Source organism: Sorex fumeus, unplaced genomic scaffold (genome assembly GCF_029834395.1).
Source record: "Sorex fumeus unplaced genomic scaffold, SorFum_2.1 ptg000034l, whole genome shotgun sequence".
Lineage (NCBI taxonomy): Eukaryota > Metazoa > Chordata > Mammalia > Eulipotyphla > Soricidae > Sorex > Sorex fumeus.
Genome location: NW_026606091.1, coordinates 16,109,588 through 16,181,676, shown reverse-complemented (window position 1 = coordinate 16,181,676; position 72,089 = coordinate 16,109,588).

Here is a 72,089-nt window from a genome sequence, read left to right as displayed (position 1 = left end):
CTGCGCTTTTTTGCATCCTCAGGATATATTCCCAGAATGGCATTGCAGGGTCATATAGAAGCTCAATTTCTAGATTTTGAAGGACTGTCCATATTGTTTTCCAGAAAGGCTGGACTATTGGGCATTCCCACCAACAGTGAAAGAGTGTCCCTTTTTTTCCCACATCCACGCCAGCACTGGTTGATTTTGTTCTTTTGAATGTGTGCCAGTCTCTGTGGTATGAGATGATATCTCATTGTTGTTTTGATTTGCATCTCCCTTTTGACTAGCGATGTGGAACATTTTTTCGTGTACCTTTTGGCCATTTGTATTTCTTTTTTGAGTAAACTTCTGTTCATTTCTTCTCCCCATTTTTTTATGGGTTTGAAGGGTTTTTTTTCTTGAACAGTTCTACTAGTGTTTTGTATAACCTAAATATTAATCCCTTATCAGATGAGTATTGGGTAAATATTCTTTCCCATTCTGTGAGTTGTTTATGTATTTTGGTCACTGTTTCTTTTGAAGTGCAGAAGCTTCTTAGTTTGATGTAATCTCATTTTTTTTGTAAGACAAGGATACTTAAAATCATTCATACCTAAACCAGGAATAAGACTGTGCTAAATTTTTTTTAAATAAGACCATTATAAAATAATAATTGGAAATGATAACTCTGGACAAGCACTGAGTTCTGAAAAGAGATAAAGTGATATACATGATAGTGATATACATGTTAACCATTCAGTGACAGTACTGCAAACCACAGAGCCTTAAAGAAGAGAGAGAGAGAGAGAGCTAGAAAGAGATCGAAGAATAAAGTGCCTTCCATAGAACCGTTGGAATATCATATGATTGAAACCCAATCATCAACAACTTTGCAACTCTATCTCATGATGATTCAAAAAAAAAAGAAATAAATTTCAAGTGATATTGATAGGGTCCAACATTAAAAAGCCGGTTATTCCAACTTTAATATTCTCATTGATTTATTAAGTTGGCTATGCAATATATCCTATTAGAATCACATCGTTGTCCTAAAGAAAGAGAGTAGACTTCTATTTTCTCAATGTTTGTCCATAAATTCTCCCATAGATTCTGGTATTGCAATAAAAAGCACTTGGTATAGTTATTTCATTTCAATATCACTTAATCACTTAGTCACTTAACTTCCCGTTAATCGTCGATTTGCTCGAGCGGGCGCCAGTAATGTCTGATTTGTCCCTGTCGCGTGCTAGTGTAGCCAATGGCATCTGTTCGTTCCGGGAACATGAAGAGCCTCAAACCAATCGTTCATGATCTTGATGAAGAAGTATGACCATCTGGTAGGTGGGCAGCCACGCGGTCCTTTGACATCCCGTGGAATCCAGTCGGTAACAGCTCTAGTCCAGTGGTCGTCTTTAAATCTCATTACGTGACCAGCCCAACTGATTTTCGACACCATGGCAAATGAGACAGTGTCCCTGATTCTTGATCGTCGATGGATGTCAGAACTCCAGATTCTTTCTCTCATTTGAGTGAAACATGATATTCCAAGCATAGCTCTTTCTATTCTTCTTTGGGAGACCTGAATAGCGTTCTCATCTTGTTTGCGTAGGGCCCAGGTCTCTGAGGCATATGTTAATGCAGGAAGAACAGTGGAATCAAAGAGATGTGCCTGGAGCCGGAGGTTCTTCGTCCTCTTAGCTATTTCTTCGACGTTCTTGAAGGCGTTCCAAGCCGCTCTCTTCCTCCTGCGCAGCTCGGGTGCCAAATCTCTTCGATAGCCATGTCCACTTGCCAACATATCAAATTCCAGAGTATGGATATGTTGTTCCCAATGTTCTTCCTTCAGAAATCCGACACGCCATTTCGTCGGTAAAGAAACAAACAGCACCCGGCCCAGATAAGGTCAGACCTGAACACCTGAAGAACCTGCCGTCAGTACTCATCAATACACTGGCTCGGCTCTTCACTCGCTACCTATCTGAATGTAAAGTTTCGTCCCAATGGAAAACCAGCAGGACCGTACTACTGTTCAAGAAGGGAGACATCCATGACATTGGCAACTATGGCCCGATCTGCCTATTGTCTGTCATCTACAAGTTGTTCACTTGAGTCATCCTAAATAGGATTAGCAGAACACTAGATGAAGGACAACCATGCGAGCAAGCCGGGTTCCGCAAAGGATTCAGCAACATCGACCATATCCACATGATAACCAAGCTCATTGAGGTTTCTCGGGAGTTCAAGATGCTGCTCTGTTTAACGTTCATTGATTTAAAGAAGGCCTTTGATTCTGTTGAGACAGAGGCTGTCATTGAAGCCCTAGCCAATCAGGGCATTCAGGCCCAATACATCAGGATCCTCCGTGAGCTGTATTGCAGATTCACTACCAGGATCTCACCATTCTACAAAGAGGTGATCGTTGATGTCAAGGGAGAGGTGTGGCAGGGCGATACCATTTCACCAAAACTCTTCAGTGCCACCCTCGAGAACATCATGCGAAGACTGGAATGGGAAGGAATGGGAGTGAAGATAGATGGTCGGCAACTACACCACCTCCGCTTTGCTGATGACATTGTTTTAATAACACCAAACATCAGCCAAGCGGCACAAATGCTGGCCGACTTTGACCATGAGTGTGTTAAGGTAGGACTACAGCTCTATCTTATGAAGACAATGTTTATGAGAAACAGCCTCGTTCCTGATGCCCCATTCGCTCTCAACGGAACGACCATCTCTGAATGCAACAGCTATGTGTACCTAGGTCGAGAAGTCATTTCAATATAAATACTCCAAAGTTAAATATTTATATTGTAATTAGACATTTCAGCATTCATGAACACTAATCTTTTAAATCTTTGTAATATCACAAAATAAGAATGAGACCTACAGTGTAAACACAAAAAGGGACACAGCAGTTTATCTCTCCATCGCCCACGTTCCATAGTCTCAGGCCATTTCCCCCACTCCAGGGAAGTTGATGGTCGATGGTGATGGGCAGGCTAAGGAAGGAAATGAGGGCCAGGCTGGTTGGTCTTAGTTGCAGTTTATTACAAGGAAGTTTATCCCATAATACAAATTTATGTTATGGAGGGCCCAAGTTCTCTCAGACCATCACCTCCAGGTTCTCTCAAGCATGTGTTCCGTGGAGAGCCCCGAAAATCTCCTTATATAGATCATGGTACCTCTAAAGGTAACAATACAGTGATGTCATGAAAAGGAGTTACAGAAAGAACTTTGAGGCAGCAAAATATCCATTGTTTCTTTGCATCTGCAGGCCAGTAATTTTGGCCTCAGGAAAGAAGATACAAAACCAACACTGAAACCTTTCTTGGGCTAGAAGCACTTGGATTTGCATCCCAAAGATTAGTCTGCTAGAGCCTGGAATCTACATCCCAAAGTTCAGGCCTGGCTAGCACCTGAGATCTGCATGTAAAAGACCAGCCAGGTTTCTGTGAGAAAAGGAAAACTGCCTCTTATAATATACTGAAATTATTTACTGAAGGCATTTTGAAGGGGAGAAATGTTCAGCCTCATCCAAACTAGTCAGGACACATGGGAAAGCTGCTTCTTGGACAGAATCTCATTTAGCGGATCAACCTACCCTAGAACAGAATCCCCTGGGTGTGTTTCTCCTCTCTTTGTCCAACAAACATATAAGCATACACAATATAAATCATTTTGTGTGGACACATTAAGAAATACTTTAAGCTTATAGAATTGCTCTCCTAGGGCCATCTCGATCTCAGACTACAGTGCTCAGGCCAGATAGTCTTTCCTATCCCTAGCAGGGTTCTAGTCTCATCGTTGCTTTTGGATCATGATAGTATTTGCCTATGATCAAACTCTTAACCTATAGTTAAGAATTGTGGTACTTTGGCCTGGCCCATCTCGATGCCAGGGTAACACATAACTTACCACTTGCCCTGGTTCCATCCAGTCCCTCGTTGGGACCCTGCTTTGAGGGACACTAGGAAGTGAGGGCAACTGAGGCTTAAGTTGAGAAAGCAGATGCCTGGGAATGAATCATATTCAAAGCCAATAAAATACTAAGTTACAAAGCATAATATTAATTGTCTTCCTGTAGCTATACAAAAAGGACAATGCATTAAAGTAAACTATTCAAAAGACATAAGGAGAGGAGAAAAGCAACATTAACTTACAAGTTCAGTATCCTAGAAGGATCTGACCTTACAAATTAACAGATTCCAATTAGGGGAAAAGCTGATTAAGTGGTTGGGGAGGAGAGCATAGATAAGTGGTTACAGATAAACAAAGTAGTGGGAGTGACTTGGGAGCACTGTGATGGGTGCAACCTGATAAACCAAAGCTCCTTGTGGTAAAGGAGAAAGGACAAATCAATTGTTATCCTACACCTTCTCATGATCAATCCAGATGAGCCCTCTTCATTGCAGAAATATTTGTCAAGAAAAGGAAGAGCTGTGAGCTCCCCCAAAGCAATCTCTTATATCAGGTGTTAAATAGAATTAACTGCATTATGCCCCTTCTATCACTAGTGGTGTACTTAGTCATCCTCAAGGGTAGAGTGTCATCTGGGAATGAGAGCAGCTAAATGATGAGTGGTGGGAGGGTCACTCCTCCTTGGGCAACCTCCTCTGCTGGGCTCTACATTTTCCCTCTGCTCTCAGAGCTCATCAGGGTCTCTGGCAACAGAGCCTCTGCTAAACAGCCCTTTGGAAATGACTCACACAGTCATAAAGAGCACTTACTTAGGGAGGATAAAAAAATCACACTGTACTGGAACTCTTATTTTTCTGAGTCCCGTTCCTAATGTCCTCTGCTTACTTGAATCCTGACACATGTAGGCAGATGCCTATGGTCATGTGCCCTGTATGGGCTTCCAAAACAGCAATCAGGCCTATGGTCCCATTAGGCCAAAGGCGAATTACACTAATGAAGAATGAAACCTATAATACATTACCATTTTTTCCTGAAATCGAGGTGTGTATATATATATGTATATATATATATATATATATATATATTATTTAATTACTTCCACAGCCTTTAATTGTTCACTGTTATTTCCAATTCATAGGTAATGTAAGTAATTTGTAAAACTTACAGTATTTATGAATTTACGAAAGAAACCTAAGTCTAAAATTTTTGGTGTTAAATCCAGTTTTCTGTTTGACATACTCCAGCCAGTTTGCCTATTTATTTGAATATCTTTATTCAAAAAAAGGACACTCTCTACACATTCCCTTCTAGATCTGTTCTTAAGTGTTACTGATTTGATTATAAACTTAAACTGCCTTATCTATCAGGTACTGTGCTTCTTTATTCACAAAATGGGAATAATTATTGCTGGCTCCTAGACTCTTCACAGGAATAGTTTCAGGTTTAATTAGAAATTGAGAAATGATTTTAGAAACCTCGGTGCATCCATTGGATATTAATGGACTGAACTATTTTCAGCCAATTAATTAGACAATCTATTTAAATTCAAATCCTCAATCATATCTTTAATTGTACACCTTGCATCACTCCCTTTTCAGGAAACATGTAGATTATTCTCTTACTCTTATAGAAACTTACTCTTTTGAAAAGAACTGAATTCAATAACAACTTTTATTTGAACTTTTTGGTGAGCCATATAGTCCAGGATACTTTCTATTTCTTATAAAACTGCATGATGATTAAATTTATCCATTTGAGGAAATGTAGAAGTTCATAAGAAAACATTTAAAGGAGACAAATGGCCTTCTTCATGTCACTGAATTTAGGTAGATTATCACAAATAGCAATATATGCTCTCATTTACTATGAGAAGTATTCAGTATCAAATACTAAAATTGCACAGCCTAGCTTCCCCCATTATAATTTCCAAATTATAAAAAGAAGACTGTAGGGTGTGATTCTTGTGAATGAGTTATTGTATAATAACAAGAATAATAATAATAAAACAAAAATGAATTCTGTTATTCCAGTAAACTTATTTTCCCTTTGGTTTATGGTTAGGATAACAATTAGTTGCTTCTAGCATATAAAAGAACATAAGAGATTTGTTCTTCACATTTTACAGTCGCTGGTGGAATAAACAGACCCCATTGTCCTCTCTTTCTATAGGGATGTGCATCTTATGTGCCAGTTTAAAGTTCACAGTCCTGACTTCTGTGATTGGTTTAGAGATCAAACATGTGATGAAAAGAGACCAATACAAGTTTCTTAAATTATTTTTAGTACTGTGGTTAATAAAATCTGTTTCTTGGTGGTTGAGTAGCTCTATGAGCTGGATTTGGATTTGCTGATAATTGCATTTTCTACATTGCAGAAAGGGCTCTATATAAGAAACCACTGCCAAGAGGGAAGTAAAGGAAACAGAGTGAAAAAAGGGAAAGTGTGATGGAAAAGGAGTGTGTGAGAGAGATTTCAGATAATTCAGATGGATTATTTCTCATTTGCAGTCATAAGTATGAAGTTTGACACTGTGGAATAATATTAAGAAATAAACTAATGTTGTAAATTACAACCAGAGGATAAATAAGAAATTGAGAAATTCAATTTATAGTAGCAATATCCCAGAATCCTAGAAAAAATAAATATTTAATAAAACATAATTTTGCTTATATTCATGTATAGAGATGTTTGTAAATAAAATTATAATAAATTATGGAAAAAATAATTAACCTCATGACATTTTCTTTCTCCCAGTTACATCTTAATTTTATCCAGTTTAATATAACATCCTATGAAAAAGTTATTTCCACTTTATAGTAAAAATGTCTGAAAATTCAGTGGATTATATATTTTGCCAAGGATCATATAGTTCAGCCTTGTGACTGATCAAGGACCAAACAGTAGATGAGGTATGCATTGCACTGCGTTCAGTATGCTGCACGATTCATGTGGCTTAGTGTGAGAACTCATCACTACTGGCTAAAATTGTTATTCTAACTACAATCTTGTTTAGAGTTATATAATCAGAAAATGTTAGCATGCAAGAGGGGTTTCCAACCATTTACCCTGGTCATCTAACATAGTCAAGAGACAACAGGTCAGAAAGGCTGATATTTTTACCTCAAATTCAGTAACATTTTATTTGAGGTAGATATGTGTATAAATAAACTTCCAAGGTCCCTTCCGATCTGGTAATTTAATTGATCTAATTTCATAGTATAAAAGTGGTTTATGTGTTCCTAAGTACAGCAAATTCAGTGAAAATGTAAGAAGGGATACTCTAAGAGCCTTTGAAATTTTATTCTTTAGAATTTATATGAGCATAATGCAAATGGTGTCAATTCTATTATCTTCTGCACAAAATGTTTCCTTCTCAAAGCCAAATCAGGGACAGGAAATATGGAACTGTGCCCCAAGTAGCTCAAGGGCAGCTGGCCACTTCTATTTCTAGATCCAAAACACCTGCATTTCTCAAAAGCTGGGGCTGTTTCAGAGAAGACATTTGGAAGTCATCAATATACTTACTGTGGATTTGAGAACCTTGAAATGTCAAGTTTTAGCTTGAGGCCAACTTGGATTTGTGAGCCCTCTTACTGATGGGTGATGAGATCATTTACATTGGATTATACCTCCAGTGTGTGAGCAATTCAGTAAGTGATGAATATAGTGGGAATTACTGCGGTACATCTGCTGGACACTTTTATAAAATAGCTCTCTCATCTCACCTCCTAGGTGTGCAATCTTCAATCAGGAAACATATTTGAAGCAGGAAATCAGTTCTCAAGCCTAGGGCTGTATCATCTGCTTCTGTCTCCTTCACAGTGTAATTTTGTCCACTGTCATATTGCAAGTAGACTACCGTTGGACAATGATTCATGGTCATAAAGTGATACAGTCAGAAAAATGACTCCAAATTTGCAGCAGAACTTTCTCCAGGGTAGGGTCGGGAGAGGGACAGATGGAGAGAGGACAGAGAGAAAAGGGAGGTAGAGAAAAAGAGGCTAAAGGAGAAAGATGGAGAAGAGGGATAAAGAGAAAAGAGGGAGGAATTTTTATAATGTGATATTATGATATTAATGTGGACTCATGGGGGAATCATAGACAAAATAAAGAAGAATACCCAGGGCCAGAGAGAAAGTACAACGGATAGGATAACACTTACCTTGTTATCTAGGTTATCTTGGTTTGATCCCTGGCATTGCATATGGCCCCCAAACCCACTAAGAGTAATCCCTGAGCAAAGAGCCAGGAATAATCCCTGAGCATAGCCAAAAGTGGCCCCAAAACAAACAAACATAAATAATACCTATTTGAATGCAGAGAAAATAGTAGACTTCAATAAATGGTAACAATTATTTCAAACTATTCTAACTCTCACTCCTTCCTTTCTCTCTCATTAGTGAGCAAGTGTTTTTTTTTTCCTAGCTCATTAATTCTTGTATAAAGATTTATATATAAGACACTGATGCTTAAGGAGTTAAAGCTCATTGTGATTTTAAGTAGATGAATCTGGTCTCTCCTCAGTGTTCAGTCCTCTCTACCCATGTATGACAATTCACTCTGTCCCTTGGTGCCCAGGCCAGATTACTTTGTCCTTTTGTTTCCCTTCGCTGTCTACATGCCTGCACTGTATAGTTGTCGATTGTCTGATTTTGTCCCTACATCATTTTCTGTACAGTGTATGTTACCCTGATCTGGAAACTGCAGTTGGAATTTTGTCACCTATATCTCTTTTCTGGGGACTTGCTGCTCTGTAACCTTTCATTGGAAGTCTCTAGAACTTCCAATGTACCCCAGAACTTCCCTATCCCCTTGTTTCTACTTTGTCTAAGGGCAGACACGTGTTCATAGGTTTGATCCCTGCAGTCCTACCCTCTGGGTGAGGGGTTCAGATAGTGTCACCTGGTTAGGGACTCCCTATTATTTTCCTTCTGACTCCCACCCCCATAATCTATTTTTACTGGACAACCTTTTCTGCAGTCGATATTTAAAATCACCAATAAAATTAACTATTTCATCTGGTACTCTACTTTTCCACTCCCCACAATATCACTTCCACTCTCTCTCATTCTTCATACACTGATTTCTCTTTTAAGGAAATACTACCAATGTGTTTTATCATCTTATTCATCTCTTTAGTTTTCTAAAGGTTATAGATGTATAATGTCAAAATCTAAACCAACGAGGCATATATAAGGTCACGGAAAATTTGTAAGTCCTAGTTGGATTTGGTAAAACAATATCAAGAGGTAGAATGAGATTCCCCTTCCATTTTTGTATACATGTATTCAGCCAACTGTAGCTATTCTTAGGTTTATCTTCCATTTTCCTATTCTATTTTTCCACTCTATCTCTTCCTTCATTTTAAAAAATTAAACCTACTCTTTCTGAGACATATTATTCATCATTGCCTTATTTGTGGTAAAGACATTAACAAAAGAAGCAGTGGAAGTTGGGTGGTTTTATGCAGAAAATTGAAAATCTGTGTACTGTCTGCCAAGACTGAACAATTCTAACTGAAATTAATCTGGAAATCAAATAACTTTACATTCCTACTGATTGCACAGTGTTGTCTTTGGCATGCTTTGCATTCTGTCTGAAATCTTTAGAACCAAATAAAAGTCACTTCAGGAAGGCAATTATCTATTATCTTTGCTTCTTTCAGACACTATCTAATCTTTAAGACTACACTATCTGAATATTAGTCAAATATCTATATGAAATAGAATAATATGATTTTAGGTTTATTGGAAAGGATTACCAAAACATTAGAAATTTGACTGTATTATTGGTTTTCCCTGTCCATTTTACCATAGGGTTTAGCAAATATACTTAAGTGTTCTATATTTTTCATATCACTAGAGATTGAATAACAGAACAGATTCATGGAGTAGTTAAAAGAAATATTTCACATTATTTAGGATGTATTTAAAAGATTTAATAGGAAAAAGGCAAGAAAATTTAGTTGATTGTCTTATAGTTGCTATGAAATAAAAGTCCACTACTCTTAGTGATATATTTGAGATAATAAAATACATATTTTAAATGATACACTTTCAAAAGATACCCATTCTAATGAAGTATGCTGCTTCCAGTAATATTTTTATTCAAGATCATTTAAAAATGATTCTACCTCCCTTCCTTAAAAATGTTGCTTTTATCATTGAAACATAGTTCATAATTTGCTATTTTGTGGGCAGAAACTTTCTTAAACTGGAATACATTATTAGGACCAAATACTGCTTTCCCAGCACAGGTGTCATGGGTAACTAGAAATACCTTGGAAAAACCGACAATATATCTTTCTTTTTTCAGATGGGTAAAGGGAAAGTGAAAGATAAGGAAAGATGTAGACTATGTTGTGAAAGAATGTTTTCATTTAAAGTAGTAATTTAGCAACTTATGTTACCTAAACTTTTAGCATTAAGTTATTTTACTTACTAATCTCTCACTTCTTTATCTTATTTATTATGCCCACACTTTTATGGAGTCTAAATACTTTGCAGTTCTTCACATTGATTGTAGAAAATGTCTGGAGAGGAAATTATCAAACTTTAATTATCTGAATATTTAAATATTTTAATTTATATAAAAACAATTATGATATGAATGAATATATTTAACTTGGACTTCAAATCTCTACTTTATACTCAGAAACTTCTTGGTTCTTTAAACTGAAAGTTTTTTGTAAGAAAATAATGATGGAATTTGATGAGCCACAGGTTTTCATTTTATTCCTCAGGCTTACATAAATAAAGCTAAGTTATTCCCTAAAGCCATTAACTTTATATCAATTACTAGAGTCTTTTGTGGATCATTCCCTATAACCCAGGAAGAAGAAATTCACTTGCCTTTTTTGAAGGTATCAGGAATCATAATCTGTTTAAGTAGTTGACTCTAAATAACAGCTCACCTATTAAAGTTATACATCAGAGAGTGATTTATTAAATGATTTAGTATTCAGATTGTGATCTAAGCACAAATTTTGGTAAGGGAATCATAAAATTTTATCTAAACTTTTATTAATTTAAGTACTCCAGTCCTTTCTTATTTATTATGTTTGGGAAGAAGGTGACTAACTGTAACCTTAAAATGTATGTGATCCAGATGTGATGCTATTTTATTCATGTTTTCAAAAAGTACATATCACTGATGGGGTACGGAAAAGATTTAACATCCCAAGGAAAATTTCTGTAAGACTTAAGAGCAAAAGTACTGAAGAGAAAGCATGCAAATGTATCTGAGATGCCTGAAGATATGAGAAGAAAAACTCAACAATTACCAATTCAAAAGTCAAACTTTCAAAAATTTTAAGTTTTTCATTTATATACAAAGGAAAATTATTTTAACTCCAGAATGAGTCCAAACACTAACTCACTAATTAACCATGAAGTTGAACGTGGACCTGTGATGAGACAACTACGTTCAAGACTTCATTCAACACAGAAATGTTGAAGACTGAAAGAGTAAAACTGAATAGCTCTATTGCAGTGATGTATGTATATACCGTAATCCACATAAAGTTTTTAGCACAATTTCTGGTATGTAATAGTTATTCCTAATAAATGTTAGCTACTTTTCTTAAATGTTAAATTGTTTTAAAAAATGACACTTTACAATAACTAATTTTTCAAAATACCACTCCCTTTAAATTCAATTCAGCTTTAATTCAAAGAGAGCAGGACACTTCCTAATAGTAGGAATTCTTTTAATATCCATCTGTAAAATTTAAATGGAGGCTTATGGCACTCAATTATTCCAAAATTCAATACTAAAATGTTATTCATGCCTAAATTATCTGATTTCATCTGACAGGAATATATTTTATCTGAATTATCAGATCAATTATCTTGATTTCTGCATTCAATTTTACTAGCATATATGTACATGGTGTCCTCTGTAAGGTGCAATTGGATTTCTTCAGGTTGAAGTGTAACCCAGTTAGCTACCTATCAGGCATTTCAGGCCTGTTCAAAGATGATGCCTTTGAAACCCAGAGTGCATTTCTAAATGGTTCTAGCTTTTTCAAATATATGACAATTAGTGATTGTACAGACAGAACTCAATTATCTACATTTGTTAGAAAAAGTTCTCAGGGCCACAGAAACATCTATGCACATTGCTACATTTATGAAAATGAAAACTATAGAATTCATAGTTTAAATTTTTGTATTTTTATCAATCCCTCTCATCCAAAAGTAACATTTATTTACATGTTTTCTAGATGATAACTCAAATAGAAATGAATTGACCATCCAGTCCTTTGAGGCTAGTGAACCAGTGTTTGAAAGCAGAGTATTTTTATGGTAGACTCAAGGAGTAAGAAATATAATAAGCAAATCCTTTCAGTATGAGTTTAAATATAAGACATTAAATATCCATGATTTGCTTATTAAAATGTTTAAAATGTATCTTTATGCGTCAAGTTCTTAATGTGCAGAGTAGAATACACAAATTGCTGAAAAACAAGCATGAAATTTGCTTAGAATATCTCAAAGCTAAAGTTTTGTGTTTATGGAATGTATATATAAGTATACACAATATATTTAAGGTTTCCTCAGAAGCCAGAATATTAAAAATCATTTACCCTTTTATAATTTACCTTTAAACATTAATAAATGCTAAAATAGATAATTGATCTGCAGTATTCTTAAAGGGTGCAGGTGATTTTTATGTTACTTTCCTTACTTTTATTGTTAATTTCATGTTAGTTTGGCTTGTAAGGACACCCACAACAAACATTTCTTTTGTGTGTATATGAAGCTGGGAATATTAGCATTTTTTATTGCTGAACTCAGTAGGTTTCTCTCCACAAAGTGGGTAGCATATTTTAAATCAATTTTTCTCAACCAGGACTACATGGCCTCTTGTGGGAACCCAGGATGTACTAAGAAATCAACAGGTGAAAGTCATGTAAATTAGGGGCCACTGCAAGAGTCTAAAAGAACTGGTGGGGAGGGCAAAGGAAGGAAATGAGATCATAAGGGGTTCACAATTGGAAAAATTAGACGAGTGCTAAGAAAAAAAATGTTTCTTAACATTGGTCTAATCCATTGAGAACCATAATATAACAAATGACAGAAAAGGGATAAGTTTGGCTCTATATTCCTAATGCTATGATATCAGAGATCTGTTATTACCTTCTCCTGGTTTCAGACTGAGATTACTCTATTTCCCATCAGTTGTCTTGGCCCTCAGTATTTTAGATTCAGATTGAATTGTATGCTATTTTCCTAGAACAACAGCCTGCAGGGGACCGTTGGTTTATAGTTCTGAGCTTTTTAGGTATAACTTTGGATTATCATTATTCCTCCCACAGGGAGCTTAGATTTATTGAGATACTCCCATCAAAATGCTCCCAAGGCACACCCAATTCTACCACACACTCCCAATCTTTTAACCTCTCCTTTGTGCTCTTCTTCACATATCTGCCCCAAAACAGACACTATAACTTGTAATGACCAATTCTTCTGAGGGCTCGATTTTGTATGTGTAAGGGAAATATTGCTTTTCTCTCTCCTTTATGTTCATTGGATAGTTTATTTTAGAGCAATGTCCTTCCTAGATGCAGGAATACAGTTGATACTATGCTCTTGTAACTTGAGAGTTAATGGACTCCAAATAATGTTTATTCCTGAGCATCTGTTATATTTAATGTCATACGTCTCAATTGCCCTTAGATCCTAATACCCCAAAGAGAGTTCCTGGCGAGGGACAAGGTTAGACCCAGGGATAGCTATAAGTTAGCTTGGCATTGAAAAAGGACAGGCTAAGCATCATATGAAGTATAATAAGTTAAGAATACTGTCTTGGAACAAATTCTGTTATGACCCAGAAAGAGGTAACTGAATGATGACCATGCTAGGAAAGACTAATCTGGCCTGAAGACTGTAGCTTGGGACATATTTCTTACTATGTTCATACAAAATGACTAGGAAAATTATCATAATCACTTGTAATCACTTTTCATCCTATTGCTCATCGATCTTCTCAAGCAGGCACCAGCAACATCTCCATTCATCCCTGTCAGGAGCTAGTGTAGTCCAACGACATCTGCTCGTTCCAGGAACATGAAGAGCATTAAACTGTTCATTCAGGGTCTTGAGAAAGAAGTCCGACCATCTCCATAGATGGGCAGTCAGGTGTTCTTTTGACATCCTGTGGAATCCAGTCAGTAACAGCTCTAGTATAGCAGTTGTCTCGAAATCGCCTTAGCTGTCCTTCCCATATGATTTTCGACACCTTCGCAAACAAGGCATCCCTGATCCTTGATCGTCAACAGAGGTTGGAACTCTGGATTCCTTCTCTCATTTGAGTGAAGTGTGATACTCCAAGCATAGCTCTTTCAATTCCGCTTTGGAGACCCGAATAGCATTCTCATCCTGTTTTTATAGGTTCCAGGTCTCTGAGGCATATGTTAGTGCAGAAAGAACTGTGGAGTCGAAAAGATGTGCCTGGAGCTGTAGTTTCTTCATGCTCTTCACAACTTTTTTGTTGCTTTTGAAGGCGTTCCACACTGTTCTCTTCCTCCTGTGCAGTTTTCGCGCCAGGTCGTTTGTCATGTTGAGTTCTCGACCTAGGTATACATAACTGCTGCGTTTGAAGATGTTTGTTCCATTGAGAGCAAATGGAGCATCAGGGACTAGTCTGTTTCTCAGAAACATTGTCTTTGTAAGATTCAGCTGCAGTCAACCTTTCCACACTCACGATCAAAGTCAGCCAGCATTTATGCTGCTTACCTTATATTTGTTGTTAATAGAACGATGTCATTAGCGAAGCAGAGATGGTATAGTTGCCAACTGTCTATCTTCACTCCCATTTTTTCCCATTCCAGTTGTTGCATAACATTCTCGAAGGTGGCACTGAAGAGTTTCAGTGAAATGGTATCACCCTGCCGAACCCCTCTCTTGATTATTTCTTTGTAGAATGGTGAGATCCTGGAAGTGAATCTGTAATACAGCTCATGTAGGATATTGATGTACTGAATTTGAACTCCTTATTTGACTAGAGCTTTGATGACCACTTCAGTCTCAACAGAATCAAAGGTCTTTAAATCAATGAACATTAGACAGAGCAGCATCTTGAACTCTTGCAAAACCTCTATGAGCTTGGTCACTGTGTGAATATGGTCAATCATGCTAAATCATATTTGGAACCCGGCTTGCTCGCATGGTTGTCCTTCATCTAGTGTTCTGCCCATTTGTTCAGGATGACTCGAGAGAACAACTTTTAAACGATAGACATCAGGCAGATCAGGCGATAGTTGCTTATGTCATGGATGTCTCCCTTCTTGTACAACAGAATGGTCCTGCTGGTTTTCCGTTGGGATGTAACCTTGAATTCAGATAGGTAGCATGTGAAGAGCCAAACCATTGTATTGATGATTACTGGTGGCAGATTCTTTAGGTGTTCAGGTCTGACCTTGTCTGGACTGGGTGCTGTACACTTCTTTACTGATGAAATGGCATGTCGGATTTCGAAAGGGAGAACACGGGGAATGGCATATCCATCTTGCAGAATTTGTTATGTGGGCAGGGGAATGTGGCTATCAAAGAGATCCGAATAGAAGTCATGGATAATCTTCTCCATTGCCCTTCTGGAAGATGTGATAGATCCTTCAGGACATCGGAGGGAACTCATCTTGGTTTTATACTTGCCTAAGGACAGGCAGGTGTTGCAAATACTTTTCCTGGCTTCTGTCACATTGGGCAACACTGTTGCTCTTCTCTCTATGAGGCCTTCATTTATCACTTCTCTGCACAGCTTTGCCAGCTCTGATGTTAGCTTGTGATTGCCTGAGGCTCATGCCCAACCATGTTGGCAAATGAGCTTGAGAGTTTCCGAAGATAGGCGTCTGTAACTTTCCCACTCTCAGCATTCCTCGCACAGTCATGGAGGTGCTGAACCAGTTGATTGTTCTTCACAGATGTCAATGGAGGCATCTTCCCATATTGCCTAAATAGTGCCAAAATTGCTCCCAATTGGTGGTTGTTCTGGGAGTTCTCTTCTTAAACTTTGCAGTTCTTTCTTCCCACTCTGTGAAGTAGAATTTTGCAAGAAGTAGATGGTGGTCCAATCCCGTTTGGAATTTTGGGACAACAGCAATATCAGTCAGGCAAAACCATTGATTGAACATGATGTAGTCAATTTCATTGTGGAACTGCCCACTAGGAGACTCCCACATCCAACCTTTAGATTCGGCCTTCTGCAATTGCGAGTTACCATGGATGGTGTTGGTCAACATGATGAGCTCAGACAGTCTCTCACCCTGTTTGTTCCATCCTAGGTCATGGGTCCTGATGTGGAGTTCTTCAGGCCATCTTCTTGGTCCTATTTTGGCATTAAAATCACCGACAATGAACTTGTAGAAGGTGTGGTCTTCTTTATAGAACTTCTCCAGTTCCATGTAGAACTTCTCAATTTCTCCTTCATCATAATTGGATGTTGGTGTGTAGACAATGAAGATAAAAACTGCCAGCAATAAGGCACATCTATTCACGCATAAGTGTCCAATTTGGGTTGTTAGACATTTGAATGAATCAATGCTCATAGCCAAGTTCATGTTGACAAGGACACCGATACAGCCGACGTCTCTGTTGTTGAATGTTCTGAGGAACAGTTCCCCTCCAGTGTTGAAAATGGTGTGATGTGATTGATGCCTTCTTGTCTCTGTACTTGATCTTCTGCGCTACTAAGAAGTAAATTTAAGATGACTGTTTAAATGGATTTCTAGCTCAAGAAAGGAGAAAGCAATATACCCCTTAGATGTAATTCTGCCCTTGGGCAGATCTCCTAGCAGCAATCTAGAATGCTGAGAACTTAGATGAGATTTTTGTCCTTCAGTAATTCTCCTAGAACTTCCCTTGAAGAAAGGGTTTTACATCTGTTCATTGTTTATGATAATGTTTAATCACACTTATGTGTAATTGTTACCCCAAAACATTCATGATTTCTCTATAAATTATGCTGTGAAACTTGAGTAAATGACCACTGATTACTAACCAGTCAGATGGCTCTCTTCCTTTTTCCATCACTGTCACCTAGCCAGGGAGATGGTGATTAGCCCAAACTTACCAAGGGGACCTTCATATCTCCACAGGTGTGTCTGTGACTACCTTCCAGAACAGCAACAGAGGGTGCTTTATGGAATTTTTCAGCTTCTCTAATGCTATGAATTGATTTGTATCTTATCTTACTGTTTCTGTTTTCCAGGAGAAAACACAGATTTACTATATGAATATGTAAAACTATAATGTCCATTGAATTAAGTTAATCAACCATAAGGGAAAAAAAGTATTCAGGAGAGTAAAAGTCAACTTTGGTAATGCCCATTCAATCTTAAGTTATATTCCCATTTCATTAATTAAACCATTTTTAACATGGGTAATTATCTTAGTTAATTCTTATTAACTCCAGTTATCAAGAAGTGTTAACCATATCTCAGCACAGAAAAAAAGAGGGGGAAGTATCTGAAAGAATGTCCAAGGTTTGAGTATTCAAATACAACTAGCTGTATTTATCCAATAAAAAGGGGCCCCTAAGTTAAAAAAATACCTGTATCTGAAGAATCCACCAAAATGATAAAGGGAGGAAGAGTTAATTTGTAATATTCAACAACCTTAGAGAGCATGATATATGGTCATCACACAATATCCCCCAAAATTGTCCTTTTCTTCTTTCCAACTGTCTCTTTGCTTTGTTTATAAAGAATAGCAAAACAATGGTTATGAAGAGGAGAGAAAGGGTCAGTGAAAATTGTTAAGGTTGGTAGACAACTATTTCCATTTTTCTGACAACAGAATTCTTTTTTTCAAAAGAAAGAGAAATGTATAGTTTTTATTATTCTGATTTGACTGTTTCATTTGTAGAAATGTCGGTAATTTTGAAACTTAAAATAACCAGAAAATTCCTTATCAACAAACACTGACCAGAAAAATTTTGAAGCTATTAGAAACTTTTTTAATGCTGAAGAAAAAAGTCACTGTACATCATCTCAAGGGATTAAAGGCAAAAATATACTTGCTTTTTGCTTGCTAAAAATGCACATATAAGCTGTTGGAAATTTATTGAAAGGAGGCATCGTTATGAAGAGAAATAAGAAACTTGTTCATAAGCTAAATTGTCTGGCCTCAAAGATAAGTAAAATGATATTTTATGCTATATTACAGTTTTACAGGTCAATTGGCATTTTGAGCAGTTTGCTTTTATCATGAATCAAATTTCCTTTATCTAGATTTCTCTTCATATTGGGTACTGCTCTTGTTACTACTAAATGCTATTCTGCATTCACTGGTTTGCTGCATGACTTCTGATTATTCTTAATTTTTAATTAAGAATAATTAAAAATTATTTTCTTAATTCTTTCTTCAGTGTCCTGTGGCCAATATTAACCACTGTACCTGTGTCCCAATCTTTCTATTTCTTGAGAAAATGGCATAAGAGATATCCAAGTAACCTTTTCATTACAGAACATTTTTTCATGTTTTTCTTTTTTAAAATATATTTTAATTGAATTACCATGAGATACACAGTTACAAAGTTGCTTATAATTCAGTTTCAGTTATACAATGTTCTAAATCTGTCTCTTCACCTGTTGCATTTCCAACTAGTCATCCCCCCATCCGCCTGTATCGTAGGACCCCCCCCCCGTCTCTGTTTCTCTGTCTCTCTCTCTGTCTCTGTTTTTCTGTCTCTGTGTCTCTGTGTCTCTCTATGTATCTCTCTGTCTCTGTCTCTCTGTCTCTGTCTCTCTCTCTCCCCTCTGCCCCTATTTCCTTTTGTGCATTATGGTTTGGCCCTCATTTCTACTCTCTTTGGGCAATAGTCTCATACTATGTCTTTTTCTATCTCACAGATAAATGCAATCATTCTTTGTACCTTCCATTCTGACTCAATTCATTCAGCATGATATTCCCCAAGTTTATCCATTCATAAGCAAATTTTATGGCTTCATTTTTCTCTGGTGGTTTCATCATAGTCTATTGTATAGATGTACCATAATTTCTTTATCCAGTAGTCTATTCTTGGGCACTTCAGTTGTTTTCAGATACTGGCTATTGTGAAAAGTGCCACAATATGGCATTTCTGCTGTGGATTTTTGGGCCCCTGGGGTATATTAACAGAAATGGTATTGCTAGGTCATATGAAAGCTCAATTACTAGTTTCTTTGAGGAATGTCATATTATTTTCTAAAATGGCTGGAATAGTCAGCATTTTCACCAGCAATTAAGGAGAGTCCCTTTTTCCACACATGCATGATAGCACCGGTTGTTCTTGTTTCTTTTTTTTTTTCATTTGTGCCAATCCTTTTTGTGTGAGATGATATCTTATTGTTTTGATTTGCATCTCCTGATGATTAGAAATATTGAACATTTATTCACATGTCTTTTGGCCACTTGTATTTTGCCTTTAAGGAAGTATCTGTTCATTTCTTCTTTCATATTTTGATGGGGTTGGATATTTTATTCTTATAAAGTTCTACCAGTGCATTATGTATCTTTAATATTAAGCTCTTATCATATGGGTATTGGGTAAATAATTTTTTCTATTACTTGGATTGTCTTTGTATCTTGTTTACTGATTTTTTTAATTTATGTTCAAAGTTCATAATATTCTAAGTTTTATGTAGTCCCATTTGTTTATCTTTACTTCCACTTGCCTGGTGTGGTATTTTTTTTTTGATGATGTTTTTGGCTTCAGTGTCATGAAGAGTTCTGCATAATGTTTTCTTCCATGAACCTTAGGGATTCAGGTTTGATATTTAGGTCTTTAATCCATTTTGATCTAACTTTTGTGCCTGGCATTAGAAAGAAGTCTGAGTTATTTTTTTTTTGCAATAACTTCCCACTCTTTACAGCATCACTTTGGATGAGATGTTCCTTGTCCCATTTCATATTTCTTACTCCTCTATAAAGATTAAATGATCTAACATTGTATATTTCACAGATAAGAATTCCAATAATTTTTAAGTGTACAAATGAGTGAATAAATATGTAAATATCTGAATAGTTAATGTTTAACATTGAGTCCCTTAGAAAGTCCACAGTAAATATTTTTTTAATTTAAGTACCCATGGGAAGACCATCAACCGAATTATCTTGGTTCTTTAAACAATTAATTCTATTTTATAAAGCATAACTAAATCTCAGAACTTTGAAATACCTTATTTTTTAAATTTTATGTTATTTTTAAACATAAAAATTATTAAAGTACCTTGATTTACAATGTTATTTGTAGCTGAGTTTTAAATATACTATGTTCTATTACCAATCCCACCATCCGTGTCATTTTCCCACCAACAAATTTCCCAGGTTCCCTCCCACTCCCAAACCCACCTCATCCCAAGCCTGCCACACTGATAAGCACATTTTTTAAGTTTTTGTTGCTGAAATTTTATCTTGTGTCCCTATGTTTTAGTTATTTAGTTCTACCACTCCTTTACATGACCAATATTCTCAGATCCCTTGGTTCCCTGATCCCCATACATCTCTTCTTCCTTCCTTGATTTATTTCTTCTCTGTCCTTTTCCTCCATAAAATGTAGTCAATTAAATGGGAGAAAATGTTTGCATTCAACATACCATAGAAGGGTCCAATATCCAAGATATATAAAATATTCACAAAGATAAACAACAACAAATAATATTCAAAACACCATACAAATGGGGAGTGGACATGAACAGAGACTTCTTTGAAGAAGACCAACTACATTAAAAAATGCTCACTATTACTTTTTACTACAGAAACCAATCAAGACAACAATGCGATACATCAATGAAAATGACAACCTATTAAAATTACTGAAAATAGTCTGTGTTGGCAGGGGTGTAGTGAAAAAGAAACTCTCATCCACTGCTGGTGAAGTATTGCCTGGTTCAGTCTTTATAGAAAACAGTATGGAGATAGTTCAGTAAACTGAGCTACTGTATGACCCAGCAACTCCACTTCTTGGTAACTACCGCTAGGAAACAAAAACATTCATTCAAAAATACATATGAACACTATTATTCATTTGCAGCACTTAGTGCAATAACTAAGATATGTAATCACTCTAGGTGTCCAATCATCAATAAGTGGATAATGAAAATTTGGTATATACATGTATGGATTGGAATACTATGCAGCTGTAAGGAAAGATAAAATCATGAAATTCCCTACAATATGGATAGGGAATGGAAGATATCATGTCAAATTAAGTAATCTAGAAAAAGGACATACATAGGTTATCACTTTAATGTTTTATATGGAATAACTAACTGGATAAGGAAATGCAATATTTGAAAGGGTGAATGCCTAGATCACCCTTGGAATATCCTAATTTTATATATAATTCTTTTAAAGTCATTAAAACATTACAGAGAGATATTAAAAGATTTGTAATATAATACTAATTGGGAGATACCATGTTTGGTATTTTTGCATCTAGGTAATAGAAAAATGCTAACAATAACAGAGTCATTGTAGGCATTGAAAGGTTTTTTTAATTTGCATAACAAATTTTTGCTGTCTAAAGGATTCCCAGAAGATTAGAAAAATATGTTATTATGTATCCCCTGAATAATAATAGTAAACAAGATTTTATAAGGTTTGAATGGGCTAGCATATTTACTTGCTTTTGGTAAACACATGAAAAATTAGGAGTCTAGTTTTTGTCATTGTCATGACTAATTCAAGTTGGAGAATAAAATATTACACACTAATTCTAATATACTAACAGGCCTGCAGACAGTCACAGTGATCTTTCTCTTTTGCTCTCAAAACAGTGCTTAGGTATCACTTCAAGAGATTAATTTGAGAGATTGACGCAGGTTCACTTGAAAAATGCACCATTATGTCTTTCTTCTTTATTTTTAATCTATTTATTTTGGGGCCACAATTCACTCACTCAGGGCTTACTCCTGGCTCTGTGCTCAGGAATCACTCTTGGTTATGCTATATGTAGTACAGGGATCAAACTGGTACCACTAGCGTATAACTTACCCTGTGCTATCTCTCTGGTCTTTTTGACACTAACTAATACTTCTTTTAAAGTTATTCTCCTTGATCAGAAGGCAGAGTACAATCATGGGGGGTATATTGGCTCTAAGAATAGACATGACTAGAGGTGGAAATGATGCTAGGCAAGACTTGAACCATTAGCATTACTTAAATCAAGTACTTCTGCTGTTGAGTGCCTTTATGCAATACATAATTTAAGAAAAAGAATACTGAGGCATGTGGGATCTTAAAGCATCACCTGAAAATGCAATAATTATTGTTTCAACAGTTTCTGTCTCAAGTCAGTCTAAGTCTGCTCATTGAGGTTGATTCTTTGGGTAAAAGTGGAATTAAACTTGTAATCATAAAATTAATGTTAGAAGTGAGTGCTTCTTTCTCATTAGCTTAATGACTTCATCTGTTTGAGGTCTTCAAATATGAGAAAAATGATAGAGAGTAATTTTTTAGTATATTCCAAACATATTCTTCATTTTATTGTCAGTTTTTCCTATTCCTATACCTCAGATAAGACTGTCTTACAATCTTCATTAAGATGAAGAGGGACAGAAAAGCAGTACCGGGCGGAGGAGCTGTCTTGCTGCAAGAGGCCATGAGCAACTGGACATAAAAAGATCTCAAATTCTCTACTATTAATTAAAGTCCTCCACCTCTCCTATATTTTACAAGACAGGTAGCCCTCATCCATGCTGTTAGCTCCAGTTCCCTTATTCTCTAGTGAATTGTTTGACTTTCAATACAGCTTTTTATTCACAATAAAATGACTGAGTCCAATTTTCTTTCTTTACCTTTAGGCTTGAGACTGTTCATTAACTTGAATTACTCTAATAGAGAAACATTATGTATTCCATAAGTTATTATAACAAGGTTTGGGACCTGATTCCAAATAAAGGGTTGAATTTTCCAGGACACACAGACACATGCACACATGTACCCCTGCAAACCACATCTTGATGCAGTTATTTTGCCCATTATTACAGAAGGGATAAGAACTGGATATTCTGTCCACTACAGGCAGTCTGTAGTATCCTCTTTCTTCAATAAATTCACTTGGTGTTTGGAGACATCTGGAATGTTTGTCAACTCTTTTGCATTTCATAACAAGAGCCAGTCCCTGTCTCCATAAGATCAAAGTCTGACTGATTTGTTCTGATTTGGGTTATGCTCTTTGACTAGCTCGATAAAGGGCAGTTATTTATTCTTTTATATTTGGTGCTTATTAAAGTTGTGCTTCCAGGGCTTGGGGATCACTCGGGCATATTTTAACCAACCAGGTTGGAAGTTTGGTGCAACAGCTAGAAGATGCTTTGCTGTACAGTACTGTGGGGCCAGAAGTTATCAGGGTCACCAAGCTTCAGGGATGTGTTCAGGCTTGGTGAGGTTTCAGGGCCATGTAGTGGCAAGGATGGAACCCAGATCAGTTTTATCTGCAAGGCATGCACATTAGTCCCTGTTATATATCCTGGGACCCTGGAGCAGTTATTTGATCTTTATTTAAACTTTTATGGGAGGCACTCAAAGGTGCACAGGGCTTATCTACTCTTAGTTCTGTGTGCTCAGGGGAACATATATGCCAGTATTCAAATTCTAGTTGTATTTCTTCCCATCCCTGGTCAAACATTTGTAAACAGAAAGACCCATTAGTACATTGAGAAAACTGAAGTAGAAAGTTCTCTTCTCATTCACACTGAATAAGACAGTTCAGTAGGGTAGGGGTGTAGCATCTGGAATATCCCTGAAAGGCTTAGTGGCCCCATTTGTAAAAGAATTTGTTTCCCTGCAGAGGCAAATAATCCCCAGTGTCTCAGAGAGTTGTCTTTGAAATACGTTGCATTCAGTCCTTGAGGAAGGCTTTTATCATTCTATAAAGAACCTAATGTAAGAGCAGTCTTTCCTAGATAGAACTTAGTCTCCCAGAGGTAAATCACTTTTAGGGACACTGAAGTCCTACTTTCCCAAATTAGAGGACTAATTTTGTTTTATGTAAGTTGAGATTCTTTGACTTAAACAATGCATGCTATAATTTACTCAACAGTGCCCTCCACACTGATGATCCTTTGACAGCTGTATTAGGAGATCTTTCTGAAGAGCTTCAGTCTAGCGAGTTTGTCCACTTTCTGGGAAGTAACCAGCTGCTTCTTTCTACTCAGACACCTGTGCCTAAAAAATTTTTATTTAACAAACACATTTCCTTTCATATGAGCACTGAAGTAGGGCTCAATTAGAAATCAACCTAATATTGTATAACTGACTTCTTTGATTAATCATGATTGTGGGAACTTAGAGTTTATTGTAATTTAAGATTAAAGTACCCTTTCAAAGTAATAATAATAATAAAAAACCTATGCGGTTAAGATGTAAAGGAAAAAATACTTTCAGTTGTGGGAAACCAAAACTAACTTAATATAATATAATTAAAGAGAAGTGATATTCTATTATAGAGAAATCCAAGAGTCAATCCTTGAAATGTGAATTATTAGGGTCCTGATTTTAAGAAATACTTCCCCATTCTTTCTGCTCTTTTACAGAAACTTTGCAAAGCTACAAAAGCCTAATCTCTGCCCAACACTCGTGCATTATTTTTCTCTTCACACTAAAAATAAGATCCTTATCTCTATATTAGAAATAGTGAGATACCTATCTCTCTTAGCGTGGCTGCTTCATTTTTCTGGAGGAAAAGCAACCACCCAATTATACACAGCCATAAATTAACTTGACAAGCTGCGTACTGGAACTGCCACCTTAGCCCAAGTTGTTTAAATTGTTCCTGAGTTTAGTCTCTTCTTTGGGAAGGAGCATTACATGCCCCAGTGGAATTTGTTTTCTTTTTTGCTTTCAGACTTACGAACAATACACTCTGTATAGCAGGTTCAGCAGTTATGAACTTTCTTTTCTCAGTGGATTCATTATGCAAAAGACATACCTTTGCTCCTTCCATAAATGCATCCCAACAAGGAGGCTGAGCTCATTGCTGGTCCATTCATCATCCATTGCAGAAGGACTTGGAAACTCAAGTCTAAGAGCTGACAAACTTCACAGGCTTATAATTTGGAAAAGTCCTCACCCTTTTTCCTCATCTCTCCACTACCCTTTCATTGTAAATATTATTTGGAATTCTGTCATGGTATCAAGAGAGGTTATTTAAGAAATGCATCTGACAAATGCATCTGAAAATCTGTACATCTAGGGAAAAGTGAAAAAGTACTTTCCTTGAATATCTTCTGTGTTATGCTTATTGCTTACTTGTTCTTCCAGTTAAAAGAGAGTAAAGGAAGAATTTAAATTAAGAATGTTTATAATATATTGATACAGATATTTAAGTATACAGAAGAGGACATTCTTCTTTATCTAGTGGTCAGTAATGCCAATTATTTTACTCACTACTGTACCATTACTTTTGCATCTTTCTTAACTCATAAGCAGTGACTGTTAAATCTTTACATGGGAGAAACTAAAAGATAGGTCAACCATGTGTTTGATACCTTTTATCCCATTCTCTACCCAGAATTCACAGAGATAGCTAGCAGTTGATTACTCTCATTTAAATGGGCCTAAAGATGATAAAAGGAGAATTCCTTTTCTCAGCTCCCATGAGTCTGTGTTAGTGATGAGAATTACTGCATAGACCATTTGCTCTTTCATGATGATGTCAGTGGGGTCCCCAAGTGACCTATATGAATTGGGGAGGAGAGATTTGGCAGCTGCAGAGGAGAGAATCAACTGCTTTTTCTTCATCCACCTCTGCCACCCTGGAAGTTGTTGGGGAAGCCTAGGACTGTTAAGATTCTGCTGCAAGTCTTGCTTTTGTGGGAAAGAAAAGTGAGTCTGAGCCTTTATCCAGACTTTTTGGGTTTGTTGCCTTTGACTCTCAGAAAAGAATTAATTTCAGGTGGAGACAGGCAGTGATGCATAATGGGCTTTATTTGGAAGTTTTGAGGAAGGGGTGGGGGAGAGAATGACACAACCAAGAGAGAATGCAGGCTTCTCTAGACTAGAGGGAGTCCTAGTGCACATTTCTGCATTAAAGTATAAAAGATACAAAAATACACATCTCAAGACAGGAGATGTGGGTGACCATATCTCGTCTTGATTGTCTTGCATGTAGGCAAGTATCTGTTCCAAGTTGGCTTTCATAGGGTTTTTCCCAAGTTGCACCTTGGGGTTCAACATAGGTAAGAGTCTCTTCAAGAGTCTCTTGTTGCAAGGGTGGTTGCCAAGGGTAGTAGTTGATAGTTATCTTTGATGCTGCCGCTGTTCCTGCTAAAACTTCTTTTGGAGGGGTATCCTGCCTTCTCTGAACCTGCAGTGGTGCCTTCTAAAGATCTTATCAGGCCTTAGTTCCTCTGCCCACAAGGTCAGTCCTGGCAGTCTTTGGGCTAGTTGGTTTTATTTATCCCCAAGAACTCATTGCCATGGGGGAAATGCTATTTTCTCTTTTGCCCTATCTTCCTGCCTTCCTATTTCAATGGCAACCCAGATACTATCTTCAGACACACTCTTCTTTTATTCTCCATCTTCTGTACTCAGTTATAAATAGTGACTCTGTTTCTGATGTCAGTCTATCAGCATTTCCTCATATTCTTTTCTTTGCTACAAAATTCCCAATAATTAAGTCTTTGGAGAACACATTAAAATCTTGTCATTATAGTGCAAGCAAAAATGTCAGTATTTGGAACCAAAGAGGTAATGCAGAGGTCAAGGTCATGGCCAACACTAGTTCTATCAACAATACCATGTGCTTCCTCAAGCATGCTGAGTGCAGTCTGGAATGCCCCCCTGAGAACCACTGTACTATCCAGGTGACCCAGAGAACACCCTATATTCAGAATTCCCCACTGAGTGGCTGGAAGCCAATTCTATGCCTATAGAGCTGCTAGTCCCACCCAAACAGTGTCAATGGTATTATTAGTGAAAGCACTGAAAGATAAAGCGCCATACAATAAAGATACCTATATGTGGCAAACATCCCATTCTACAAGGTCTATTATTTGTTAAAAGCATTCACTGATACTCATTTGTATCAGAATGAATGTGTTTTACCAGAATACATACATTCAATGTGGCTATTTGGTTCTTGCCTTTAATAAACAACACATTAGAATAATTTAGTTTTCTTTCTTTTTTAAATTGTGTCAAAGTGTCCCAAAATATCTCCCCTCACTCATCTCCCTTACCCGTTCATTTTTTTTGTCTTTAATATTTCTTGTTCCTTGATAGGTTGTAACTCTTGGACTACTAAGGATTATTAAAGTATCATTGATCCTAAAATCTTGGTTTTATCAGTTCTAAGTTCACAAATAAATAGAAGTGCTCTTTTCCAAATTCTGACGGGAACTGTAATTCAATTAAATTTTTTCAAGAAGGTAGTCATAACAAAATAATAAAAGAGCTTCCAAGGCCTGCCTGCCTGCCTGCCTGCCTTCCTTCCTTCCTTCCTTCCTCCCACCTTATCTCCCAGCAGTGTTCAGGGTTTACTCTGTCAGGGCTCAGTGGATCATATGAGGCATCAGGAATTAAACCTAGATCAGCTGAATGAAAGGGAAGGGCCTTATCCATTGTCCTATTGTTCTAAGCATCACCACCCCCATCCCTACCTTTCTGGGACCTCTCTGCTTACTCCCCCTGACACAGCGCAGACAGCCCTGTGTTTATGCTGTGAAGGTCCTGACCTAGTAGCAAATCTCAGACTCAGATCAGGTATAAATAATTGTCCTTTAAAGGTTGCTCTTCAGCTTTGTTATCCTAGGTCATCAGCTACTCTAAGTTGCTCCTTCTCTCCTCATTCTCCCCACTTCTCTGACAAAACAGAAAAAAAAATCCCAAACCAAAAAACTAAAGCCATTCACTTACACATGGTTGATTACATTTGATATGAAATGTCTTCAATTAAAATTTTTACACTTAAAATATCTGCATAGACCCTAATCGGATTCCAAAGGTTATCCCACTCACCTTGTCAAAGAATGTTAAGAATCAGAATATAGGCATTCTCCTTACCCAGGAACAACAGAGAGGAGACATTAAAATCCCTCAACTGAGAGCTCTGTAAGAATATCTGATTTTGCTGCTTCGTGTGTTCTAGGTATTCCTGAATGAATTAGAGGACCCAGTCCTGAATCACTAATCTGAAGTGTGTGTGTGTGTGTGTGTGTGTGTGTGTGTGTGTGTGTGTGTGTGTTTGGGTGTGGCGGTGTTGATTATAGGAATAATAGTGTGCTGGGACAGAGGGAAAAATCCAATCTGAACAACACCTAAACCTTTCCATGCCTTAATACTTGTTAAATATTTGTTGTTATCTGTCAGTAGTTGCACAAGTCACAGACCTGCTTTTTAATTTCTTGCTCACAGAGTTAGAACTTATCTTGCCCTTTTCTTAATACTATCCTTTGTCACACTGGTTTGTCTCTCTCTGAACGAAAACAATACATATTAACTGCAGCTCTAAAATATGTCTGTATCCATTCTCTGTAATTTCTACCTGTGGTAAAAAATGCTTCCAACAACGATAAGCTTTATTATAACATTGACTAATCATAACAATGGTATTAAAGTAATAATTATTATTTTAGTTACTATTTATTGAAACCTTATTATAGGTTAGGTATTCTGTTAAGTTGTTAATATGTATTATTCCTGCCTCACTGGGAATTATTGTAGGTAAATTCCCTTTTATCTTGGAGAATATTAATCACAATTATTAATATTGTTTTCTCATTTGGCATTTAAGCCATCCCTGTGCTGTAGAAATAAATTATATTCCCATATTAGAGATGAAATATAACAACAACTATCAGTGAAGTTACTTAAAACTCAAAACCACATACGCTGACCTCAGAGCTCATGTTTTAACAAATGTAGTATTTAACATTTTATGTCTCTAATTTTCTGATACTTTTATTTTGGCATAATATTTGTTTATTAATTATGTACATAACCCTGACCATAGTACTCACAGGTCTTTTTAGTTGCAGTGTTCACCAGAGGTCACACATCTTAGTTGTGGTGTTCAAATACACCTGACTGTGCTGAGAGATAAAGGACTCTATTGAGGCTTCAGAGGTTTCTAGATGGCAGAGACACAGGGAGTAGATTCAGTGTACATGGGCAGTAAAGGGGATTAAACTTGTGGTCTCATGCTTGCAAGGCAGTTGCTATTGCCATCGAGTCATCCTTGGACTCTGTTTTTGTTTTATAGTTAGGAACATTTCATGTGAGATCTATCCTCATACCAAATGTCTGTGTTAAACTGTAGCCCGTAATCAATATGTTATGTAGAAATTTAGTCTTACCTTATATAAATGTTATGAAGAAATCTAGGTTTATTCAACTTGTATTACTGTAACTTTATACTTATTGACCAGTAGCTCCACTTTCAGTTCCCTTCCCAGCTTTGCATTCTATAATCTACCTCTAAGTTTGGCTATTTATTATACCTCATGTAAATGAAATCATGTGCATTTGCTTTTCTGTCCTTTGGTAAGTGACTGGCTGACTTTACTTAGCATAATGTTTTCCAAATTCATCTGTGTTGTTGAGATCATCTATACATGCTATTCTCTTTCTACCTACAAAAATAAATTTCTGGAGAATCAAATATTATTGATATTTATTTATCATTTATTATATAGATATTTTTAATTATTATTCTTTGGTTTGGGGGCCATATTCAGCAGTGTTTAGGGCTTACTCGTAGATCTGTGCTTAGGGATCACTCCTGGGTAGACCTGTGGAACCATTTGTGGTGCCTTGGATCAAACAAGGGTCAATTACATGCAAAATAAGCACCCTACCCTGTATACTGTTGCTCAGGTCCTGAGACAGCTATTTAAAAATAAGAAAAATGCTCTATAGTAATTATGCTATTTCTATCTGAAGTCCCTTTTTACTGCTATTGTCAAATATTTTCCTACTAAACATACTGCAGTATAGTTTATTGCCATACATAACACTTTTCCTCTGTCTGGTTTCCTTTCTTTCTTTATCCTAGAAAACTATAAAAGCAAAGAAGGCAAATTCTCTCCCGAAAGCAATCAGAGCAGAAAAAGAACTTCAAGCCCAGAGGTGTTTTCATGGCAATGAATTGACACGTGGGGACAAGATTTAAAAGAAGAAGAAGAAAAAGAAAAAAATAATCTGACTCAGAAAAGAGAGAAGGACTAGGAACCGGGTGGCAGAGAATGAGAGGTACAAGAGATAGAGCAAGGGAATCGCTTAGGGACTTGCCTGATGTTGGATAAGTGATTTGGTACTGCAAGCATTGTTTTTGTATTCCCTTAAGTATTGGGGAGATTTTAATGAAGAGAATAAATGTTCTTGGGCCAAATTCCTGAGAATGTCGCACAGCTTAAAACAGGTATAGCCTTATACAGAGTATGCAAATAGATTCATTTTTTAGAAGGCAAAATAAGTCTAAGAAAAATAAAAGCAAAATGTATGTAGGTAATGTATGAAAAATAATCTTAGCATATAAGTCCTCTATTACTTTGAAACGCCATGAGTAAACTAGTTATATAATCTAGTGTAAATGATGTATTGTTAGAGGGAGAAAGCAGTTCATTGTGAGTCTTCAAGAATTAGTGTTTATAATTAATTGAAGTGGTATATTTGATGGCTAAATAGATTTTATTTAAATTACTATATACCTAAAAAGATCATTTTTATTCCTATTGCTACTGAAAAGCATGATAGACTGAAATATATACTTTTGGAAATGGAAAATCATATTCATTATTATATTATTAAATTTACTTTTTTACTGAAAAATCATAAGACTCATGTTATTGTTATGTTATTACTAAATTTAATTTTTAAAAAATTTTTTTTAACCAATTGCAGTAAACCTGATCACATCAGGTTTACTCCTCTCTCTGTGCCCAGGGGACTATTATAAGAGTTGCTAGAGATTGAACCCAGGTTCACGATGTAAAAGGCAGCACCCTAACCACTGTAATATCTCTCAAGCCTCATGCTGTTAATTTCTGTCCTCTACACATTCAACTCTTGCTGTTTTAAATAATAGAGCTATTGAAATTACATTGAATATTTCACAGTTTGGTAAACACTTCATATAGGATTTTTTTTAGTGGGGAACCTCAAGTTTCATCTAGGAATTTTCTTTGAATTAGAGAATTACACTATGAAAAAAGAATGTTTCAAGATACTTATCTAATCTAGTGTCTTGCTGATCATTTTAAGAAACACTTGAGGAAAGAAAAAAATCTGAGAAACTGAGGAATACATGGTCTTCAAAATGACTTGATTTTTTTTTTCTAGGAAAGGGAAAACATGGGTAGGGGAACCTAAGTTCTCTCTAGGTTCATCCCATGGGGGAATAGAATATGTCAGAAGTCTGAGATCTTTGGCAACCCAACATACTCCACATATATTGTTTTCAATCATACATTGCCAAATGCCGAATCCTAATTATGCTTTTTTTTTTCAGACTGATTTCACTGTTTAGCTATCCTACACATGCTGGAGTCTCTAATTGGAGTATCTAACTTTTGAAGAGATATTATAGGAGATCTCATGGATATTGGGGCTCTTTCACTTTAGTTATACCTATTACTATTGAGAATCTACCTTTGATAGTTAACAGAAGTAATTTTAGATCAAATGATCTCATGTTTCCATTTTATAGACATAATATAAAAAGTATGACAAAATATGGTTTTCTAATGTAATATAGGCATCACAAGATTTACACAAAACATATTAATAGTTCCTTAAAAGAGTGATTTTTCTTTTTGGTACTGGCTCACATCTGTCTATGCTGAAGGCTTACTCCTGTCTCTGTGTTCAGGGATCACTCATCCTAGGCAGTGTTCAGGGAGACCATATGTGGTACCAGGGATTGAACCTGGTTAGGCCACAATCAAGGCAAGCACCTTACCTGCTATACTATCGCTTCAGCAAGATGCTGTTTTCCTGAGTGCAAACCACTCAGCAGCAAAGTACTGTTTTCTGAGTGGAAACCACTTGTTAGAACATATTTACATTCATTAAGAATAATTTCTGTAGAGAATGACTCAAGGTAATATAATTATTTCCATCATTGTTAAAATCATCATTAAACTTATTAACCTCTTCTATAAACTAGTTTTAGCTACATCCAATTAAATTCATATTTTTCATTCGGTTGAGAAAGTATATTTACAATGAATGTAATATAGTAAGAAACTTTTCTTAATTATGATACATTAAATCAACAATGTCTCCATCAATTCGGAGTTGTAGGTTATAAAACACTTCAGAATAATTTATGAAGTCGCAGGCTGGGGCAGAAATTTAGGAATGCATCTAAGTTTTCTGAAAAGCTGAGGCTGCCAGGATCTTAGGTGGCGTACTTTCTCAGACTGCGGATTTCCTACTGAAACAATCTTTCTTTCATTCTCATTTTGTACTCCCTCCGTTGATTGCTTTATCTTGCATATATACTCTCTGTTGTAATCTAGTTTACAATCACTCAACATTTATAAACAGAACTTCGAGTATCCTTCTGTAATTCTCACAGCTAAATTTTAAAAAAACGGCCTTAGTTTCTCCAGCATTGCCGAGCATCTGCTCTTAGTCAACTCTGCAGGGTCCCTGTCACTGTTAGCTCCCCGAAAAATACTCACAGCAGAATCTATCACATATAAATGGCACTTGTTCAGTGGTAATGCTCTCAAGAAAGTGTTTTAACATTTTATTGCAAGATTAAGATGATATCATTGACCTCCTATTATATTTCTAAACTAGACAGCGGATTTCATGTAAAGTGAGAACTTTGTCTACGGTCAAGGACACAGGATCATATGGAAGTCACTTTTGCCAAAATAGTGACAAAAGATACCAAAAGATTCGATTCTTACCTTGTTTCTTATAATAAACAATAAAGAAGAAAAAAAGAAATCAAAGATTTTGTTATTACTTTAGAAAGCATAGGTAGATATACATAAGTAGGTCCAGACAATTTTAAAAGACAGTCTATCTTATGTCATGATAACTTAGTTGGACATTTTGCATTTACCAAAAAAGAGATAATAAATCACAGCCCATTAGAGGTGGAAGGGGACTTAAAAATATCTAGTCTATTTCCCACATTTGACAAAAGAGGAAAGTAAGGCTCAATTAGATAGAGGACATGCCCAAGTTTGCACAGCTCATTAGCTGCAATGTTAGAATTAGAAGCTAGTTCTCTGAATCCTGGAGAATATTGCTGGACTGCAGTCTTTGAAGCATTGGCCCAGAAGTCTAGTATCACATTTTCTTGCTTGATTTGCTTTTTGGAAAAAATCCAGATCTGGTTATAAACAGCGATTACTCTTTAATTGAACTGTTCTAGTTTAAGCCTGTTGCCTTTAAATGGTCTTCTTTTCAGAGTTGCTTGGAAATATCTTATAAACACCCTTCTCTTCATATGTTTTGTGTGTATTTGGGTTAAATAGCGTTCTCTAAAATTTCACTTTATTCAGAACCTGAGAATATGATCATTTTTCAAAACAAAGTGTAGGTGTTGTCCAGTTAAGATAAAGTCATGCTGGAGGTTGGGGTGGGGAGGGGAGAAATAACGAGTGGATAAAATGCTTGCCTTGTATGCAGTTGACCTGGGTCCATCTCAGGCATTCCATATAAACCCCGGAATCCTGTCAGGAGTGCAAAGTCAGGAGAATGTTTTGAGCACTGCTGGGTGTGGTCCCATTAGATGAACTCATGCTGTAAAAAAGGGGGAAAAAAGGCTACAGTTTCAATATAAGCATGAATATTTAGACACAGACACAAAATAATATAGAACTACACAAATTACAGCAACAAGAAGCTATAAGAGAGGTATGGAAAAGATACTTACTCAGAGACCCCAGGGAGGATCAATTCTGCCAATCCTTTAACTTTAGATTTCTGATCTCTAGTCTAAGAAAGAATGCATTTTGATATTTTAAAGTTAGTTTCTTCAGGGTAACTTGCTATGACTGCCCTGGGAAATACCTGGCATTGTTCTAAGAAATCACAGCTATGTTATATGTGAGTTTGTATACTTTCCTATATTTGGTAGTCAGATTTTGTTCAAATTAAACAGCAGCAGTGTAATTTAATATCAAGTATAGATGTATGCAAGGCAGCTTTACTAGGCAGCCAAAATAAGACAGGATGATATTCTTTATTCCTTTTCAGTGTTTTTTTTGAATGTCAGCAAAACTTGTGGAAAGTGACAAGACCAAAATCATAACTGAGTGTCTTTCAATAAAAAGTAGAAAGAAAGAAAAAAATACTGAGTCTTTATTTCATTTAAAAAAAAGCAAAGAAAATTTCAGTGATTTTTCAGTAAAAAGTAGGTATTGTCTAAACAGTGGATTTCAACTCATGAACCAGTGTTAAATAGTTGAAAACCACTGTTCTTGGGTACCTTTTCATGTTATCTCAATTTATCACCACACAATTTTCTTTAAACTGTAGAAAATTAATACCAATGAAGATGATTCTTGTCCATAGCAATGCAAATAATTTGTATAAGAGATGGTCTAGTTTTTCATCATTTATTTGTAATTTCATTCAGAACCCCTTATTACCTGCACGTGAATTCTCTCTTAAAATCCTCCTTTGAGGATTTCAGTATTTTACTGGTTTCTTCATTAATTGAGTTAAATAAAATCTTTGACACATGCTCATGTTGTGTTCATATAAGGGTCAAGTCTTTACTCTCGTAAAAAATTCTCATTTAACTAGAATCTAGTTTGAATTCACCATGTAATTTCTAATTTGAAAACCTCCCTTAAAACATTGGGAAAGAATCAAAGAAGACAAATTTCTGTTTCTTCCTAATTTATATGCCTTTCTAATTTTCCAAAAAGTAATTTTACAAGATTCTAACTTCCTGGTTGCTACAACAGCTAATGTCCATTAGATAAGAAAGATAAATATTAATACATTTATTGGAGAATTAGTCAAACAATGCCCTCTGTTTCTTGAGAAGTAAAATACACGAACAGAGTTGGAAGTTATTATTCTTTGAATCCCTTCTACTTTAGCTAAGCGTCCACTTAGAAAACCTAACGTAACCTGAAGATAGGTTTGAAAATAGGAACTTAAATCTAATTTTCAAAGCTTCCTCATTGATGTGAAACAGCTTTGAAAGGATAATTGATATTGCCCTTTAAGTTCTTAAAAATTGGAATGAAGTTCAGACTAGCAGAAAATTTGATGTGGTGATGAAATAACTGTGTGGCAGCATCACCTCCAGTGGGAACAAGTGTAACAGGAGGAGAAGGTACTGAGAAGCTGGGCTTTGGGGGAGGCAATGTTCTGGATATGTCCTGAAGAGAATGAACTGTTCTGTGAAACATAAGGGGAAGCAATGACTCATAAACAACTCTTGATTACTGATCTTCTATAGGCTAGAAGATAGATATGTTTCCCTCCCACTGGGCACCCGTGGGGGAAACATAACATTTTTCTTTGCAGCTTGGCCTGCCCCAGTTTTGTTTTGTTTTTACAGAGTTTCTTTACCTGCAGGTCAGCCAAATCAAGAGGCTGGCTTGGAAAAGATGTCCATTATTAGAACTGAATATGTATTCTGCTTCAGGTTCTTTTTATTCTCTTTGTATGTTTGTGGTCTTCTGTTACAACAGACTTACACTTCCATGGCTAAGGGTAGCTGATCTTATATCTCACTCTTATAGAGTGATTCTTTTAAAACACTAGTGACTTTATTTGAAATGCCTATGAATTTAGTCCTTCTGACTTTGTTCCTCAGTTTGAAGTACATGGCTTTTGGGCTAACATGAGAGCCTGGAATATTTGCACCTCCCCTGGAGACTCTTGCTTCTCACATCTTTTCAGCTAGCACCATTTTTGTCTTTCACAGCTCCTCAGGTGGCTCAGATTTTCACAGCTTGTTAGGTGACTCTGGCTTTCACAGTTTGTGGCCCTGAATGACTGCTAGGGGAACAGCATTTTCACTCCCTCCCAAAGCCAAGCTTAACAGTGGAAATGTGTGAGTTGTGCCAATCACCTCCCAGAAATCCTGTGGTTGTGGCAGATGCAAGCTAACTCAGCATGGAGATGAGATTTCTTCCAGACTGGGAATTGATGTCCCAAACCGAAAGTGAATTGTGCTGACTGTATTCTCCAATAAATTGTGACAAGGCAAGTAAAGAGCAATACCACACAAAATGGTTGGCAAAATAAACAGTGTATAGCATTGCATGTAGACTATTGGTCCCTGTTTGTCTTTTTTCATTTAATAGTTGTTAATATGGCCAAGATAGTAAAATGTATTTAATAGTGGCTTCCCTTGATATAACTCTATTTCCAGGAGCCAGGAAAAAGTAGTGCTTTATCAGGAAAAAAGGTAATAAGCAGGAATTGAAATGTTTTCATTTGGATCCTAAGTGGTGCCTGAGGTAAAATTGTGCAATGTTAAAGCAACAATAATTGGTTCCTCCTGGCTTTCCCCATTGAAGGAAATTGAAATTCAATTGACTTTCAATGGTATAGTCATGGAGTTCCAATTGTCATTGCTCTGACTTTGTGCTTGTCTATCCCAAGAAATGGTATGGGAGCCAAAAAAGAAAGGTTTTGAAACAACTGGGGAAATAATACAATTATTTTAAACTGGATGGGAGAGTTATGGGGTATTCCAAATATATGAATAGATTACAATGTATCTCAGAGCATATGATGGATATATTTCCAATATCAAATTTGAAAATTAATGATAGGGGATGTAATTCTTGTCATTTAATTATCATTGATGGCAGAGCAAAGTTTCAGAGAGGGTAAATTATGACAACAGTTGAGCCAAAATGGAGATGTATTTTATGTAATTTAGAAAATTTATAGCAATTCTGTAAGTTACCACCACTAAACAATAACAGAAAATACTTATTTTTATAGGGCTGGAGCGATAGCACAGCAGTAGGGCGTTTGCCTTGCACGCAGCCAACATGGCCGACCCGAGTTCAATTCCTCCGCCCCTCTCAGAGAGCCCGGCAAGCTACCGAGAGTATCTGACCCGCACAGCAGAGCCTGGCAAGCTACCCGTGATGTATTCGATATGCCAAACACAGTAACAACAAAGTCTCCAATGGAGACATTACTGGGCCCGCTCGAGCAAATCAATGAACAATGGGAGGACAGTGATATTACAGTGACATTACTTATTTTTAGATACTGTGTGAGGCTGACTTATTTTTTCTTTAAAACACCTTGGAAGGGTTAATGTTCTCTTTTTCTCATAATCAGAACTCTCAGACTAATAAAAAGTTATACTTCTCAGGGTACCTTTGAACTATAAGATAGTTTGACAGCATGACAGACTTTTAACTATTATGAGAACCATAACAAAAAAGGAATTTAGAAGGAAAAATATTTAGAACTACGACATACTATTATGTATGGGCTAGAGATATAGCATGGAGATTGTTAAGTGAAAATGAAGGTGATGTAGGCAGGATAGGGAAGGACCCTTCTCAAGGAAATGGCAGAATTTTCTGGGAAGAAATTAGCCCCAAAGTTGCTGCAAGAACCTGGTAAGACCCTCAGAAGAAAACAGGAAAAAACAGGAACTAAGGCCTAATAAGACCCTCACCCATCTACAGCAACAGAGTCAGAGAAGCTCCTGCAGAAACAAAAGGTCAGGAAAAGAATTTCAAAGAAGATCATCAAGACTGCCAACCACCCTGGTAACCCCTTTAGCAACAGACTTTGACCTAGGTAGAAGCCCCACATTGGGGCAGGCTGGAGAAACCCTATAAAGGCCACCTTGAACAAAGGTGTGCATAGACTGCCTGTGATCCTGTGCTGCTTGAGCCCATATGGCCAAGCACATGCAGTGACTGAGCACATGTATCCCCCTCATTTCCCTTTTGAGATGTGTACTTTCATGCTTTCACATCTAATGCTGGGATGTGTGTGGTGAATCCCTCTGCCCTTGGAGAAGCCTAGATTCTCTCTTTAACACATTACTCTCCACTTTCTTCCCTCTTTCTCTCTCCACTTCCCTTCAAAGCCTCCAAATAAAAACTATGTAATTTCACTGCTCTTCTGCTCCTGAAATTCCTTTCTTGAGGTGAGAATAGAACTCAGTAACCCTGGGTCCCGGATGGCAGAGGTGGATCAGGAGAAAGTGACCATCTTTCTCCTCCCTGCTTCACAGAAGTCACCCTTGTAGCCCACTGACATCAAAGGTAGCATGTTGTGCACATTTAAATAATATAAAAGAGATGTTTGACTAGAAAAACCTAGAACTACTGTTTTATTTAATCTACTAGATTTAACATAAATTTGAAACAACTTTTTTATATTTAACACAAATTTGAAACAACTTTTTTATAAATTTAATTTAAAATAATTTAGGGGGCGATTTGGGCAATACCTAGCAGTGCTCAGGTCTTACTCCTGACTCTGTATGAAGAGTTACTTTTGGTGATAATGGGAAACCGAATGTCATGCTGGGGATTGGTCAAACTGAGTTGGCTGTATGCCTTGCTGGCTGTACTATCTCTCCAGCCTCAAGTTATATTTCACATACTATTGTGCAGCACTTTAAAGATCCAAAGTTAAAGAGAATGCTTTCATAATCTCCACATGTCCACATAATTTATCTTAAATAATTATTTACTCATGGTAAATTGTATTTCATGTATCCCGCCAACTGCTTTCCTTCTACTAACAGTCTTGTAAAACAAATCCAAGAGTCTTTATTTATCCATAAGTGTCCATATGTGATCTTTTTAGAGAAAAAAGTTGCTTTTTGGTTTACACCCAGTAATGCTCAGGGGTTACTCCTGGCTCTGCACTCAGGAATTACTCCTGGCCGTGCTTGGGGGACCACATGTGATGCTGGGAATAGAACCTGGGTAGGCTGCGTGCAAGGCAAATGCCCTGCCCACTGTACTATCGCTACAGCCCCAGAAAAATATATTTTATTAAATAATAAAAATATGATTTTATATATCACTATCACTATCACCCCGATGTCCATCGATTGCTCGAGCGGGCACCAGTAATGTCTCCATTCATCCCTGTCATGTGCTAGTGTAGCCTGAAGCATATTGGGGGTTCTTTCAGGGTCAGGGGAATGAGGACCATCATTGTTACTGATTTTGGCATATTGAGTACGCTACGGGTAGCTTGCCAGGCTCAGCCATGCAGGCGGGATACTCTCAGTAGTTTGACAGACTCTCTGAGAGGGATGGAGGCTTTCGGGGCAGCCTCTAATCACTTTGCAGGTATTCCCAGTAATATATATAAAATCGCTTCATCACTTGATCACTTGACATCCCGTTACTCATCAATTTGATTGAGCGGTGCCAGTAACGTTTCATTCGAACCTGTTGAGTGCTAGTGTAGCCCAATGGGATCTGCTCATTCTAGGAACACGAAGAGTCCCAAACCGATTGTTCAGGGTCTTGACGAAGAAGTCTGACAATCTCGTAGGTGGGCTGCCCTGTGATCTTTTGTCTTTCCATGGAATCCCGTCGGTAATGGCTCTAGTCTAGCGGGCAATTCTAAATCTCATTATGTGTCCAGCTCACCTGATATTTGATGCCTTGGCAAACGAGACAGCGTCCCTGACTCTTCACCATCAATGGAGGTTGGAACTTCGAATTCTTTCTCTCATCTGAGTGAAGCATGATACTCCAAGCATAGCTCCTTTGATTTCTCCTTGGGAGCCCCGAATAGTGTCCCCATCATGTTTTCGTGAGGCCCAGGTCTCTGAGGCATATGCTAATTCAGGAAGAACAGTGGAATCGAAGAGATGTACCCGGAGCCGGAGGTTCTTCCTCCTCTTAGCTATTTTGTTAATGCTCTTGAAGGTGTGCCAAGCCATTCTCTTCCTCCTGTGCAACTCAGGTGCCAGGTCATTTGTCATGTGACTTCTCAATCTAGGTACACAAAACTTGCTTTTGGAGATGTTCCTTTTGTTGAGAGCGAATGGAACGTCAGCAACAAGTCCATTTCTCATAGACATTGTGTTTGTTTGATTCAGCTGTAGTCCGACTTTTCCAAACTTACAGTCGAAGTCGGCCAGCATTTGTGTCACTTGGCTAACATTTGGTGTTATGAGAACATTGTCATCAGCAAAGCAGAGGTCGTGTAGTTGCCGACCGTATATCTGCACTCCCATTCCTTCCCATTCAAGTCATTGCACGACATTCTCAAAGGTGGCACTGAAGAGTTTTGATGAAAGGTATCAATTTGCCGAACCCCTCTCTTTACATCAATGATCACTTCCTTGTAGAATGGTGAGATCCTGGGAGTGAATCCATAATAGAACTCATGGAGGATCTTGGTGTATTGAGTTTGAATGCCATGTTTTGCTAGGGCTTCGATAATTGCTTCTGTCTCAACAGAATGAAAGGCCTTCTTTAAATCAACGAGCATTAGACAAAGCAGCATCTTGAATTTCCGAGAAACTTCAATGAGCTTGCTTATCATATGGATATTGTTGATTTTGCTGAATCCTTTTCAGAACCTAGCTTGCTTGCATGGTTGTCCTTCATCTAGTGTTCTGACAATCCTATTCAGGATGACCTGAGTGAACAGCTTGTAGATACCAGACAACAGGCAGATCAGGCAATAGTTGCCAATGTCATGGATGACTCCCTTCTTGTACAGTAGAACAGTCCTGCTGATTTTCCACTGGGACAGAACCTTGCATTCAGACAGGTAGTGTGTGAAGAGCCGAACCAGCGTATCGATGATTACTGACAGCAGATTCTTTAGATCTTCAGGTCTGACCTTGTCTGGACTGGGTGCTGTTCACTTCCTTACTGACAAAATGGCATGTCAGATTTTGGAAGGGATAAAGTTGGGATAAACATGTCCATCCTGTGGAATTTTGTATGTGGGCAGGTGGACATGGCTATCAAAGAAATATGAGTTGAAGTCATGTATAATCTCCTCCATTGCCCTTCTGAAAGATGTGAGAGATCCATCTGCACATCGGATGGCAGTCATCTTGGTCTTGTAGTTGGCGAAGGACAGGCGGGCATTGTGGATGCTTTTCTTTGGCTTCTGCTGCATATGCCATCACAGATGCTCTTCTCTATTTGAGGTCTTCCCTGATTGCTTCTCTGCACTGCTTTGCAAGCTCAGATGTTTGCATGTGGTGGCCTGAGGTTTGCACCAAGCCACGTTGGCGAATGAACTCTAGTGTTTTCAAAGATAGGATTCTTTTTGTGGCTATCTCTTTCTTGGAATTCCTCGAACAATCATGGAGGTACTGACCCATCAATCGTATTCTTTGTCAATATTGTCAACGATGGCATCTTCCCTTGTTGCCACAGTAGTGCCAAAGAGATCCTAGTTAGTGGTTGTTTTGGGAGTTCTCTTCTTAAACTTTGCAGCCCTTTCTCCCACTCTGTGAAGTCAAATTTTGCATGAAGGAGACCATGGTCCGATCCCATTTGGAATTTTGCACAGCAGCAATATCAGTCAGGCAAAACTGTTGATTGAATATGTTGTGGTCAATTTCGTTGTGGAACTGTCCACTGGGAGACTCCTACGTCCAACATTTAGATTCGGCCTTCTGGAATTATGAGTTAGCATGGATGGCCTTGGTCAACATGATGAACTCAGACAGTCTCTCACCCTGTTTGTTCCATTCTAGGCCATGGGTCCTGATATGGAGTTCTTCGGCTGATCTTCTCAGTCCTATATTGGCATTAAAATCACGGACAATGATCTTGTAGAAGGTGTGGTCTTCTTTATAGAACTTCTCCAGCTCCATGTAGAACTTCTCAATTTCTCCTTCATCATAATTGGATGTTGGTGCGTAGACAATGAAGATGGAATCTGCCGGCAGTAAGCCACATCTATTCAAGTGTAATTGTCCAATTCGGGTTGTTAGGCATTTGAATGAATCAATGTTCATGGCCAAGTTCATGTTGACAAGGACACTGACACCACCGATGCCTCTTTTGTCACATATTCTGAGGAAAAGTTCTTCCCTCGTGTCGAAAATGGTGTGATGTGACTGATGCCTTCTCGTTTCGGTCAGACCAATGATGTTGTACTTGATCTTTCGCACTTGCACCATCAGGTCCTTGGATGAATGCATCTGACACCAGCATATATGCATTGAAAGTAAAGACAGATATTTTGTCTTTCTTTTTTATGGCAGCATAGGTCAGCCTGAGATTTTATCAGTCTCTCCTTCCTCATCCTTCCTCATTAGATTTGTCTATCTTTTATATTTCCTTTCTCTTTTTTCTGTTATTTGTTTTGGGGTCACACCCAGCTATGCTCAATGTTTACTCCTGGGATGTCCTCAGGGATCACTCCAGGAAGGGGTCAGGGGACCTGCTGGAATTGAACCTGGATGGCAACATTCAAAGCAAATGCCGTACCTGCTATCCCTCGAGTCTTATCTTTCATTACTTTTAGCTTACATTCTTTTGTCTCTTACAGTAAAAATTAATAATGGATTTGAATATTTTCTGAAACATAAGAATTTAAAACTACAAGTTTCCCTCTAACAACTATCTTTTCAGCCCTTATAGCGTAACTTGATAGTTGCTTTTTCATTTTATTTTTTATCTGAATATTTTTTATTTTACCATTATTTAAGTATTTGAATTTTTAAAATAAATATATCTGCAACTTGCATGTTTAATATTAAATTGTTTAATTTTAAATTGAGTTTTCATCTGAGAATTAAAATTTTTCATTTGTTGCACAGTCTGTAACATGTCATTTCTTAGATTGCTTTGGGTAGGTTTTCTTTTTTGCTGATTTTCACCAATTGTAAATAAAATTTTTAAATTGTTTAATTTTAAATTGCGTTTTCATCAGAAAATTACACTGCATATCATACTTTCTTTTTTATTTATTTATTTACTTATTGAATCACCATGAGAACAGTCACAAAACCTTTCAGTTCAAGTCTCGGTCAGTCATACAATGATCAAACACCCGTGTCTTCACCAGTGCACATTTTTCACCACCAAGAACCCCAGTATACCCCCCTCCCACTTACCCCCCACCTGTGTGGCAGATTTCCACTTTACTCTCTCTCTTTCTACATTGATTACATTCAATATTATGACAAAAGACTCAACATTGTTATTTGGAATTTTCCCCAATATTTAGACCTGCCACATGGACATCATTAGATAATTTGTTTTCTATTGCTGATTATGAAGAGCATATGATGTTGTGTAGCACAATAGTAGCCATACGAATTTGGATTTCTGATATTTTAGTAATAAACCTAGAGGGATTACTGCCAGAAGCCCCTGGGTTCTGAGATTGGTTATGTGTGCCTCTGGGTTCATGGTCGGTCAGAAGCCGGAGGAGGAGTTTGAGAGTGGCAACCCGGAGCATTGTCAAGGTGAGGAGCAGGGTCGATTCCACCCCCCGTCCCATGAAGCCCCACATGTCCCGTCAATGCAGTCTCATACCTGGCTATTAATTAGGCTCTAAAAGATGCAGGCCACCATGTTGCCACCACAAAGGGGGGCAGGCAGAGGGACAGACACCCTTCCCCTCCCAGGGTGGCATAGAACCATAGTTAAATACACAGTCCAGATATTTTTCAGTTGGGCAATATCTTGTGCACGTATTTTCCCACCACCACTCAATCTGATTTTCAGGGACAAATGCTACATCATTTACTTTCCAATGTTGTGCAGCTGCTTATGTGCCGGTTTGGAAGACAGTCCTGGTACCTGCATGCCAGAGCCATGCTTGTAGAAGCTTATGATCACTGGGATTCCATCTGGAGAAGGCGGGGAGACAGCACAAATCCCATCTGAGACCTCCCGGTGATATTGGCTCTGGTTGGGCCCCAGAGAATTCTCCGGGAGCTGTGGGGCCCTCCAACCGGATTTTTTCTTCACTGCTATGTGCTGTAAGATGGCACTGGGGGGGGGGGGTGTTGTAGGCATGACTTCCAGAATCAGAGGTTGCCTTGGAGCCAGGGCGGCCCCACTGGCGTTTGGAAAAGAGTCCTGGTACCCGCATGCCAGAGCCATGCTTGTAGAAGCTCATGGTCACCGACATTCCATCTGGAGAAGGTGGGGAGACAGCACCTACTCCATCTGAGACCTCCCGGTAATATCGGCTCTGGTTGGGGCTCGGAGAATTCTCCAGGAGCTCTGGGGCCCTCCAGCCGATTTTTTTCTTTGCTGCAGTGTGTTGTGCATATCATACTTTCAATATTTTATTTTTGATTTTAGATTTTCCCATAAATAGTTGGCAAACATTTTTAGCTGGATCAGTCCTTTTTTTGTATGTTGTGGAGATCTCTTATTGTGTGTTAATCTACCCATATATACATATTATAATTTTATTTCTTTTTTTGTTTGCTTTTCAAACAAAGCCACACTTGGTGGTGGTCATGACTTGACTTACTCCTGGCTCTGTGCTCTAGGACTACTCCTAGTGAGAGCTCAGAAGATATTATAGGTGCCAGGAATCAACCTGGGTCAGCCAAGTGGAAGGCAAAGTATATACCTGTTGTGCTATTGGTCCGGCCACTTTTGTGTTCATTACGTTACATTTATCATGTATTTATATACTAAGGATATCATACAAAAACAGTGGAAATCTTGGTTATTTTAGTGAGAAAGTTAGTGAGAATATTTAGTATGGCTACTAAGGTGCTTATATCTCATAATTTTCAGTATAAAAATTTTATAAGATTTTTTTAGGTTGTGATCTATATTGTTTTTATTATTGAATAATAATTATAACAAAGTTAGTAGTTAAAAGAGCACTTACAACACATACTTTCCATTACCTTTTTCTCTTTTCAGTTTTGTCAGTTTAATTGTCAATTTTGCAATTTTTATTTGTTTGTTTGGAGAAATTCTTTTAATATGAATCGTAATGAAATTATTTTGTTGATAAGTTTGTAAGGTTCTGTTTGTTGTAAAAGTCAAATTACCTTCCATTTTTGAAGGATCTATTCCTTAGGTAAAGAAAAAATTGTGAAAATTGTGTTATATTTTTATTTTAACACTTCAAAATGCTATCCCATTATCTTTTAGCTTACATAATTTCAAGAAGGAAGGCTTCACTAGGCTTTTCATTTGTTCCAAAGTGAGTAATGTAACCTTTCTTAGGCTTCTTTTAGCAGTTTTTCTTATTTGTTGGTTTTCACCAATGTAACTATTAATATTTTGAGACTTGATATCATTTTACATGTGTTTATTCTTTTAAACATTGATTTGCTTTTCACACCTAAAAAAGACAAATAAAATTTTATTTTTTAAACAAATGGCAAAATTATATTAATAAATAATTCCTTAAATTTTTATTCTGTCTCCACTTTGACAATTGCAAACATATTAGAATATTTGGAATCAAAATTCTGTCTACTTTTTAATTTATTTTTTAAAATTTCAGTCCGTTGCCTCTGGAGGGATTCAGTTGTAGATCTTTAAAGTCATTGATTTTTCTTCATGTAGTTTATAAAATGACAAACCCACATAATTGGGTTTTTCATTGTAAATATATGTTTATTTTTCTTAATCCTGTTAAATTCTTTTTATACTGTCCATTTCCCTTCCCATTACACTTAAATTTTCTTTTATATAGATCTAAAACATTAAGGTATTTATTGAATCATAGTTTCTGTTCTAAGAAATCACCAATATTTTCTCTAAGAAATGAACATTTTAAAGTAAAAAAAAATTAAGAGTGTGCAGTTTGAATGTTAGGGTGCTCTTTACTACAAATTAGTGCTTTAAAAAATACTAAGAAACATTAGTTTCTATTCTGTATATCAAATTGTCAAATTTTGTAACTCAAAATACAATTTATTTCTTATACTATAAATTTCTCAGTTCAGGATTTTGAGTATCTCTTGGCTTGCTCATTTACACAGGATCTCACAAAACTGTAAGGAAAGTCAAAGATACCTATACTGCATTGTCACATGACAAAGATGCCTGTGTTGTATTGTCATCGTATCATTGTAATTCACTATTATTATTATTATTATTATTTTACATTTTTATAACTGAAGTTACCAATTCTTTTCTTACCAGTCAGTGGTGCACAGGGCCATAAGTGGTGCCTCCCAATCAAACCACAGAGGCAAAGCTTGTGCCTTAATCCCTGTTCTATCTCTCCAGATTCATCTACACTCACAATAAAGGGGAATATATAAAATTAGAAAACCTGAAGATCCAACTCTGCACTCAGGAGTTGCTCCTGGCGGGACATATGGGATGCTGGGAATCAAACCAGGGTCGGCCGCGGGCAAGGCAATCTCCCTACCCACTGCGCCTTCCTAGGACTTTTGGAATAATTTAATATGTATTACTAATTATTTTGTGATTCACCAATGTCTAAACACTTTCATCTATGTTTTTGCTGAAAGTAGTTCACTTTGGAGAAATAATTCCAATGCAGTGATATAGGAGGGATGAACCTGGGTTGGTTGCATGCAAGACAAATGCCCTGCCCATTTTACTATCTCTTTGACCCAATTTAATATTTTTGTTTTTCATCTTTTTTCCATCTTGACTTATCACTGCCTTTCTCTTTAATTAGATTTTATTTCTCCTCTTTCGCTCTTGTTAACATGAAAGCTGCTGAGATTCTTCATGTGCAAATTTTCAGTTTTTTCCTAATATTGGTGTACTAAGTGTTCTGTGAGAATTGCACTGGTTCTCTCCTGCAAAAAAAAATGTGGTGGGCCTCTGAGATAGTTTAAAGAGCAGGAGTATGTGCTTTGCACACAGTCCCCATGTTTGATCCCTGGTACCACACGGCCCCCTGAGCATCACGGAGTGTTGCCCTGATGGCCTCATGGCACCTAACACTGAATGTTCAGACCTGCACAGCTGGGCTAAGTTTCATGAAAGTAGTCCCCAGGCCTCATGGCACTGCTTGGGAGGACCATGGGAAATGGTCGTGTTTTGATTTTACCATCCCAGAACCAGGCAGCTGCATTCGCGGCCGCACGACATCTTATTATGACATCTTATTATCTCATTCCTACTTTGGACAAACTGGTAGGCTACCAAATGTAACCTGCCCACACGGCAGAGTCTGGCAAACTCCCTGTGGCGTACCCAATATGCCAAATACCAGTAACAATGATGGGTCTCATACTCCTAAAGAGCCTTGAATATAGCACTTTCTTAAAAGTTTCAGGGCTAGGATGAAGGAGACGTTACTGGGGCCTGCTGGAGGCAATCGACGGATAACAGGATGGTCATGATTCGTCGTGATTCGTGAAGATCCACTAAAGAAGAACTATGTTTTTTCTTTTTTAAAGACAAATGGATTAAATGTTTATGCTGATCTTTTAAGTTTTACAAATTCAAGATAAAATTTATTATTTTATTAATTTACATTTGTACTTCCTGTTTTCATTCAAATCCAAGGTTTTAATAATATAATTTCATTTGACTTTAAACACATCAAAACCCCCATAAAATAGTCTGAAGTAGGGGCCACAGAGATAGTATGATGGGTAACTTGCTTGCCTTATACATGGCCAATTCAGGTCTTATTCCCAACTCTCAGTACGGTTCCCTGAGACCACCATTTGTGATCCCGAAGTGCAGAACCAGGAGTATGCCCAACAACTACGAGAGAACTCTGATATATAGAGGAGTATGTGGGCATTAATGTGTCTTTAAGAACTAAGAGGAAGGTAATTCTTGCACCAAAGAACAAGAATCTTAGTGTCTTACATTGATTTGGAAGTAAATAGTTTTGGAAGACATAGAGAAAAGAGCAAGCTGGGTAGAGCAGCTTATATCACAGTGCACTTCATATTGAGATCACTGTCACTGTCACTGTCCTCCCGTTGTTCATTTCTTTGCTCAAGCAGGCCCAGTAATGTCTCCATTGTGACACTTGTTACTGTGTTTGGCATATTGAATATGTCACGGATAGCTTGCCAGGATAGCTTACCAGGCTTTGCCGCGCAGGTGAAATACTCTCTGTAGCTTGCTGGGCTCTCTGAGAGGGGCTGAGGAATTGAACCTGGGTCAGCCAGGTCGGCTGCAGGCAAGGCAAATGCCCAAATGGCTGTGCTATCACTCCAGTCCCATATTGAGATCACAAAATGAGTTTCTTATTATCACCACTGGGCTGGAGCAATAGCACAGCAGTAGGTAGGGCGTTTGCCTTGCACACAGCCAACATGGCTGACCCAAGATCGATTCCTCCGCCCCTTTCAGAGAGCCAGCCAAGCTACTGAGAGTATCCCGCCTGCCCACACAGCAAAGCCTGGAAAGCTACCCATGACATATTAAATGTGCCAAACACAGTAACAACAAGTCTCATGATGGAGACGTTACTGGGCCCGCTGGAGCAAATCTATGAACAACAGGAGGACCGTGACCGTGATTATCATCATTCGATAATACATTTCTAGAAGCAGTTGTTCTTGATACTCTTTTTTTTAATTTAATAATTATTTAATGTTTACTCAACTCAAACACTATATTAGGTATTGGTGTGATAATCATGAATTTATTTTAACTTAAAAATTGCCTTTGTCCAGCTCAGATAGAGAAGGGAACACCAAATAAAGGGTGTTTGGAGGATCCTACCAGGAGGGGAGATGCATGTCGAAAGTGGACTATGGACTGAACATGTTTGACACTCAATGCCTCTTTTGCAGACCACAACACTCAAAAGGAGAGAGAGAACACAGGGGATTGCCCTGCCACAGAGGCGGGGGGGATGGGGGATGGGGGTGGGGGGGATATTATCCATGGTGGTGGAAAATGGGCACTGGTGGAGGGATGGGTATCTGATCATTGTATAATCAAACCCAAGCACAAAAAAATTGTAAATCTACAACTGTACCTCATGGTGTTTCACTAATGAAAAAAATTTTAAAAAAAAAAGAAAGAAACTGAAGGGACTGGAGGGATAGCACAGTGGGTAGGGCGTTTGCCTTGCACGTGGCCGACCAGGGTTCTATTCCCAGCATCCCATATGGTCCCCTGAGCACCACCAGGGGTGATTCCTGAGTGTAGAGCCAGGAGTCAGCCCTGAGCATCACCGGGTGTGACCCAAAAAGAAAAATAAAAAAGAAACTGAAATGTAAAAAAAAAAAAAAAATTGCCTTTGTGTTATGATGCTATTAGTAATGGTACCTACTCTTTTTAAAATTATATTTTACTTTATGCTATAATTCCCTTTAAGCTAATAATACTCCATGCATGGACTATTAATATTCAATAGAAAATATGGTATATAATTTATGTGGTACATTATTTAATTCTATAATATTCTATAAAATTGAATATTATAGTCCCCATTTTTCAGATTAATGGTGGATCTGTGAAATTTTAAATAATTTGCTCAGAATATAAATGTAGTAAGGAAAAGGGACATAATTCAAATAAGAATGAATACTTTATCTTTATTTTATTCAATATATGTGTTTATTTGTAAGAATTTTACTTTAAAAAGAGATTGCAGTTATTGGAACTTGGTTATCTGTTAGCTAGCATATCAACAACAGTCAACCCATTCTGGCTAAAAAGTTTTAAAAAATATTATTGTACAAAATTTTATCGAAGTTTGGAGTTTTTTTAACACTAAAAAAATCTAGATCATAGCTAGATTTATTGAGAAACTCTGGGTGTTAGAGATGCTAATTTCTTTACAACAATAAGTTCTAACTGCAGTTAAATATATCTTAGGCCTATGTTATCTAATTAGGCAAGATACAAAGAGTTGCTTAAAGAAAAAAATTAAATGTCATACTGAGATGAAAAATATGTTTAACGGCTTAAGCTCAGATAATATAGAATTCTTATTCCAAGACTTTATAAGCCATATTGTTCTAATTCTTCAAGTACTAAATTCATGCTTGAGAAACGCTAATCTATGGAGAAATCCTTTTACAAATTGCTTGATTCCTATCAGCTACCAGTGGAATAAGCAATCTGTTCCTGCATTAATGAGCTGCTACCTAGAGGAAACTCTCAGGCAAGATTACAAGCTGTCTTCAAAAATTCTGGAAAGCAAAGATGTCAAGGATGCCTGATTTTACCAAGTTGGCCTTTGAATCCTCAATTCCTTATTAAGACTTATATGTTAAAAACATATGTGAAGCAAGCAACGGATTTATGTTACATAGGACAATTAACTAAAAAGAAACCCACCAGATTTTGGTCTTTGGGTTAGGAAATAAGTGTTCATGTATTTTCTTATCAGAGTTTATAAATTATAATTAATATTTTATGCTTGATTGAACTGTTTCTTGTTTGTTTTATTTAGTTACTCATTGACTTGCTATGCACTGAATACTAGTCTTATTTTGAGTATGTTTATTTACTTTTTTGTATATATGTGTGTATTTATATATACCTATACATATACGTATATATATACGTATATGTATATATGTATATACGTATACGTATATATATGTATACGTATATGTATATATATGTATATACATATATATGTATACGTATATATATATATATACACACATCAAGACATATTGTTGAAACTAAAGTAGGATCCATAAGCTGCTAGACTAATACTGACCAAAACTTGTACTTCTAAACTGGGTTTTATGTTTCTGTGCTATTTTTTTTAAATATGCCGTAATTTTAAAACATAAATAGTTCTCTTAAATTTACAATGAGACATGCTTTCTAGCACATAAATAAATCACATAGTACTCTCTTCAGTTAGGTGATCTTATTGAGCAAATTATCCTTTTTCTTCCCTAAGCAGAAATAAAAGCGCTATGTAAGCAATATTATGTGCTGCTAAATGTTCGTTAAAAGTTTCAATTGAAAATAAAAAGGTTGCGCTGAGCAATCAATTTATATCTGGTTCAGAACATGTTACAAATACCAAGAGATTTCAGAGTGTTGAAAATGAATCACAGCAGCATTCATGACTGAGCTGCAACAGGGAATGATATAAAATAAGTTCCCAGCTTGGGGGTTTCTGTAGGTTTCTTCCTTTGCCATGCAATCAATCACGTGCAATATTGCATTCTTTCCATTTCTGCATTTATCACCGTACTGGAAAATGCACTGGGGAAATTGGATAGAGCAGTGGAAAAGAATCTGCCTGGACTGTTTAGTGACATTGGTTCCAAGTGTCCCTTTGAACTTGAGGTTGGAGCTTTCATTTGGTTTTGAGATGTATTTATCGGCATAAAAATACAATCATGTCTTTAGAAATGCCCAAGCAAACTGTTGGTATAAAGCAGAGCATAAAGATTTCCCATGAGAATTCTAGTATGGCAATGCAAGTTTTGATAAAATAGTGGACATCTAAAGATAGTTATATTTAGGATTTAGAATATTCCTATAAAACTACCCAGTATGGCAATTTATTCAGCATCAACTACTTTCAAAACTTTTGGCATGATTGGAAGTGTACAAACATATTTTTAAGGGGTGCTCTTTGAAAGAAGAGTCCACAATAAGTGATATTGGGGGTGTGAAATGAGAAGCCTGAGAAAACTAGCTGGTAAAAGAGTATCAAGGATATGAGTAGAGATATAAGTGAGCTGTTTATAGGCAGGACAGGGCCTGGGATGAATGCTTTCTTGCAATCTTGTTTGTAAATACCTTGCTGGTAACCTGGATCAAAGGAAGACATGGGTAGTCTCTTTTATTTCTTTCTTTTTTTTTTAAGTGTCATGAAAATATGTGAGGGCTAGAGTGATAGCACAGCAGTAGGGCGTTTGTCTTACAAGCGGCCAACATGGCCGACCCGAGTTCGATTCCTCTGCCCCTCTCGGAGAGCCTGACAAGCTACCAAGAGTATCTCGCCCACACAGCAGAGCCTGGCAAGCTACCCGTGACATATTCAATATGCCAAACACAGTAACAACAAGTCTCATGATGGAGACGTTACTGGGCCCACTCAAGCAAAATCGATGAACAACAGGAAAACCGTGACCGTGACCGTGAAAATATGTGGTCTTATGCCAGACACAGTAACAACAAAGTCTCCAATGGAGACATTACTGGGCCCGCTCGAGCAAATCGACGATCAACGGGAGGGCCTTTACACCTAAGAGATAGTGTGACTCACATATGCAGAGTACAACAACTCAATGTAGCTTGAAGGTCAGAGGAGTTCTTGAATTAGGTCTGGTTTATACTCATACATAATGAGTTTAACTGTGTCTAATTTGCATGTGGTAAATGAATGTATCACTTAATTTTATTCTTGCCATTTGGCTATTAATATTGAATTACTAGAATGAAAAATTTAATGTTCATTCTTAAGAGAAAGATTAAAAGGCCCTCCCGTTGATCGTCGATTTGCTCGAGCGGGCCCAGTAACATCTCCATTGGAGACTTTGTTGTTACTGTGTCTGGCATATCGAATACTCTCGGTAGCTTGCCGGGCTCTCCGAGAGGGGCGGAGGAATCGAACTCGGGTCGGCCATGTTGGCCGCGTGTAAGGCGAACACCCTACCCACTGTGCTATCGCTCCAGCCCAGAGAAAGATTGTGTTTCATAAAAGTTGTTTGGGGGGGACGGGCACAGAGGCCCAGCTCTGGGCAACAAAGCTGAACGGCTCCAATTCCAAACAGGTACAGCCCACCACAAGGGCCTGGGACCCTCTCTGGGCATGCGCAGCTAGATCCAGCTCCTAGAAAGCCGGTTTTCTCCCCTGATCTGCGCGGGACTGGCACGGAGGCCCAGCTCTGAGCAACAAAGCTGTATGGCTCCAATTCCAAGCAGGAGACGTTCCCAACTCCTGGCCCAGTGCCAGGGACTCTTTCCGGAGCCGCAGCCGCTAACATGGCCACGAAATATTTTCCCACTACATATGCCATAGGAACCATAAGCTACCTTTTTAGATGGAAACCTCTAGTTTAGCTCAACCACTAGAAACTCAGTAGCCAATGACTCATAAGCCTATCTTAACTCACACTGCATATCAAGCAGAATAGTAACAGTGAACGTGAAGGACTAAACCACAATTCTCACAATGGTAAAGCAACGCAAAAGCCCACCAAACTTTCATATTGAAGAGTCTAGCCCAGATGACACCAACAGAACTGTAGTGTTAGAACACCTCTCTGACAAGGAATTCAGAAGGGAGCTACTTAAGATGCTTAGGGAACTAAAAGAAACAATGGAAAGCAATGCCAATAGAAGAAAAGAGGATTTGAAGGCAGAAATGAGGAAAATGCGATCAGAAATGTCAGACCTGAAAAATCTCGTAGGCGAATTGAAAAGCTCAGTGGAAGGCCTCAGCAGCAGAGTAAGAGCGGCTGAGAATAGAATCAGTGAGCTCGAAGATGAAGTTCAGAGACTCTCCAGAAAAGAGCAGAAAATGGAAAAGAGACTCACAATTCGGGAACAGATGGCAAGAGAAGATCGTGATGAAGCCAAGAGGGGTAACATAAGAATTATTGGAGTCCCAGAGGTACAGGAAGAAAACCTCGATGAAGAAGAAACTGTCAAAGACATCATTGCTACAACGTTTCCAGAGCTGAAGAAAACTTGTGACCATATTCAGGAGGCCCGAAGGGTACCAGCTAAAAGAAATCCGAATAAAAATACCCCAAGACACATTCTGATCAAAATGACCAAAACCTTAGACAGAGACAAAATTCTGAAAGCAGCAAGATCGAAGAAAGAAATCTCTTACAAAGGAGCATCCTTAAAATTCACAGCTGATTTGTCTGATGAAACCCTCATGGCCCGAAAACAGTGGTGGGACATAGTGAAAAAACTCAATGAAATAAATGCCTCCCCAAAAATACTTTTCCCAGCGAGACTCTCATTCATAATAGAAGGAACAACACACAGTTTCACAGACAAACAACAGCTCAGGAACTTCATAGATTCAAAACCATGGTTACAAGAACAACTAAATGGGCTACTTTAAGGCAAGAAAGGCCCCTCAAATACACCAAATTTCAACAGAACAATGGGACAAAATCCCATAACAATAATCTCTCTCAATGTCAATGGGCTAAACGCACCAATTAAAAGACATAGAGTGGCAGGATGGATTAGAAAATTGAACCCAACATTCTGCTGCCTGCAAGAAACACATCTCAATAGTCAAAGCAAACACAGACTCAGAGTCAAAGGCTGGAAAACAATCCTACAGGCAAACAGCTCCAATAAAAAAACTGGGGTAGCCATCCTTATATCAGACCACATCGATTTCAGAGTGAAGAAGGTCATAAGAGACAGTGAAGGCCATTTCTTATTGATCAAAGGATCTGTACAACAGGAAGAACTTACAATAATAAATTTATATGCACCTTATGAGAGACCAGCAAAGTTCTTAAAACAACTACTCATAGATTTGGAAAAAGACATCAATATCAACACAATACTAGTGGGAGACTTCAACACCGCTTTGTCACCTCTTGATAGATCAACCAGACTCAAGCTTAACAAGGACATACTTCATTTGAGGGAAACAATGGAAGAAAGGGACTTAGTAGATATATACAGAACACTTCATCCACAAAAAGCTGAATACACATTCTTCTCAAGCGTACATGGAACATTCTCCAAGGTAGACCACATGCTGAGCCACAAAACATGCCTCCATAAAATTAAGAAGATAGAGATTGTATCAACAATCTTCTCAGACCATAATGCGCTGAAATTAGAGGTAAATCACACACAAAAACAGAAAACTAAATCAAACACCTGGAAATTAAACAGTGTACTATTGAACAACGAGTGGATTAGACAGGAAATCAAAGAGGAAATCAAAAGATTCCTAGAAACGAATGAAAATGAGAACACGAGTTACCACAACTTATGGGACACAGCAAAAGCTGTGTTAAGAGGAAAGTTTATAGCTCTACAAGCATTCCTCAGGAAGGAGGAGCGAGCACACATAAGTAACCTAACCTCACAGCTTAAGAGCTTGGAGAAGGACCAAAAAAAGGAGCACAACCCGAACAGGAGAAAGGAAATATTAAAGGTCAGAGCAGAGATTATTGAGATGGAAACCCAAAAAACAATCTGAAAGATCAATGAAACCAAGAGTTGGTTCTTCGAGAAAATTAACAAGATCCATAAGCCTCTAGCAAAACTCACAAAGAAAGGGAGAGAGAAAACCCTAATAAACCGAATCAGAAATGAAAAGGGGTCATTACAACAGAAACTACAGAAATTCAAAGGATCCTCAGGGAGTACTTTGAGAAGCTTTATGCCACAGACCATCAAAACCTCGAGGAAATGGATAAATTCCTAGACTCCTACAGACTCCCAAGGCTGAACAAAGAAGACCTGGAATACCTGAACAGACCTATCACCATCAAGGAAATTGTATTGGTAATAAAAAGTCTCCCCAAGCACAAAAGTCCTGGCCCGGATGGATTCACTAGTGAATTCTTCCAAATCATTAAAGAGGACTTACTCCCAATCCTCTTTAAGCTTTTCCACGAAATTGAAATATCAAAAACACTTCCAAACAGTTTCTACGAAGCAAATATCACACTGATACCAAAAGCAGACAGAGATACCACAAAGAAAGAGAATTACAGGCCGATATCCCTGATGAACACAGATGCAAAGATCCTCAACCAACTACTAGCAAATAGAATCCAACTACTCATCAAAAAGATCATACACCATGACCAAGTAGGATTCATCCCAGGGATGCAAGGATGGTTTAACATTCAGAAATCAATCAACATAATCCATCATATCAACAAAAGAAAAGATAAGAAGCATATGATTATATCAATAGATGCAGAGAAAGCATTTGACAAGATCCAGCACCCCTTTATGATGAAAACCCTAGCCAAAATGGGTATAGAGGGGACTTTCCTCAACATAATTAAAGCCATCTACCACAAGTCTACAGCAAGCATCATCCTCAATGGGGAAAAACTGAGAGCCTTCCCTCTAAGATCAGGGACGAGACAAGGATGCCCACTCTCTCCACTGCTGTTCAATATAATACTGGAAGTACTTGCAATAGCGATTAGGCAAGAAAAAGATATTAAGGGCATTCAGGTAGGAAAGGAAGAAATCAACTTCTCACTATTCGCAGATGATATGATGCTCTACGTAGAGAACCCAATAACCTCCACCAAAAAACTCCTAGAAACAATAGACTCGTATAGTAAAGTTGCAGGCTATAAAATCAATACCCAAAAGTCCATGGCTTTCCTATACGCAAACAGTGAGAGAGAGGAAAGCTACATGAAAAAATCAATCCCGTTCACAATTGTGCCCCAGAAAATCAAGTACCTAGGAATCAGCTTAACTAAGGAAGTAAAGGACCTGTACAAAGAAAACTACAAAACGCTACTTCAGGAAATAAAAAAGGACATGAGGAAATGGAAAGATATCCCCTGCTCATGGGTCGGGAGACTTAACATTGTCAAAATGGCAATACTACCGAAAGCATTGTATAAATTCAATGCAATCCCTATAAGGATACCCATGACATTCTTCAAAGAAATGGAGCAAACACTCCTGAAATTTATATGGAAAAATAAGCCCCCACGAAAAGCTAAAGCAATTCTTGGGAAAAAGAAAATGGGAGGAATCAACCTCCCTAACTTCAATCTTTACTACAAAGCGATAATAATCAAAACAGCATGGTACTGGAACAAAGGCAGAACTGCAGACCAATGGAACAGGGTTGAATACACTGACATCTCCCCTCAATCATATGATCATCTAATCTTTGATAAAGGTGCAAGAAATGTGAAGTGGAGTAAGGAAAGCCTCTTTAACAAATTGTGCTGGCATCACTGGACGGCTACATGCAAAAAAATGGGCTCAGAACTCTGCCTAACACCATGTACAAAAGTAAGATCAAAATGGATTAAAGACCTCAACATCAGACCAGAAACCATAAGGTACATTGAAGACAAAGTTGGCAAAAACCCTCCATGACATTGAAGCTAATGTTATCTTCAAAGATGCCATGCCACTGGCCGAGCAAGTGAACATGGCCAAACCGAGTTCGATTCCTCCACCCCTCTTGAAGAGCCTGGCAAGCTACTGAGAGTATCTCGCCCCCATGGCAGAGCCTGGCAAGCTACCCGTGATGTATTCGATATGCCAAAGCACAGTAACAACAAGTCTCATGATAGTGATGTTACTGGGTCCACTGGAGCAAATTGATGAACTACGGGAGGACCGTGACCATGACCGGATTATTTTTATTTAAATTTGGCCCACATTCAGCAGTGTTCAAACCTTATTTACTCCTGGCTCAGTGCTCAGGGATCTTTGGTCAAAGAGCATTTCTGGCAGTGCTCAGTTGACTGAAAGCAGTGCTGGGAATTGAACTTAAGTCTACTGCATGCAAGACAAAAATCCCTAATATTTGTATTATCTTAATATAAATATTTTGTCTTCTTATTTCTAGTAATCTTGTACAAAAGTAAAACATATATCATGTCTAGGTTTTTTACTTCCTAAATTTTTAAAATCAGTATATAATAATTGGTAATTCAATTATAGATAGCCTTATAGATGACCCTGATATTTAGGCCTTTTTAGGTATACAACTCCCATTCATAAAGAAAAGGACAAAACATAGGTTAATGTCCAGTAAAGAAGTCAATCTATCTTTAAATATGCTACTTCCTGATAGACATATTCCCAAACACAAAACTTTCATTCAAAAAAGATACATTCAAAGCTATATTCATTGATGTACTTGGTATTTTAATCAGGATATGGAAACAACCCACATGTCCAACAACAGGCGAGTGAATAAGGAAATTGTGGTACATACACAATGGAATACTTTGCAGCTATAAGAAAATATTGATGGAGGGAAGGGGAGGTGGGAGGCATACTGGGATCCGTGGTACCGCATTTGGTCCCCTCCATTCTGCCAGTACTGATCCCTGAGCACAGATCTAGAAGTAAGCTTGAGTATAGCCCAACACTCCCCCAATATTTTTGTGATATACTATTTCACAAAATAAATGTCCTTTGTTATGCATATTTTTACAAGAACTGGTGTTATGATAGTTTATATTAGAAAATAGTTTGTATTAGAAAATGTTATATTTCCATAGATTAGATCTAAAAAGAAATAAAGAATTTATAATTAATCTTTGACATTTTAAGGTATTTTTATTTTCTAAAGACCTTATTAATTTTTGTTGTTGTTGTTGTTGTTGTGCCACACCTGGAGATGCTCAGGGCTTACTCCCAGCTTTGTGTTCAGAGATCACTCCTGGTGGGGCTTGGGCAATCACATGTGGTCCCAGGGATAAAACCCAGGTCAGCTGTATTCAAGACAAGTGCTCTGCCACCTGTACTATCTCTCCTGGCAAAGATCTAATTAATCTTGAGATTGTATTCTACAATAGAGATATGCAAAGATTAGAAGTTAAGTGCATTATTAAAAATTGGGTTTATGACTAATGTTCTGATAGAATGAAATATTTGTTTTAGATTTCATTAGTGTAAGGAAAATCATGTTTGTTGAGGGAGATATAAGTTGGGTAGTTTACATATAATTTGGGAAACATTAATCCTTTTATTCTTGTTTTGTTTTTGTCATACCCTGCAGTGCTCAGGTCTGCTCTTGGTGCAATGCTCAGGAGCTTCTCAGGAAGATGCTCTGTTGGGGATCAAACCTGAAGCATTTGCCTTTTGAGCTATTCTCAGCATCCCCCAGCCTGGAACCAAAATTATTTCTTATTGTTTGCAAAGACAATGGTTTAGATACAAGATATTATTCTGGAGCAAAAGTTCCCCAAGCTGTCTCTGGCTTACCTTATTCACGTGATATTTTATAACAATACAGAGACACATAAAGTTCTGTGTTTCAATAAGTTTCAGAATAGAATTTAAATAATCAAAGAGCTTTATTTTCTTTGAAACTTCTCAGGTGTGTTCATATATGCAAGTATTTTAAATAGTCTGACAGAAGACAGTGCGTGTTAGTAGAATAGTGGATTTTGGTAGTATCAGGAAGATATTAAGCCAAAAGACCCAGTAATATACTAATTTTCTTCGTACTAATCACATTTCACACCAATACAGAGTTCTTCAGAGAAATACATGTACAAAGAAGCAATAACAATAATCAGAATTCAAAATAACATTTATATTAACACGTGAAAGTATCTTATAGTCTAAAGAAATCTCTTAAGTGCCAGTAAGATACAATACTGACAGCAGCAATTCCTTAGTTCAAAGCCAGGAATAACCCCTGAGTATCTCTGGGTGAGGTTCAAAACAAAAAAAATATGCAGTAATAAATTATTTATGTTCAGTTGTTTAAATGTATTAATGTAATTCTATTCTTAACCAGTATGGCAAGTGAAGTAAGATAGAAATTAGTGTACCCTATACTTACATTATAAAAGGAAGGAGATAACTGAAGATGATAGACTTCTTCCACTGAATACCATCATTCATATTTCTTGGTATTCTATGATGGAAGTAGATGAAAAAATAAATAGATAAACAAGAATGCTAGGTTCAGGTATAAGTATCCTACTCATCAAACTGCATGACAGGAAGGAAGTGCTTGAAGGAAAAACAACAGAAAGAAAGCTAGAAAGTTAGGTCTAAGGAAGAGGTGTAGGTCAGTGAATCAAAATACATGCTGAGCAGGACAGTGTCCCAGGTGTATGTTTTAGACTCTCATAAAACAGCCTTACATAAGTATTTCAAAATTTTTCCAATCAAAATAACTAATTCTGCTATTTGAAGAAATGTGAAATAAGAGAAATTAAGAAAATCAATATTCCTTACTCTATAGATGCATAGTTTACTGAATTTATTGATAACATTTATTGACCGTGAGTGTGAAAAGGTAGGACTACAGCTGAATCTTACGAAGACAATGTTTATGAGAAACAGCCTCGTTCCTGACGCCCCATTCGCTCTCAACGGAACGACCATCTCCGAATGCAAAAGCTATGTGTACCTAGGTCGAGAGGTCAACATGAGAAATGACCTGGCACCCAAGCTGCACAGGAGGAAGAGAGCGGTTTGGAACGCCTTCAAGAACGTCAAAGCAATAGCTAAGAGGACGAAGAACCTCTGGCTCCTCCGGGCACATCTCTTTGGATTCCACTGTTCTTCCTGCATTAACATATGCCTCAGAGACCTGGGCCCTACGCAAATAGGATGAGAACGCTATTCAGGTCTCCCAAAGAAGAATAGAAAGAGCTATGCTTGGAATATCACGTTTCACTCAAATGAGAGAAAGAATCCGGAGTTCTGACATCCGTCGACGATCAAGAATCAGGGACACTGTCTCATTTGCCAAGGTGTCGAAAATCAGATGGGCTGGGTCACATAATGAGATTTAAAGATGATCGCTGGACTAGAGCTGTTACCGACTGGATTCCACAGGATGTCAAAAGACTGCGTGGCCGCCCACCTACCAGATGGTCAGACTTCTTCGTCAAGATCATGAACGATCCGTTTGAGGCCCTTCATGTTCCCGGAGCGAACAGATGCCATTGGGCTACACTAGCATGCGACAGGGACAAATGGAGACGTTACTGGCGCCCGCTCGAACAAATCGACGACTAACGGGAAGTTAAGTGATTAAGTGATTGATAACAAACCTGCTTTTCAAAAAATTCTCTAACCAGATGTCATATTAATTAACCTTTAGAGAAAACACTTTAAAAAATGATGTATTACTCTGTACTTACAGCCTAAAATGAGTTAAGTCTAAGTAAGCCATAAAATATAGAAAATATTATTCGTGTTTTTTTCATAGTATAATGATAATACATTAAAACTAAGTACTGAATTCAAAGACCTGAAATTTAAAATGAAGTCAATATAGAGGTGTTGAATATCAGAAAAAGTCCTTGTCTTTCTGGAAAATTAGTGATATAACTTTTTCTGAATCAGTTAATGCTTGGCATAGGGAAGATAAATTAAGGGGTCTTTTAATCCAGAGAACAGTTCCATGTATTGTTTCAGCATACAGGTTTCACTCTTTGAGTTAGGGTTTTATTTTGGGTGTAAAGGATAAAATTAGGGAAAAGAAAAATCTATCTCTTAAAACTGTCATCACCTTTTGGTTAATTATTTTCTGTTTTTTATAATATAAACAATATATTGGTATAATTTTCCAGTTAGAGTGTAACTTATTTTAAGAAAAGAAAAAAAGCTCTGTGAACACTCTATTTTTCTTTTATGCACAGAGTGAAAGTTCACCTTGTGAATGTTTTGTTTCCATAAATAACCTTCCATCAGCATATTTCTTGAAATGAGCTTGAAGTGTTTGTTCTATATTTTATATTGAACTTGGACTCCTGTCTGGCAGACAAATGACTTGTTAACATATTGTTTTCGAAGCACAATTTGCATTTCTGTGAACTAGGGATTAGGCATTGTGTGTAGATTAGGAATAATTTATGTCTAATTAATAATTGATATTTTTTCCTATTCTGACTGAGATTTTGTTCTGCATGATATGATAAGAGAATACTCCTTAGTTATGACAAAAGAAAGCATTTTTCAAGTGCAAATAACACTAAAACTCTAAAACCAACTACAATTTTTAAAAAAGATTTAATTCTAAATAAAACTCTGGGTCACAAAATTTTTCACTGTGACTCATAAATTTTTTCTTATTTTTTGAAATCAGAAAATATATCTGTATAATAAGACCTTGTATTCACAAAAATCAATCACTTGGAGACTTTGCCTATATAGAGGGCAGCAAATGAAAGCAAATTAAGATCTCTGAGCAGTCAAAAATATAGCCACAAAGCTTCACACTCTCCCTGAATAATCTCAAAAACAGAATTGCCCCTATGGTGCCAAAAGACTTTAAAACAGTTTACATATAAATTTTTTAGGTATATATTTTTTTAATTTTAAGAGAAGAATTGATTTTTTTTTAAATTTTTTAATAGTGAGACATCATGAGGTACAGTTGCAGACTTACACATTTTTGTGCTTGGGTTTCAATTATACAATGATCAAATACCCATCCCTCCACCAGTGCCCATTTCCCACCACCACGGATCCCAGTATCCCTCCCACCCCCCATCCCCCCCCATCCCACCCTGTCTCTGTGGCAGGGCATTCCCCTCTGTTCTCTCTCTCCTTTTGGGTGTTGTGGTTTGCAAAAAAAAACATTGAGTGGCAATCATGTTTAGTCTATAGTCTACTTTTAGCATGCTTCTCCCATCCTGGGAGGACCCTCCCAACACCTTTTATTTGGTGTTCCCCTCTCTATCTGAGCTCCATTTTCCCCTAGTATGTGTGGTTGGCCTCCAAGTCATGGAGTAAAATTCCTGGTACTAATCTCGGCCATTCTTGGGTGTTAGTCTCCTATTTTGTTACTTTATGTTCCCCAGATGAATGCAATCTTTCTATGTCTATCCCTTTTTTTCTGAGTCATTTCGCTTCAACATAATAGTTTCCATGTAGTACCACTTGTATGTAAATTTCGTGACTTCATCTTTTCTAACAGTTACATAGTATCCATTGTGTAGATCTACCAAAGTTTCTTTAACCAGTCATCTGTTCTTAGGCACTCAGGTTTTTTCCAGATTCTGGCTATTGTAAAGTGTGCTGCAATAAACAGACAATTGCAGATATCACTTCGACTTTACTTTTTTTCCTCTCTGGGATATATTCCCAGGAGTGGTATTGCTGGATCAAATGGGAGATCAATTTCTAATTTTTTGAGAATCATCCATACTGTTTTCCAAAAGGGCTGAACCAGTCGGCATTCCCACCAACAGTGAAGGAGTGTCCCTTTCTCACCACATCCACGCCAGCACGGGTTGCTTTTGTTCTTGTGGATATGGGCCAGTCTCTGTGGTGTGAAGTGATATCTCATTGTGGTTTTGATCTGCAAGAGAAGAATTGATTTTTGTAAGAATTCCAATAATGCAGAAATGTTTTCAATAAAAAGTAATTTCTGTCCTCAGTCCTGTTCAGCTGCCCAGTGGCAATAAATAATAGTTCAGGTCTCTTTGATTATTATTTCTTAGTTTAAGCAGCTGATTAGGAGTTCTGAGTAAGGAACCTAGAACAAGTTAGAAGCCTTAACTGTCTCTATAGAAGAATAGAAACCAAAAAGAACAATGGCAACAACAATAACAACAAATAAAAAGTACACACCACAACAAAAATCATGGGAACAAAATAAGAGTCCAAAGTCATGAGGACTTAGAACAATTTGCTTGTGGCAGATTTTAAGCAGCATTTTAAAATGAAATAAAACCATGAGACTGATACCCAAGGACAGTAGAAACAGGGACCAGGCAGATTGGTTCATGGTTAAAAACCTGCCACAAAACAGCATGGGGGAGAAGGCAACTGAGATAGAGAAGAGACCACCCATACAAAGATAGTTGAAAATGATCACTCTGGAAAAGAACTGCGTGCTGCAAAAAGGTAAAAGAACAAATATGATAGCCTCTCAGTACCTATATTACAAACCATTATGTTCCGGAGTGGGTAGCTGGGGACAGAAACAGAGAGACAGAGATAGAGAGTAATGGAAGGATAACTGGGAATATTGGTGGTGGGAAATGTACACTTGTAGAGGAATGGGTGCTGGAAATCCGTATGGATGAAAACTGACTGTCATCAGCTTTGAAACTCTGTATCTCATGATGATTTGATTAAAAATAAATAAATGGATAAAATGGAAGGGGGGCACCTAGATCACCCTTGGCCAGAGCATAGGGAGATAAATCACTGTTTTTATCACTGTCCTCCCGTTGTTCATCGATTTGCTTGAGCGGGCCCAGTAACATCTCCATTGGAGACTTTGTTGTTACTGTGTTTGGCATGTCGAATACATTACGGGTAGCTTGCCAGGCTCTGCCGTGGGGGCGAGATACTCTCGGTATCTTGCCGGGCTCTCCGAGAGGGGCGGAGGAATCGAACTCGGGTCAGCCATGTTGGCTGCGTGCAAGGCAAACGCCCTACTGCTGTGCTATCACTCAAGCCCAAGATTGATGGGAAGCAACAAGAAACAGTGGTAAAAAGGACTGGAGTACATTGAGCAACACTGAAAACAAGAGATACAGATTTCAACTAAACTAAAAATGTGCCTGTCAAGATGGAACGCTGGGATTGGGGGTGGGTGAGAGAAAACCTGGGGACCTTGATGGAGGGAAAAAGACATTAGTTGTGAGATTGGTGTTGTCACATTGTATATAAAAACCCAACTATGAATAACTTTGTAAATCATGGTGTTTTAAGAAAATTAAAAATAAAATAAATATAAGACTTATAAATGTGAAGTCACTTGATCACTTGATATCCCGTTACTCATTGATTTGCTTGACCGGGCACCAGTAATGTCTCTATTTGTCCCTGTCATGTGCTAGTATAGCCCAATGGCATCTGCTCGCTACAGGAACATGAAGAGTCTCAAACTGTTTGTTCGGGGTCTTGACGAAGTAGTCTGACCATCTGGTAGGTGGGTGGTCATGCGTTCTTTTGAAGTCACATGGAATCCATTGGGTAGCAGCTCTAGTCCAGCAGTCGCCTTCAAATTGCATTACATTATATGTCCAGCTTATCTGATTTTTGATGCTTTGGCAAACAAGACAGTGTCCCTGATTCTCGATCATTGACAGATGTCAGAACTCTGGATTCCTTCTCTCACTTGAGTGAAGCATGATACTCCAAACATAGCTCTTTCCATTCCTCTTTGGGAGACCCGAATAGTATTCTCATCCTGTTTTCATAGGGCCCAGGTCTCTGAGGAATATGTTAGTGCAGGAAGAATGGTGGAGTCGAAGAGATGTTCCCGGAAGCAGAGATTCTTCATCCCCTTAGCTATTTCTTTGATGCTCTTGAAAGTGTTCCACACTGCTCTCTTCCTCCTGCGCAGCTCAGATGCCTGGTCATTTGTCATGTTGAGTTCTCGACTAGGTACACATAACTGCTGCATTCAGAGATGTTCATTCTGTTGAGAGCAAATGGAACATCAGGAACTAGTATGTTTTTCATAATCTTTGTGAGATTCAGCTGTAGTCCAATCTTTCCACACTCACAGTCGAAGTCGGCCAGCTTTTGTGCCGTGTGGCTAATGTTTGGTGTTATTAGAATGATGTCATTAGCAAAGAGGAGGTGGTGTAGTTGCTGACCATTTATCTTCACTTCCATTGCTTCCCATTCCAGTCATCACATGATGTTCTCGAGGGTGGCACTGAAGTTTTGGAGAAATGGTATCACCCTGCCGAACCCCTCTCCTTACATCGATGTTCACTTCCTTGTAGAATGGTGAGATCCTGTTACTGAATCCGTAGTACAGCTTGTGGAGGAACCTGATGTATTATTGAGTTTGAACGCTCTGTTTGGCTGGGGCTTCAATGACCGCTTCAGTCTCAACAGAATCAAAGGCCTTCTTTAAATCAATGAATATTAGACAGAGTGGCATCTTGAGCTCCCGAGAAACCTCAACGAGCTTGGTCACCATGTGGATATGGTTGATCGTGCTGAATCCTTTTTGGAACCTGACGTACTCTCATAGTTGTCCTTCATCTAGTGCCCTGCTAATTCTATTCAGGATGACTTGAGTGAACAACTTGTATATAATGGACAACAGACAGATCAGGTGATAGTTGCCAATGTTGTGGGTGTCTCCCTTCTTGTACAGTAGAACGGTCCTGCTGGTTTTCCATTGGAATGGAATTTTGCATTCAGACAGTTAGTGTGTGAAGTGCCAGGCCATTATATTGATGAGTACTGATGGTAGATTCTTCAGGTGTTCAGGTCTGACCTTTTCTGGACCAGGTGCTCTTTGCTTCTTCACTGATGAAATGGCATGTCAGATTTTGGAAGGGAGAGCATTTGGAACGACATATCCACTCTGCTGAATTTGGTATGTGGGCAGTTGGACGTGGCTATCGAAGAGATCCAAATAGAAGTTGGATCTCTTTGCCCTTTTGAAGGTGTGATATATCTATCAGGACGTTGGAGGGGAGTCCTCTTGCCCTTGTAGTTGACAAAGTACAGGCAGGTGTTGAGAATACTTTTATCTGCTTCTGCCACATCGGCCAGCACTGCTGCTCTTCTCTCTTTGAGGTTTTCCTTTATCCCTTCTCTGCACTGCTTTGTGAGTTCAGATGTTAGCTTGTGATTGCTTGAGGCTCGCTCCAAGCCACATTGGCAAATGAGCTCGAGAGTTTCCGAAAACAGGTGTCTTTTTGTGGCTTTCTCTCTCTCAGAATTCCTTGCACAATCATGGAGGTGCTGTACCAGTTGATTGTATTCCTTGTTGATGTTGTCAACAATGGCATCTTCCCATGTTGCTGCAATAGTGCCAAAGAGCTCCCAGTTGGTAGTTGTTCTGGAAGTTCTGTTCTTAAACTTTGCAGCCTTTTCTCCCTGCTCTGTGAAGTAGAATTTTGCAAGAAGGAGACGGTGGTAAGATCTCGTTTGGAATTTTGGGACAACATCCCCATTAGTCGGGCAAAACTATCGATTGAATATGATGTGGTCAATTTCGTTGTGGAACTGTCCATCAGGAGACTCCCATGTCCAACGTTTAGATTAGGCCCTCTGGAACTTTGAGTTACCATGGATGGTTTTGGTTGACATGATGAACTTAGACAGCCTCTCACCCTTTTCGTTTCATTCTAGGCCACGGGTCCCAGAGTGGAGTTCTTTGGGCGATCTTCTCGTCCTATCTTGGCATTAAAATCATCGATAGTGATCTTATAGAAGAGTAAGTTAATATATTATGACACATTAAAATGAAATAAAAATGAGAAAAAAAATCGCATGGTTTACAAAGTATGGAGTTTAGATTTAGATATACTCTGTTTAATACAAACACTACACTAAAAATCTCGTTTCAATTGGAATACATTAACCTTGCTTCATTTTTTTTCTGTTTTTCTATTTTCATTAGCCCATAAAATCAGGAATCCAATTCCTGACAATGCTAAAACATTATTAAATTGTAATATATGCAAATAAAGTATTTCCAGTCATCTCCTATAGCACTGTGTCCACTAACTATATTTTTTTCTTAGGACTTACCTCATAAAAATATTTGATTTCTTGATATTTTCTTTACTTTTCAATTTTCCACTTGTCTAATATTTTACCTTGCTCCACCACTTCCCTCATCTACAACACAAGTGAGACTCTAAGCACAGTGGGTAGGGCGTTTGCCTTGCACGTGGCCAGTTGGGGTTCAATTCCTCTGCCCCTCTTGGAGAGTCTGGCAAGCTACCAAGAATATCCTGCCCGAATGGCAAAGCTTGGCAAGCTACCCGTGACATATTCAATATGCCAAAAACAGTAACAACAAGACTCACAATTTGTTGTGAGACATTACTGGTGCCCACTATAGCAAATCAATGAACAAAGGGAGGACAGTACAGTGTAGTGCAATTTTCTTTTTTATTGAATAACCGTGAGTTATAGTTAAAAGCTTTTATGTTTGAGTTTCAGTCATATAATATCTTAGTCTCTTTATTCCAATTAATCCAGAGAACCTTTGTCCCCCCCCCATCTGATTGAAATTATACTTATCCTCAATTAGGTCCAGGGGATTTGGTTTCCTTAGTGCATTTATATATATGTACACACCTTTAAAAATCCTCTTGCCTCCTTTGCTACACAGGAATTTCTTGCTCAAGGACTTGAGAATCATCTTTTTGATATGTAATCCTCAAAAAGATGGTACTCCTATCACCCAATCAGTGGGAAAATAAGATTCTAACTTCTACAGATACATTACTCCAAGTTTAAAATTAACTTGTATTATTATAAAGATGGGAAAGTGCCTTATTGATATCGCTCAGATTCTTATATTCATTTAACTTTGCCTAGCACAGTTTTCACATTGATACCATATTTTTCCTTTTTTCAATCCCAACCTTTCTATTTTCCAAACCATGAAAAGCGACAGATGACATTGGCATAAATAGAATGTATGGAATAGAGTTTAAACATAAACATAGGATTTAGATAGAAATATGAGCACTGACAAGTTTACTCTCCATAGAAACTTCAAAAGAAACTCTGAACTACTCTTCTATTACTGATTATACTCCTTGATATCACGTTATGTCTCCAGACCTTCTTTCTTTCTCTTTAGTTTAGTTTTCTAAACATTTCATAGACTGATTTATTTTTGTCCTTCTTTGAAAATTTAACTTTAAAAATTAAAAAAATTATTTTGTCTTTCTAATGTTATTTTGGATATTAGTTTACAAAAGTATTATTTTCGCTAACATAGACCATGAGCTATGTTACTTAACACAGAAAGAAGTATTATAGATCATGAGCTATGTTACTTAACACATAAAGAGAGTATGTGGAAATACAGATTGTCTTAATTGTCATTATATGATGTACAATCCCAAAATAAATAAGTGAATGCAGACGGTGGCCTCTCTCTTGTCCGTCACATGCGTTCCATGGCCGTGAGCCGCTTCTGCCACTCGGACCTGCAGCTGCTGCCAACAGACACAAGACGGAGAAAACAAGGACGCCAGGCTGGTTGGTGATTAGTTGCCATTTATTCCATTCTCCCTAAGAGCCTGTTCAAGTCTCACTAAGCACTCCATTCCAGTCTCATACTACCCTTCACTCTCATCATCTCCTGCCCTCCCATGCTATTCTCCCCTCGCTTTATCTCGCACCCTTATTATCTCTCCCAACCTCCAAGCAGTAGGCATAGCAACTACACTTAGGTCAGGTAGTACAATCAACATATGAAAACTCCACCTTCAGAGGGAAGCTCTACTAAAATAAGACAAATATATCCTGCAGGCAAGAGATCACACACCAAGGGGTGTGTTTCTCCTTTTCTTAGTCCAACAACCATTTAAACATTCATCTTAATTCTACTTCTTAATAATATTAATCATTTTGTATGGACACAGTAAGAGATTTATTAAGCTTGTAGGGTGGCTCTCCTGGGGACATCTCATTATAGATCCCAGACTACAGTGCTCAGGCCAGATTAGTTCTTCTGAACCCTAGCAGGGTCTTATTCAAGTTGTTACTCTTTGGATCATGAGAGAATTTGCCCGTGACCGTGCTCTTAACTTATTGTTAAGTATTATGGCGCTTGGCCTGGCCAGTTCCAATGGTAGGGTAGCTCACAGCTTGCCTTGGGTTCATCCAGTCTCTTGTCGGGACCCTGCTTTTAGGGTGCTAAGAGAAAAAGGCAACTGAGGCTTAAGTCGAGAAAACAGATGCTCAGGATTGGGCATTAATTAATTAATTAATTAGTTCAGGGTCAATTAATTCCTAAATTACAAAATTCATAGCATTAACTGTCTTCCTGTGTCTATATAAAAAGGACACTGCTCTCAAGTAAACTATGCAAAAGGAGATAAGGGAAAGAGAAAAGCAGTATTTCACAGGTACTGCTTATGGGAAATAGATGATTAACTGGATGGTGAATAGAGCACAGAGAAGTTAAAGATAAACAGAGGAATAGGATTGCCTTGGGAGCACTGTGAGTGGGTGCAATCCAACAAACTCAAGTTCCATGAGGCCAGGGAGAAAGGACAAACCAATGTTATCCTACAATACATTTAACCAAAAGTCTTATGTAGAAACAATCAATTTAAACTTCATTTTATTTTATCACACAATGCAAAAACTTTGTCTTTTTTTCTATATCTACTCATGCATGTAGCAGTTTCTTGCACATATCAGGAAATTTATAAATCTTACTAAATGCTAGAATATATGCTTACATGACTAAATGTATAAGTGAATTAATCATTTCACATTGTATAAACATAAAATTAGTTTATTTGATGGGTTTTAAAAATCAATTTATTTTCAAATCACTTCAACATTATTCATCTTTTATATTACTTGTTATAGGAACATTTTAAATTTTAATCTAGGCTTTGCTTGATAATGTTTTGATCAAGTGATCTAATCTTATTTATAGTTCTCAATTAGTTTACCTAAAAGTGGCAAATATAATATATTTCACACTACCTCACATTTTACTGTGGAGACCTTAAGTAGTAATATAATGTCTAAAGGCTTATAAAGGAAATTATAATAGGATATGAAGATGTATAAATTGGGACATATGCTTCTATATGATGATTTAGAATATATATGAATAGTATAAATACATTCATATATGAGTCTGCTCAGAGTACCTAGATGTAGTAAATAGTTGAATTTCCTTGAGCAATATAAAACTATTCCCAGAATATTTGACACCCAATGAACCCTAAAGAATATTCTTTCCATAGAAGAATTTACATTTAAGCATGTTGTTCCTATTTATTTTGAAGTAATTATTAACCAAAAAAGTATGCCCTTAACTTGTTTAAATGCTCATATGTCTGAAACAGGGGATGCACAGGGCACAGGGATGAAGGATAAAATAAAATAAGTTTCATGGTTTCTTAGAAAGTAGACATGAGTGGACAAATACCTTCAGGAAAATTCTCCTTAAATGTACAAGGAGGGTAAGGAAAAAAAATAACAGATCAATTTAACTCTTAGCTTTATCTAAAATATTTGTCATATATGTGAGGAACTGAACAGAAAATTCTTACTTAATTTTCAACAGTCAACAAAGCAACTTAACCAGCTAAGTTTTAACTGGTTCCAGGAATTAAAGGTTAATACAGGCATCTGGAGATGTAACCAGGGAAATCAAATAGCAATCTGTATTAAAATATCATAATAATAAAAAGAATTAAAGTTATAACTTACCAAATATAAGCACAGAATATCCCAAATGAGTATTTTTATCATACAGAGGGAAGACAAAAAGAAAGTAGCAATTTAAATATTATAAGGTATCATTGTAAAACAGAACATTGTCAAAACCTGTGTGCAAGCTTGAAAATCTTTTGAATAGTACCTCAGAACTGCAATTTTCCTCACTGAGAATGTAAAAAAAAAAATGTACTTACTAACATGAAGTGCTGTGTGCCTAGAAAGTGAACTGTAAAGATAGTTGTCTGTGTAATTGATTATTTCGGGTAATTTTGAGTTCACACAAACTTAAATTATTGCACTGTTATCATTATAAATGCTGTTAAAAAAAGAAATGAAATTGCATTGTTAGTAATTTCAGCATGTCTATTAAGAAATAGTTTCGAGGATTCAGTCTTCTGATTGAAAAAAATGATTTTGGGAGAAAGTTAAGAACTCTATCCAGAAACTGTATTTTCACATTTGCTTAGTAACACAAAGCAATTACTATTTGCAAAATAAAATCTTGGGGACAAATAATGACAGAAAATTGCATGAAAATTATATAAGATATGTCAGGGGAGTAAAGGATAACTTAAAGTGAACTTTTTGTGAAAAAAAGAAATTGAGAGAGAAGACATACTTAGAGCCACATAGAGAACTTAAAAATATCTTGTATTTAAAAAAAAGGGGATAGATTCTTAGTCATAAGTATTTTCACAAGAGAATGTTTCCACAATACCAGATATTAGGAAATGTTCTGTTTACTTAGATATGGGATTGTGTTCCAGGTATGCACAGCCATAGTTTGTGAATGCCCCCCTAATTTTACGGAGCAAAGAGGACCTTAAGAACTTATTTTATAGTTTAGAATCCCAAGCATGCCTGTGTGTCTCTGTGTATGTTGTTATCTACCATGTATAATTTAGTACAGAAATGATAGTTTTAATCTCAGTTATCAGATCCAATTCAATGGGCTGTTTGTGACTTACTGTAGCATTCTTTGTGTCAGACCTAGTTAAGCTAAAGAAGCATGCCTCCATAGAACTAATTTCTTCAACAGGAATAGATGGAGACATTTGGCAATAATATTGTGCATGAAATAGCAAAACAGATGTAATACAATGAATATGACACCTCAAATGAAATATGTTTAAGCATTTTGGCCAAATGATACTTGCATCAGTAAAATGTGCTTGCAAAATTAGATTAGTAGGCTCCACTAATACCTGAAATACAAGAATATTCAGTATGCATTCATTTTCTATTTTTTTTCTTTTTGGGTCACATGCAGCCATGCTCAGGGGTTACTCCTGGCAGTGCTCAGGGGACCATATGGGATGCTGGGAATCAAACCTGGGTCGACTAAATGCAAGGCAAATGCTCTATCACTGTGCTATCAATACAGCCCCTCATTTTCTAATTTTTACCAAATATATTCTAGAGGATGTTGAAAGAAGCATGAAACTATATTCTAAAATATGACATTTAAAAACAGTATAAACATCAGAAAATTTTCTATTCTCTTTATGTAAGCATCATGGGAAACAGCTACCATTTGTCTCCCACAAAATGTGCACTTGCTTTTATCAGAGATAAATCATTAGACTTATGTAGTATTATCTGATCAAATATGTTTTCTAATTTATATACAACATAAATATTAATGTTAGGACTGGTCAGTTTAGAATATCTAGAGAAATATTGAAAA